At 39.1% G+C, this 72089-nt stretch overlaps 3 protein-coding genes and 1 long non-coding RNA gene across 7 annotated transcripts in view; 2 read left to right on the top strand and 2 right to left on the bottom strand.

Moving 5' to 3' along the window:
- The window catches only part of LOC103143101 (zinc finger and BTB domain-containing protein 16), a 4967-nt gene extending 619 nt beyond the window's left edge, over positions 1-4348 (bottom strand). For both annotated transcript variants that reach the window (XM_007559509.2, XM_016675042.1), the window contains exons 1-2: positions 4046-4348; positions 713-1755 (exon numbers count right to left, since the gene is read on the bottom strand). In XM_007559509.2, the coding sequence (XP_007559571.1) occupies positions 713-1731 (1019 nt within the window). In that variant the 5' untranslated portion in view covers positions 1732-1755; positions 4046-4348. The remainder of the gene's footprint in view (positions 1-712; positions 1756-4045) is intronic.
- An 8091-nt stretch (positions 4349-12439) lies between these two features.
- On the bottom strand, positions 12440-57066 carry LOC103143100 (amyloid-like protein 1). 2 transcript variants are annotated; one of them, XM_007559507.2, is made up of 17 exons: positions 56744-57066; positions 28626-28805; positions 27668-27797; positions 26536-26648; positions 24904-25088; positions 24500-24822; positions 23544-23671; positions 21974-22048; positions 21722-21880; positions 21404-21532; positions 21046-21145; positions 18510-18677; positions 18332-18352; positions 18129-18187; positions 17249-17311; positions 16959-17102; positions 12440-15220 (listed from the first exon to the last, which is right to left on the bottom strand). In XM_007559507.2, exons 1-17 carry the CDS (start codon positions 56807-56809, stop codon positions 15119-15121), a joined length of 2145 nt encoding a protein of 714 aa, XP_007559569.1. In that variant the 5' UTR covers positions 56810-57066; the 3' UTR covers positions 12440-15118. The 2 variants fall into 2 exon arrangements, with proteins under 2 accessions (XP_007559569.1, XP_007559570.1); XM_007559508.2 differs by having other exon boundaries at positions 12440-15217; positions 56744-57064.
- On the top strand, positions 31940-35454 carry LOC103143099 (uncharacterized). Its single transcript, XR_001662989.1, has 3 exons — positions 31940-32443; positions 32803-32878; positions 34963-35454. It is a non-coding gene; the product is annotated as an uncharacterized LOC103143099 (long non-coding RNA).
- Positions 57067-59995: 2929 nt separating the features above from the next.
- Positions 59996-72089, top strand: part of st14 (ST14 transmembrane serine protease matriptase) — a 25812-nt gene continuing 13718 nt past the window's right edge. The window contains exons 1-6 of one of the 2 annotated variants that reach the window (XM_007559505.2): positions 59996-60195; positions 67954-68116; positions 68719-68876; positions 70532-70602; positions 70827-70999; positions 71719-71751. In XM_007559505.2, the coding sequence (XP_007559567.1) occupies positions 60175-60195; positions 67954-68116; positions 68719-68876; positions 70532-70602; positions 70827-70999; positions 71719-71751 (619 nt within the window). In that variant the 5' untranslated portion in view covers positions 59996-60174. Of the gene's footprint in view, positions 60196-67947; positions 68117-68718; positions 68877-70531; positions 70603-70826; positions 71000-71718; positions 71752-72089 lie in introns of both variants that reach the window. The other variant, XM_007559504.2, reaches the window with a different exon arrangement.

Here is a 72089-nt window from a genome sequence, read left to right as displayed (position 1 = left end):
GGGAACAAGATAGTGGAAGACACCAGAGGAGATCTTCTTTTCCACACACACTCTCGCTTGCGTTCTGAACAATGTTTTTGTGGTGTACACACGGCCAGTCGAAACACAGAAGATACGTTTTCAGTAGGTGGAAAATCTTAAATTTTGTTAAGAAAGGGAGACGTGCAGGGGGCTCCCCTTTATTCACAATTTGGTTTTACTTCTGAAGGACTTGAAAGGATTTGGCTTTTTCTTTTGTTTTTTTTTTTGTTTTTCTGCATGAAAAAAGAAATTTGAAAAAACTATTCTCAGACTTCCTTTTCTCCTAATATCAGAAAGTTCAATGTCATTTTTTTTTTTAAATGACTGAAATACTGGAAAACATCTTTGATTTGGATCAATGAAACTATTTCTGCGTATCTAAATTTGGATTACGAGTTTCTTAAAAGAGACCGACAGATTTGATGTGGCAGGGAAGGGTTAACAGGTGAAACCGATCGAGCAGGAAAGTGCAGGAGGCTCAATCTCTCTCTCTCTCTCTCTCTCTCACACACACACACACACACACACACATCTACCGAAGCGGCAGTGAGTCAAGTACGATAGCTGTCGCAAAGGAACAACTGAGCAAGTCAGGGGGTTCTAAAATGAGTCTTCAGTAGGAAAAACATGGAGACAAATGAGAGAAAATAAAAACTGAACTTTCCAAGATTATGTCAGAAGTCTGTCTCACCTTGTTTCCACAGTTTGACTAGTGTGGCTCAATTTTTTTCTCTTCAAAATGCCGTTCTTGATCATGCTGCCCATCCTCGAAGTCTCCGTGTACAGATTTTGAGCGTAGGGGTGGGGGTGCAAACGTGAGTAGCCTAGTGCCGTGCTCTGAAGGGGAGTTTGAAAATGGGAACTGAGTAAAGGGAACATGTGTTGAGAAGAGAGGGGGAATGGACATACCACAGAGGTCTGGTTGGAGGACGGAAGGGGATGAGATGCAAAAAAGTTAGAGTAGTTCCCTGCAATTCGCATTAGGGTGTTCAGGTGATTCCCATTGTCCCACATGTTTGTGGGGAATGCCCACGCAGAAGAGAAGGAGGAACCGCTGCTGTTGGGCCTGGTAATGACACTATCTCTGTTGCACAGGGTCGCTGATATCGGGGACAATTTGGCCTTCCTTTTTGGGGATTGTTGGTTGGCGGGGACATCCGCAGAATCAGCGATTGAAGCACTTTCCATGACGATGCCAAAGCTCGGCTTTTCTACCGGGGAGGATGTTTTTTGGACTTTGCTCTCAGAAACTGGTCTACTCTTTTGCTTTTGATTTTTCTCTTCTACACTTTTCTCTTCCTCTGTGAGGTCTACTGCTTCTCCGTTTTTATCCTTCTCTCTGGCTTCGAGGCGGTCCAGCTGCTTGCGGCACTGGTCCTCCAGCAGCTGCATTTCTAAGACCTGGGCGGCTCTTAGCAGCTGCTGCAGGTCTTTCACCGGCACTTCAAGAGCTTGAGTGTAGATGAAGTCTAGGACTTGCTGGAAGGTGTGGGGAGAGAAATACTCCAATGTGCAATGGGCTGGGCTGTCTGCGTCGCCTTTGGCTAGGTGCTGTGCTAACGCTCTACTAGCGCAGGCTAGAACTAAGCGGTGCGCCCGAAACGTTTGGCTCTGCACCGAGATGATGGCGTCGCAAAGCGACCCTGATTGACGGAGGACATCTGCCTGCTGCAGAAAGTGGAAGTATTGGGTGTTGTTGATTCGAATCATCTCTGAATGTTCTGGAAATACGTTCTGAAAAGAGAAAACAACACACGAACGTGATCAGACGATTCCTACACTGTGCCGTTAATTTGTTGCATTTCTCTGGAATGGAAATCAGTGGCAGAAGAAAAAAAAATGTGTTTGCTGTGGTTTAAATAGTTCCCCCCCCACTCCTCCTAATTTAGTGTTGTCAAGTGGCGAGAGTCAAGGAGACAGATTGCACATGAGATTTAGTTAATCATTATAAAATATTTAATAACACGTTTCTTTTTCATCCAGCATGCAAGCTAATACTCATAATTTTTTAACCTGCCACAAAGACTAAAATTTACATATTTTCCTATGCTTCTGCAATAACATTCAACTCAATCACAGCAATGTGTCTTATCAGGCTAAAACATGCTGCTTTGTGAAAATGTACTCTGCTAAGTGACACTTTTGATATTCGCAGAGCACATATGCACTCTAAAAGCCGCAAAGCCCTAACAGTGTATGAAACCATGACTAATGACTGTACACTCGAGAAAACATGAGTAAAGTTTGAACGTCAACAACAATAAAACTGTATTTAGGTGTGACAGACATCAAATGCAAAAGTGTGCAGGGGTGTAATATGTAAATATCGGCATATCAAACAGAAATATTTGGAATTTTGCAACTAAAATTGAGAATCCAGAGATGAAAATGTTGCTGCTGTGTGTTTACCAGCTGCTTGGAAGGCTGTGGTCTCGAAAGTGTTTGACTCTTGCGATTTATAATGCACTGCTGCTTTTCCAAACTGAGGTCAGAAATTGTCTGTGGCACAATTTTAAACAACTTCAGTCGTTTCTCTGTTTGATGTTTTAACTACGACGGGAAAAATGGATAATTAGAAAATTATTTTCTGGAAGAAAAATGTTTAGTGCTGCTCTTTAACAAAAAAAAATGCATCGGACTGATCATTTTAATTTACATTTTTCAATTCCCATGTTGGAAAAAAATAAATAAAAACAGCAATACGTTCAAAGGACAAGTTATTTTTTGCAACAGTTTGGCCTCTGTTGATTTTTATCTTTACCATTTTTGCTCACATACACACTGAGCATAGTCCATACATGCAGCATCGAGAGTGAAAGTGACACAAGAGCAACTTTGTACATACTGTATACCAAGGTCATACGCAAGCTAAAGGTTTCACTTCAGTGTACACTTGATAAATAGAAAAATAAAAGTCATCATAGCAGATTGTAAACGTACTATATCAATAACACTCATTGTTCAGTTTAGGTAGATAAAGCAGGCATGAATTGGTGTGCAGAATATCGGCTGTGCAAATGGATGTAAAACTTCCCCGAAGGCGATTTTTGCCAATGCGACATAAGCGACTTTTCTACGTGTTTCGCATTTTGAATTTGCAATTCATTGATCTGAAACAAAATATAATACTATTATTACTTCTATTACCACTACTATTACTACTACTAATAATAATAATATTTATAATATTTATAATAATACTAATACTAATAATAATAATAATAATAATAATGAGAATATTGGTGGTCATGTGAAGCGACATTTTCCAAAAAACCTTACAAATAAAACATGCCTTAGCCTTTCATAGTTTTGAAGCAAATTAAAAGTTTGGAATACAATGTCTTTCCGTATTACTTTTCAATCAACTTTACGTTCTCTTTAATGTAACTGTTATGTTTTATTCTAATTACTGAGACAACTTTTTTTATTTTGTATTTCTTAAAACGTTTCCTCTTTGAAACCACAATTAATATAATTTGAAACAACAAACACAGTAGGAGGCCTTCAAATCACAATCAGCTGAAGGATTGCTCTTCGCTTTTTGTCAGACTTTGACTAATAAACTACATTTCCGGAAGTTTTCAAAAATATTTAAGTTAGCAAAAGAGTGTAGCGTACCGCATTCGAATCCACAGTGCACTCCTGCATAGTTATGTCACAGTTAGCTGGCGCTTGAGCTCCATTCAGCTGCAGTACAGTAAAATCTGAATGCTTACACAGGGGAAAACCATGCATGCATTTGTCAGATTTACACATCCTTTTACAGGACATGAACTCACAGTCATCCTCCCCGCAGCGCGCATGTAGAGGATTAAAGTCAAAGGAGCGCAGACTGATTTGAAAGACTCCGTGGGCTACAGAAGAGCACAGTAGTACTAGTTTTCACTTGATTTTCTTTAGAAAAATAAAAGGGTGCTAAAAAACGACAGAGGAGGATCAAGTGTATGTTCTTGTGGTTTCAAGTCTCGGAAGATGGAGGAAAAAAAAAAAAAAAGCAGAAATCTGCATGAATGAAGGCACTTACCGGGTATTTAGAGAGTTTTCTCCCAAGAGGGCGATGAGCTACCCTACATCATGACTGTACAGTGACTTCTGAAATGTTGGGGCACAGGTTGGTCTGTGGGACAAGGTGGTTTCCTCTTTGTCTGCATGGTCCCTCCTCTTCAAGTCTCCTATTGGTGCATTGATTATAGAGCTAAATGGCTTGGTTCATGCTATAAGAAAGCAACTTTCTGTTTTATTAACCCACATGTTCTAAAACTGCTTTGCTTGTTTGAAGTGCAAGGAAGTTTCTATTATTGTTCATTCAAAAGCAAAAGTAAAAAAAACCTTCTCTCTTTCTCTCTTCCTCTCTCTCTCACTCACACTCACTCACACTATGCATGCATACATGCATGCACATACATATATACATGTCTATAAAATCATACATATATACATACATATGTAGATATAGATACAGATATATAGATAGACATATAGATGTAGATGCAGAAAGGGAGAAATGCTAAGTAGGGAGAGAGGGAGAAAAAATGAGGACAGTGGCGGGATATTTGTGTGATGCTATATACCTGTGACAACCATAGACAGTTTCCTACCCCTGCAGCCATCGTGTGCTGGTCACTACATTAATAGAGTATTCTGTGCTGTGACAGAAACCACTTGAAAGCGACTGGCCTGTGACAGGAAACATGCAGGCCAAAGCCCATTGGTACTGACATGCAGGGAGGGCAGGCTTGCAAACGTGCACCCTCAAAATAGAGATGTCTGCTTTTTCCCTTTTGTCAGATATGTCAGATGTTAATGCGACAACCTTCAAAAATAGGCCAACTGTAGAGAGATGGTCACTTAAACAGACCACAGCGGTTGGCTAGTCCTACATTAGGTTTTCTGTAGCTTTTTTGTTTAAAACCGGTGCGTGCAGCAAAATTATTAATAACAAGTGGAGCTTGCTGCAGGAATCTATTTCCATCACGTTTCATTGCGTTATTCTCCTTTAATTGCACCAAATAACTCTGTTTTGTCAAGACTGAATCTCTTTTTCAGTTTAATTTTTTTTTGAAGTACTCTTTTGACAGAGTTTGTCTCAAAGACAAGCACAAACACTTCACCCAAGCACTTGACAGACATGCAGTAGTCTTCATTAGCTTTCTGCGTAAAAATTTTTAAAGCAACACCCTAAAACATAAACCGAACCTCTGAAGCAGAGGACAGAGAGTTTACCTGTCACTTCCAGAAGATGTTTGTGTTTTTGAGAAAGGTTTTTATTTCTGGATTTTTACATAACTGTTTCAGAAAAGGAAAAAGGAAAAAAGAAAAGCTGTTCTGTCTTTTACGCTAAGCAGGTGATCAACATTGTGGAGCACTAAACTCCTGAAGATGCGCCGCTCTTTGTCTTTGTGGAATTTAAACGCAAAGAAAAGAAAAGAAAAAAAAAGAAGAAGAAAAAAAGACGCTGAGCACTTTCAAACGCTCCGGCAGGAAAAAAGACAGACCTTGGTGCAACCAAACTGTTGTGGGTTTGAGCCTGGAGTTGCGCAGATCTGCTACAGGCAGATTGAACCTTCGGTGTTCTCAAAACTTAAAAAAAAAAAAAAAAAAAAAAAAAAAAAATTTTGTTGTTCAAGATGAAACAAAAAAGCATACAGCAAATACCACCAGCAAAGATGTGATCTCTGCAGTTTTCATGTCAACAATTTGGAGCATGTTCGTTGCACGGCAAGAGCAGAGGGTTCAACTTGTGATTCTGTGAAAATCTGAGTAATATAGGAAACTTTTGGCATTATGCTAAAAGACGTTTGAGGTGATGGAAGGTTTGAGAAAGAGTAAAAATATTGTAAATTATTAAGTTTCGTGATCTATTGTCACGGACGGCTCCTTTGGGATTTATCTCTGTTGTTGGTTTTGGTTAATTAATGAGCCACGATGTGACAAATATATTGCATATGTCAAAATGTGAAACTTAATTCTACTATGAACACTAATGAGTAATTTTGTATCAGTATTATTAATTAGACTATGTTTCAGAGGTGATGAAACATAAGCCTCTGAACAGTGTTCGTGTCGAAGCTTTCGCGTACTTTTTGTCCAATTTGGTTTTGGTGTCATATATATTTCTTCTCCAGAACTTTCATTACGTCTGTGTATCAATACGCCTTTTATTCTCTCCTCTGGTTGACCATGTTCTTCAGCGCTTCTTGTGCAGTCCTATTACTTTCAAAGGGCCTCATGAACACGTGGTGTGGTATGCAGTCATTTTTAATAAATGCAAATATGTGTGCCAATGAGGCTTGTCAGTCAAATGAAAAAGTAGGTCTTAAAAAGTTCTAAGCAGATATTAAAAATTATTTTTATTAAGCCCATATTTCTCTATTATGGTCTGATGTCATATTCTATTCCGAAATGTTATGTTTGCAATACTCGTAAGCAAAGAAAATCGTCATAATTTACAGAAAACCTGGCTTGAAAATAAGTAAGTTACTGAAATGAATTCACTTTACAATAATATGCAAATGTATTAAATATGGCTGCAGTCAGCAGAGCAGTCTAGTTTTAAAATGTTGTATTTTCAAGTGCACATGGACTAAAGAAGCTACATATTATTTCGTAGCTTAACAGAGCGACGTATGTATTTTTAAGCTACTTCAGACTACATTCCCTCACAATATCTGAGATAAAGATGTGAAACGGCCACACAGCTCCAGCAGAGGTTAAAAACACAACGCCTAACAGGAAAGCATTAATCTGTGAATCTGTGATTCTATACAAAGCTAAAATGTTGTCATGGGAGAGAGTGGTGAAAACAAGTTTGGCCAAACAAGTCGAGATGTAGATTAAACTCTCTAAAAACTTCGTTCATGAGCTACCTGACTTTCAATCTGGAAGTCATTTTAGTTCGTTCTCAAAAATCATTTTAATCTTCAGCTGTGTAGTTTACTCTGTATCTCTGACATGCCAAATGCAACACACTTACTGTTAAGGACCTTTTTAGGTCAGAGCAGTGCGCCTTCAGTTAGTTCACTTGTTGCTGCAGGCTTTTTATTTATTTATTGATCATTTCATTATTTGGTGGGATGGTTAAGATTTTACAAGGTAGTTTCACTTTTCTTTGAAAATTATACATAATGTGCACATATAGACAACCCATTAAGCCTTATTAGCATGTAATGTACATGGATTAAAGCAGAGCAAGCAATTGTCCCCAAAACGTTCAAGATTTCAAGCGAGATTTGTTCTACTTTTCCAACCTTTATGAGTAGCTATGTGCTTTTTCCGATGCACTGACATTGTTTTGTCTTGCTGATAAGATCCAATTTTTTTCCTTTTGAAGTTGAGAGTAATACAACTAATTTTGAAAGCCACCGTAAACCCATTGAACAAAGTGAAGGCTGACAAAAAAAAAGAAGTTTCATGTTAGCATTGCCATGGAAAGCGCTGGAAATTTGAGGCGCTCGTGTGCAAGTGAGAGCTTCTACGTTCAGATATTTAATGAAAATTCTTCTTGCATTTTTTATTTTGTTACCTTAAATGATCATTGCATGCATGTCGAGTTAACCGCCATGTGGTTTCGTCGTAATCGCTGTGATCGCAAGTTTGAGATGTTGATGCATTAGTAAGAGAAGGATTTTGCAGCTCTGCATCACTGTAACTTATAACAACTGACCATTTATGATTACTCAGTCTGGTGGTTTGTCAGACTGTGGGCGTATTCATGGCTCTGAGCTACGCGGTGACATTTGGGGCTTCTCTGCGAGCACTCGGTGCAAACACTCATCACTGAGTCCTCAAAACCACTGGACAGACACCATGATCTCATCTATTCCCCTCAAGGAAATTAGCATCATACCAATGCTTAAATGTCACCTTGCACAACATGGGAAGCAAGCAGTGATGAAAAGGGCTTCACCTACAAGTAATATCAAGAATGTTCGCATCAGCCCTTCCCCCCACCCCATGCACACCTCAGCCCCCTCTCACATCACACTCCTGCTATAGCAGCTGCTATCCCCTCACTGTCAGTTGAACAATCACCATCAGACTCCCACGGCAGACCCCATGCAATGCTGACTCACTGGGGTGTGTCTGAGCAGGATAGCAAAAAGGTGACTTCTGTGCACATCGGCGTAAAAAGCGACGGATTGTCACAAAAATGATGTTAAAGGTATTGATCAACTGCGTCTGTCGTGCAAGCGCACCTTTGATCCAGCTACAAAAACAACTTCATTTTTATGAACAAAGGGGTTTCGTATTGTTGTTTTGTTGAATGAATCAAAGTGTTACCGAACTAAACAAGATGTTCACTCAGACTGCGAAGTGATTAAAGTCTAGGTTAATATGAGTCGGCTTACGTTACCGCACTGGCGGTATGTGAGCAGTTGACTTCACAGGAACCACTACCAAGATGACTGATCCGCGCTACAGGCATCAATAGCAAACTGTTACTGTACAGCCACAGAGCCTTTTCACAGTAATCTGGGTGAGCAGGACTACCCGTCAGTGTTGTGGTTTGGAAGAAGTGAACCAGAGGCTGGGGCTTGACACTTCTTTGTAATTTGTAGGTGAAGGAAGTGTGAGCACCGCCCACACCCCCACTGACTGTCAGGTGAGCTACTGCTTGGGAACTGTGTCAGAGTGACCTATTAATTGATTTGATTGGATGTCCGATGCTTTTTAATTGCATTACATTGCGGAGAACTTAGATTTGCTTGTCATGCCTTTGTTAAGACATCAAAGAAACTGCATGCGCAGGTGACAACAGCTGCCGTGCTGCATTACTCATCGCTCTACTTTAAGTTCAAAAGAAACTTTCCTCAGAAACTAGAGTCGCAAAAGATAGCTAAAGGCTCTTCAACCCTTTGTTGATGGCTGATTTTCTCCACCTAACCTCCTAAATTCATCAGATTAACCCTTTCATGCATAGTGGTCACGACAGTGGACAGCTGTCTAAAAGCCGTTTTCTTGTGCTTCTTTTAGTGGATTTTTATGTTATAAATGCACACAGACCACTGAAGTGGACACTAATGCATCATAAAATACACTATCAACTACTGGTCATCAACTGCAAATGCACGAAAATATTTTTGTTAAATCCAATATGGCCGACAGACAAAAAAAGCATGCCGACCGACCGACCCGGTCCCTCCTTCTGCTGTAGACGACCCTTGCAGGTAAAAAAAAAAAAAAAATTGTGACATCAGATAAGCCCTAAAGAACAATACCACTGATGTATTTTTCAAATAACAACTTAGTATATGGACAAAAGTTTCTTCCTACCTTGTTTTATGCCTTAAGAACATATTTTAAAAAATTGGGAAAAAATCCTGACACAAAGGATCATAATTCATGCATGAAAGGGTTAAGTACAGCATCATCAGTCCGCTGGGCGGTGGCTCTACTCCAGGCTCTCCATGGATGATGGAGCTTCCCATTCTGTCTCCAACCCCAGGTACTATATGGAAAAACCACATTTCAGCCAAGACACTAAGATACTTGAACTCTTCCACTTGGAGCAAAGACTGACCTCCAAACAGAGGGACCAGTTCACCTTTTTAGTTCTAAAGATGTTAGAGATTGCTCCATTCCCCCAACATAAGTATGCAAAAAAATAAATAAATACTTATTTGCTATGGTAGGTGGAAATTTGAGTATTCCTACTAATAAAGTTAAATAACAGACTGAGAATCAATTAGTTACCTATTTATTTGTTTGGAAACATAGCCAGTACAATGTAAAACTGCTGAAATGATAAAAATCTGATTGATTTAACTGAAAGTGGGTTTTTAATAGCTTTTTCAATCAGCTTTATAGTCTACTGACTAATATTATCTTGCACCAGAATTTAATGAATTTTTTGGTAGTTTTTCGTCAGATTGGATACATTTTTATGACCTTTTCACAGTCTTGCATTGTGGATGTTTGACAACCCGTGTCTACAATGAGCAGAATAACAACACAGCTTGGCTAATATTACAAGTAAGACCCTTAAATTTTCATTTAGTTTTTGTTAATCGATTCTTTAATTACAGCTGGATTCTTGGTTTTATATAGTTTTCTTAGGATTTTTATTTTACTGCTTCCGAATCCCTAAAACTATAACTCATGCCAATATTTCAGAACATTTGGGAACTTTTGTGGTAAACTAATTGTGTTTTGGGTCACAACCATTTACATTTTAAAGTAAACTTGAAATATTAATTCCCACAAAATGTTTGATTTTAAAAATCATTAACTTATATCATGATCTGTAGAATGTGAGCGTTACTGTCGTGGTGTAGACTTTGTAGACTGCTGCAAATGAACCGCCCTGTGGGGACAGTAAAGGAGACTTTATCAAATCGCTTGAAAGGTCTTTAAGAGTTCCTAGTAAATCTTATTTTACTTTTACTGAGATACGCCATCTTAGAAAATAAAATCTCGTTGGTCAGAAACTACAATGCAAACAGTAAAATGTAAATGTTGCAAAGTTTGGTGAAATATTTTAATGAAATTTTAACAAATATCTGATAAATTTACAAGCAAACAGTAGATTTGCTAGTAGATAGCAGCTTTTTAAACATGAAATATGTAAAAAGCATTCAGTCGGAACAGACTAGTATATTTTGATTACATTGTTCTCTTGTCTTATTAGCCCAAGCAATTGGCTGCATTGTAAGATGCAATAATATGAAATTTTAAGTTACCGGGACACATTGTATAAACTGAACAAGGTAAAGTTCCTTTAGCCTTTCTTGAATCGAACTCCTTCCATAACTTAGCAAATTAATGTTTTTCTTTCTTTTTTTTTATTTTTGAGCTTTTTTCTTTTTCTTTTCTGTCGTTTAAAATAAGGTAACAGAATGATATTATCTCATGTAGCTTTTTCCTGACAAAGGAAGTGAGATACAATTTTGGCTTCACAAAATTGACACTGTGGCTTAAGGAGTCACTGAAACTCCATGCTGAAAACTGAGAAATTCTCTTATCTCAGACTTGGTCATGATTTTAATCTCTAAAAAGTTTTACTACCAAATGTTTTTACGTCAATATAACACAAACACCCACACACTAACACACTAAAGAACAGAAATAGATGTGCTTGTGCAACTACTTGGGCCAAGTCCTTGCTATCTATCTGTATAGCCATTGCTAATTCCAGTTAAAACTGTATGTAAAAAAGCATGTTGTTTTTTTTTTTGTGTACTTTAGGTTTCTTTTTCCAAAGAAACCTAAAGTAGACTTGAAGTGGAAGAAGAGCTGATTTTCCAGTACGAGTAAGCCTGAAGGTTTCCCCCTACCCCCACTACTTGTACAGTTGAAACCAAAGATTTACATACACTGTATAAAAGGACATGTTTTTCTATGTGACATTAAAACACACTACACCTTTCCCATGTTGTCAGCGAAGATTACCAAATAATTTCATATTTTCTAAATGACAAAATAATGAAACTGACTTGTTGGAAAAAAAAAAAAAGTTTTATTCTTTTAACAAAGATTTTTAACTTTACATACACAAAGCTTTGTGTGCTTTTGATCAATTTGGGAAAGCCCATGTGATGATGTCATGGCCTTTAACACTTAATTCATGATATTTGAGTTAAACGGAGGAACACCTATGGATGAATTGGACACCGTTTCATCACTGGGTGTAATTTTTATATGCCTGGAGGTGCCACATCTGCTCAAATAAATATGCAAATTTAAGCACCATATAAATGTCCAAACATCTTGCCGAAGAACAACCAAGTCGATGTTTTGGAGTGGCCAACACCCCGGAAAAAAAGGTGGGTAGAATACAAAAGGTGAATGTGATCAAGCAGCATACACACCAGTTACATCAGAAATTACAACAAACTTTCTTTGAGAAGCTGGTGGAAGGATGACGAAACTATTTGACCCAAATTAATGTGGGCTTCTCGGGTTTTTTCTTATTATAACACAGTTACATGTTTAATTAACTTATAGATGTGGACTGAAGAATAATCGCACAAAGCTAATAATGATCTGAGGTTCGTTCCGCCTCCCTCGTCCTGTTGTTCACAAAATTAGTGTTTTTTAGTTTTTTTTTTTGTTTTTAGTTTTTCAGACATTTGTCAAGGTGGAAGTCACTGACACTTTCTACAGAGAGGTTAGGCCACAAATGATTGCCTAGGCACAGTGTGGTATCCAAGTATAATTACAGAAGGTTCAGTGGAAGGAAAAAGTGAGGCTGAAAAACGTATAAGATTCATGTAATGTGAGCCAAAATTGATAAAAAAAATAAACCCTTGAAATATATCACTTTAAGTTAATTAATATTATTCACTTTTTCGAACTGACTTAATACAATAATTTCATTTTAAAGTGATTTATTTCACAGAGATGCGCCTGTGCTAAAAAAACAAACAAACAAAAAAAACAGAAACAAAAAAACCACACACAGATGATTCTTAAGGGGTCATTCACCTTTATTACACTTTTAATGAACTCAACCAGTTTAAATTTGCCAGATTGTTTACAGTACAGTTACACAGGAACACTTTGCCAAATAAAGAAATCTGTCTCAAGAAGTCACGGAGCATGTCTTTGGTTAAAGGTCTCAATGAAAATGAAGAACAGCTCTTTCAGTAGTAGTAACAACATCCCAGTGAGTAAATTTACATCGGTTCACCAGGTGTAACAACAATTTAGTTGTGCTTAATGCCACTGCATGTCAATTACGATTCACATTTCCTCAGCATCATCTATTTTTTATTTTTTTGCATACATGCTTTTAATTACATGTGAATTGCGTGACCCTCAATCCAACTGATTGTTACATAATAAATAAAAAATACAGAATAGTTACATCCAAAACACAGCATTGTAAAAGGCAATAATGCAGCAATCAAAACCTCGATAACATAGTTTATACTTTTATCAGGGAGTAAGGGGACGGACCAACGAAGAAGAAGAAGAAGTCTAGAATTTGAATCAGGATGTTTAAGTACAAATGTGACTTGAGTAACTAGAGTATACACCATGTTGAGTTTTGCTAAATGCTGGTAGGAAACCTTCGGTGGTTTGGGAAACACAGGCAAGCTTATTCTCATCTATGGTTTCAGTAGTATCATTACAAGATCGACTGACTTAAACTGTGAACATACAATGTTTTCATTCACTAACGGAGCTGTACACTTTATACACGGGGCTGCGACTTCTCTTATCCTGTCATAACATGACCACAACCCGCTTTTTAACCCACCTAACGAGACAAACAAAATTATGGCAAACCTCAATTTCATTTTTTCTCTTTTCTTTCTGAAAACACACACACACACACACGCACACACCCGCGCGCACACACAAATAAAAAGAAAAAGCCCCTCCCCTCACTCAGTTTCTTCAGGAGCTTTTTGTAAAACTGCCAGCAGACATAAACAAACATGGCATTGCTTGTGCTAAAACATATAATTAAAGCCTGATAAACTCCACAGTGTGACCTTTTCTAATCGAGGTGACCAGTAATAAATTTTAGAGGGTAGAGGAAAACAAAATGACACACTAAGCCGTAAACAGTTCGTCAGAATTTCAAGGGGCAATCCCTTTTCTTGACTCGCCTATTTAGGGTAGCAGGTTGATCATAAATATGAAAACTAGAATGAGTCATTCAGTTGAAAGCCTTTCTACGAGGAGACCTATATGAAGCTTCTACAGACTACTATAATCCAGTGTGATGAGTTTAAAGAGGTCAAATTGATGTATATATATATATATATATAGATAGATATATATTGGAAAAAAAACAAGAATATGACTACCATGGCAGAGTGTCTTTGTCTAGACTCTAGATGATACTTCATATGGTGACCCAATACCATAGTTGTGCCCTTTTTCTTTTTTCTTTTTTTTTTTACACTTTACCGCTCTGTGCAGGATTTATTTAGAATAATCCCTTTGCTCAAATGTGAAAATAAACAGGCTGCTACACAAAGTGATGACAAGGGCACCAGGGAAAGCATCCTTAAATGTGTCAAAGTGCGCTACCTACCGATGTTCACTACAAGGGGAGTGACGCATTAAAAGTAAAAGAGGGAGGAATCTCAACGTCTACCTCAAATACATTCAGAAAGTAGTTGCTGTGTCGTTGTCTTGTGCTGGTTTTTACAACAGTCCGTTTTCAATCAGCCATGTTAGGAAAATGTTTCTCCTTCTCATAACAGCACAATGTGTTTATTATTATTTCTTTATTTTATTTTTTTTAAACATATTATTTCCATTACACCGATGCAAATTAATCATAGAAATGCCTACATCTAGTAGCAGGTACTTACGTTATTTACAGTGTCCGTCTGGAACGTTTTGGACTCTTCGAAAGCAATGACAGGAACAACACAAATAAATACTGCAGCATCATACACCAAAAAGTTGTCATGCTTCCAGTAAACCAATAGACTTCAGAATATTCTGTTAGCACGGATCTTTTTGAAAGCCGAATAGTAAAACAAATAAACTGGCTAAATTATGTCTCGTGTGCATTCTTTTGAACAACCGGCACATACAGTGTTTCTGCGTTAATTTGTGTTTTTAAATCAAAGCCCGTTTGTCACATACATTCGTAAACTCCACATCTTTCCCTACCGTTGTCATAGTAACTCGTGGAGGTAAGTTTTCAGCTAGACTATCAGCTAGGCTGCCATTCACGCTCATCTACACAGATAAATCTAACCGTGGTTCAGCCTCAAGAAAGAAACTACTCATGAAAAATAAATACTAATAATAAAGCATTATGCACCATTCAAAATTCAGTTTCAAGGGAGGAGCAGTAGGTCAAGTCATGCCACAAGGATGAGATGGATGGTTTCTGCGGTTATGAAATGGTGTAGCTCTGCTTACCCAAAAAGGAATATTTGACTACAATAAGTAATATAGGATTGTGTTACATCTCATTAATCGCATTACGATGCGATTAACTGGCTATGGGAAAGGAACCTAGCACTTTATCATCAGTTAATTTAAATATGCAACACGTCATAGATCCATCACAGGAAGTGCATCTGGGACACCACTTTCAAGACGAGTGGGGAGACAGGTCGGAGGGGAGGGGGGTTTGGAGGGACAAAATGTGGTCAGGCATGACTTGCTGGTAGCATCCAGTGCTTCAGTTCATCTGCTCAAAGAACTTGTAGGTGGGGTTCTCGTAGCCGTGGTTTTGCATTTTGTTGAGCTGCCTTTCCTCCGGTGTCAACATGGGATCGACCTGCTGCCAAAAACAACAAGGGCTTGAGTTATAACATCGAAGGAACATATGCAAATAGAGCTCATGCCATTGACTAGGATAAAAACAAAGGTGTTCAAGTCATAGAAGGGAAAATACCAGTGAAAAAAAGGATGGAGGGAATTGATAGATTTCTCTACACAAACCGTGGAGACACTTGGCAAATCTATGCAGAAACCTTTAAATCGAAACGTCTTTAGATCACAACAGATTTACTCTTTAGCACACAGTCAGTCCATGCAGCAGGTCTGTAACAGTCAGATTTGAAGGTTTTATTATCTTTTTTACCTCCCTATAGCACACAGTAGTGTACAACAAATAAGATAATATCTGCCTAAAATGTCAGTCATTTTAACTCCAATGAAACCAAAGCCGATAATAACTTGTCAAAAATATCCTGTTTTTTTTAGATTTTTTTTGATAAAAACATTTAGTCATACATTCATTTCTTTACAAGACCAGGCACACGCAAACACCTGCGTTACATTCCCACCAAAGACTTTTTTTTTTAAAAAGCTTTTGTGCAGTTTGTAATTAATAACCAGTATACCTTGCCAAGTCATCCTGGTAGTTTATTCATATATATGTGCGTTGCAGCACTCTCTCCTGAATAATGGTTTCAGGACCTATTTGTAATAGTACTTGTACTAAAATCAATTTGATCATACTGTTAACTAGCTTAGACATTTAAATTCACAATGTCATCATATATGATTAAACATAATTAATTAACTTCTGTGACGTGTTCTTACTAAGCTGCTCGCTCAACAGATTGCGCCAGATTTCAGGAAGAGGGCGGCGATTATGTGACCCACATTTGTAACACAGTTAATTGCAAAATGTTGTTCTCACGCAAAATCATTACTGGAAAATTATTATATTATTGGTTACATTTTAAAGGGTCACAATTAGGTACTGGGTATTATGTTACTGGTTGCTTCCAGTTGTTTTGTTTTTCTGACTTGTTGACAGTTCCTGACTAATGAAAATCAACAGCAATCTGCTTTATTCAAGTAGCATGTTGAACGGTAAAGACAACATGAAATCCTAGATCGCTCTTTAAAAATGTCAAGACACTCAACTTCAAAAAGTAAAACATAAAAGCTACTGAGTAAGTATGGCACTAGTAATTTTGTTTGTAAGCGAGACAGAAAAACAACAAAAGAAACCCCCAAATAATAACGCAGGGTTTTACCGAGTTGATGTTATCACCGGTCTATTTACCCCTAACAGAGACAAGTCTGAACAATCTTAGTTTGGTGAAACAGAAGGATGTTTCTTTGGATGATCTAGTTGGCGTGGAATCGGTTCGAAATGCGATTAAGCTACTTTTATCTCAGACATTTTGCAGCTTGTCACTTCCACATCAAGCTGCTCTTCACATAAGTGTTTGTGGTTATCAATACTGACGATGTGAGACTCTGTGGTTCGTTACTGATAATTTTCCATGTGAAACATGTTTTCACGCATGACTTGGTAGAGTATTTAATGCAAACCTAATATGGCGAAAGGACGACAAAAAGGAGCTATCTGGACGTTAGCTGCAGATTAACTGAGCTGAGTTAGATTGGCCTTTTAGTCTTTTTATCCAGATAAAGGAGCACAATGTACTGCAGGCAAGATGGTGACTTTTTATCTGCCAAATTATAACATTAAAACCCATGACAACAGCTTTTTTTATTTTACATTTATTCCTAAATTAAAGGTCTGGTTTGGGTCCTACCTCCACAATGCCATGGCTAATAGTGCCGTATGGCTTTCTGCGCACCAGAAGCAGGCTGATGACCATCACCATGGCGATGGCTACGGCCACCACCAGCAACCCAACCATGGCGCCACGGTTAAACGTGTCCAGGGCATCAGGTTGCTTTGGGAGGAAGCAATATTAAACAGCAAAGAGGTTTCAGTGCAGAATATGTCATTGTTATTGTAATTTATCACAATAAAATACAATTTTCCACATATCAAAATTCTTTCAAAGGCTTAGAAAACATTTGCAACACAAGCTCTTACCAGTTCGTCTCTTGCGATCTCATTGGGCTTGAGTACCTGTTTCAGCTCAGCAGAGGTGTTAATCTGCATTAACACAGAATATATAACAATAAAAAACTACGTAGGTGCATCTCAGTAAATCAAAGTACCATCAAAAGGTTCATTAGTCAATGTGACTTAGCTGATTCAGTTTCTAAGAAAATTTGAATATTTAATCATCACCCCTTCCCCACCCTCCACAATGAACAGTTAGAATTAATTCATTTTTTTTCTTTCTTTACAGCAATACAAAGTCCCAATTACTCACCTTGAGCATTAGAATTTTGGCTACTAAAAATATACTTCTGCCAGTTAGATTCCATCAAACTTGCCGAATATAACATTTTCAATATTGTGTCCAAGCCGGTCTTTGCAATTGTGATATTGCATATGGTGATGTTTTGATCGTAATTGATATATTGTGCAGCAGTGCATAAGACCAAAAAAAAAAAAGGCTGAGCACTAGCAGCCGTACAGACGGACCTCAGGCTTAGATTTGAACTCACAACTTTGTTTCTATAAGGTGACAGTGTGAACAGCTCCACTAAGGTGCAGCCCGTCTCTGAGCATGATAACGGAAAGCTTAGTTGAAGGAAAAAGTGAAGAAGCAGTGAGAATAACCACAGCCCAAGTGCAGAAGGTCAGTGATCACAAAAAAGTTTGAAATGTGTCCTTGTGTGACTAATATTTTTAACCTTATGCATTTAAGTAGTGACGCTAACGTCTCAGTGCAAAAACATTTTCAAGGAGATGTTTCAAGTGGACATCTTCTCACATCAACCGTTTCTGTCTAATGAAATATAAATGAACATAAAATACTCAGCATTTGTAGACAGACAGAATAAAGTGACCATCAGCTTACCTTTTCTTCATATTCATAAGTAGGACCTCTCTCAGATGTGGTGTAATCGTACTCATCCTCTGTACACACGAGGAACAGATAAAAAAAAAACAAAAACAAAACAGAAGCATAATAAGCTATGAGAAATGTTAAGATAAACAAATTGCTGTAATTAATGTAAAGTGCACAGTTCTGCGGTTAAATGATGCCGAACTGTAGCTCACCTTTCTTATTAGACTGTAAATCTAGGAGAAAACGGCAGGAAGAGGGAAAAGAAGCATCATTAACAAGAGTAATGAGCGAGAAAGCAGACCATCATTTTACACGTCCTCACAAAATGAGGGAAGAGCTAAAGGACGTTAGATACGTGGGCGCTTGCATGAGTAATGAGCGAGCGAGTACCAATGCGAGGAGGATAGGGGCGGTTCTGGAAGGCCCTCTCCTCCTCCTCTTCATCATCCTTCTCTTCCTCGCTCTCTGCCGGTACGAGCTCTTCGGTGGTCCGAGTCTCAGAGAAGGAAGTGGTCATGAGTTCACTGATGTCCCCTCGCTCCGCCTTGACAAGCTCCTCTGCAGGGATTGCACAAAAAGCACACATTATCAATGCTAATTTTCTGTTCTGTTGAAAGGCTTGAGCCTTTAATAATGCATTTGAACAAACCGTTGAAATGACTTTTTAAAACATGAACTGAACACACGAGTTTCAGCTCATTTATTCTAAACGCAGACTCAAATATATGAATACATTCACACTGGTGTCGCGTTTTACCGCCATCAACGAGCTCCCCGCAAACGTCTTGTGGGCTATTTCACAATTCATCAAGGGCGCTTTGTTAAAGTTCTTTTTTTTTATCGATTTGTTTCCTGGCAGAAGCACAGTCCACACTCTAGATAGCTTCGTGCTAGCTCGTTTATTCACCTTAAAACTAGCCATATGTCCGTTTGGGATCGGCAAGGTTGGGAAAATGAGCATTGAGCTTTTAACCGTCTGACCTGAAGCTGACAGGAAGTGGAATCAGAATGTTTCATTGCAACCCAGGAAGAAAAACAGGCCCAGTGTGACATAAACCACGATGCTGCTGGAACAACAGCGCCACTGTTCACCAGAAGGAAACCCTCAGTGCCTTTAAGGTATTTAGAGAAGGCCAGACATAATAAAAAAACAAAACAAATAATATTACATATAAAGGATATACTATGCATTTTTATACCACTTATTTTTTATTTTTAAAGTTTTTTCTGGCTTTAGTGGCTTTTACTTGACGTTGGTCAGACAGGAATGTGGGTTGCGAGACGGGAAAGACAGGTCAACATGCCGGGACTCGAACCTGTGACGACTGCGTCGAGGAGTAAGGCCTCCGTTTATTTATTTTATTATATATAAACTGAAATAATCAGAGAAATGCTTCTCTGTAAAAACAAATGTGTATATGGATTTTTGTCCATTCATCCGTCCGTCCATCCATCCATCCATCCATCCATCCATCCATCCATCCATCCAGGTTGAGACTTTCCGCCACCAAACAGAAATCAGAAAAACCACTGAAACAAAGAATCTGTCCTAAGGCAACGTTCACAATGACACTTTAGCAATGCATGGATGGATTATTAACAAAATTCAGTGAAAGTGAAATACAGATTCAGTTCGAACTGAACATCTATTATTGTAGAACAAGAGGTACAACCTGTCTGAGTGAGCCAAGGATTTTTTTTTTTCTTTTCATGTTCAGCGTATTAGCGTTGACATTTGTTCAAATAAAAGAAGCTCTTGGTGGTCTGTCTGGGTGTAAATGTGTTGTGAACTATCAGTACAGAAAATCCAGTAGGCCGGCTGTGTGGTTGAGCTGTCAGTTTACCACAGATCTGATGCAAACTTAGCAGTTTGCTTAGAGAAGGTGGAAGGGCTGCTTTTGTTCGAGTGCTGACAACTGAGCACGGCCTGTGTCAGAGCTCGCAATGAAGAAGATTTGTTTGGGGGGTGGAGGGGGGGGGTTATTGGGTTGGTTTTTGATAGAAAAGGGGCGGCTACGTTGTTCTCTGTGACACAAGTTTTAACTCAGCCAGTGCTGACCGAGAGAGAGGCTCCTGCTCTTGTCGGCTTAAAATTTGCAGCTGCCTACATGGGTTAGGCTATTTACCTTCTTCAGAAAATGTTTACGGTGAGACAGAACACTGATTGAAGTAATAAAGAAACAATGTCAGAAAAATGCTCAGAGGACTCAAGACTAGGCCTTCAAACCTAAAATCCCTGCAACTGCTCATCATTAATAGCACAATGATCAGCAGTTATTTTGCTGAAAGTGAATGAAATTTTTATATATATATATATAAAACATAATTTTATATATAAAATTAGCAAGACAACTTCCAAATTATTCCAACTTTACCTAAAAACAACAACTAGATTATTGAAACTTGGCCACAAATCTTTGTTCCAGCAGGACAATGATCCCAGAAACACACTGAGTCTGGTTTTGGATAAAGCACAGTAAGATTAAAGAAAAAATAAGTTTAATGTGCTTCACATCTGGAAAGCAACAAATTTAAATAAAGTGAAGTATAGACGTATCAGGTGTATGTCAGAAAGTTGTTGGCAGCTAACAGTGCGTTGCAGCTCAACTTGCTAGCCAGGAGACAAACCAAATATTGGTGGAAGCGTATTTACACATTTCAGTTTGTATATACATATATATATAGTTGTGACCTTTATAGAAATAAGACAAGAGTTCACAAGAAATCTCAATTTGAGCACCCGCATTACTGTCTAATTATTATCGGCATTCTTTCACTTCTACATTGAAAGAAACACTCTGATAAATTATTAAAAGATAAAAATATTATAACACTTATTCACATTGTAAGCGTATGTAATTTAAACATCTTCCTCACAAGGCTGACTGTAAAACCAAACGGTTCAGAAAAAAGCTGTTTGTCTTACGGATGTCACCGTGCAGCTCCTCAGCTAATGTTGGATCCTTGTAAAGCAGAGCAAGACTCTGGTTCATCCTCTCCTCAATAACATGGAGATGTGTGTAAACCTGCAGAATAAAGAAAAATATATATATATATGATGTTAGCTAAGAAAACTGGGAAAAAAAAAACCTGATCAAAAACTAGAACCAGTTTTCTCCATTTAGCTGCTTTTAAAGCCCGCAAAGATCTCACTTTAATGGAGTTGAGGCCGACAGATGTGAAATTTTTTGAACTTCTCTGAAGCACGCAAGCTCTTCGGCACAAACTGTTCTCCGAGTTTCACCGTCAGCAGAAAAGACACCTTGCCTCCTAAAGCCTCCCACCTGGAATTTCATCTGCTCAGCTTTCTGCGGGTCGACTGCCACGATGTGCTGGTAGTGCCTCAGAGTGTGTCTGCGGTCCTTCTGCTCTGCAGCCATGTAGCGTTTCAGAGCCTGCAGCACGCGCTCAGGCTGGAAGTTAAGAGAGAGAGAGAGAGAAAGGAAGGAAGCAATCAGGAAGACCCGGCACTGCGACATCAAGAAGCTCGTCCGCTCTCTGCCAGAAATGTGAAATCTTAAACCCACTTAGGATTATTACTCGGGTTTGCGCTGCATAAATCTCCATTTTCTGCCGTGGTATGCGCTCTGCGATGGATTTACCTGAGGGGGATCAGCTTGCACAGCTGTCAGGTAGTTCTCCAACGCCAGGCGGCGGTTGTTGTTGAGAATGACCTCGACTCTGGCGAGGTGAGTCTCCACCAGCCTCTGCCTCTCCCCGGCGACCTGTTCCTCCAACGTCTGCAGCACAGACTGGAAGTGCTGGAAGAGAGAACAAGAGTAAGCTGATAACCCGACGAACGGCTCGGGGAAATGTTCAGACTTAAACTCAGACGGAAGTATAAAAATGTCTACCTCGTTCAGGCCCTGCCGCTCTAACTTTGGCAGGTTTTTGGACTGGTTGTCTGCCTCTGCCCACTCCTTCATTATCTGATCCATGGAACAACACAAATTCACATTATCTCTGTGAAATGGGCGAACTCAGTCTGGATGTGCCAGCTAAACAGAGTGCAGGATTTCCCCCAGCGTAAAGCCACCAGGCTTTACTTGTGGCCGCAGCAGGCTTAGCACTGCTTATTACTTTCAGTTTTTTTTTAAATCTTTGCATTTTTTTAAGACTTTATAGTTGGTGTTCAGATATTAATCTTCAATCTTCCAATAACACATAATTATCAAGTGATATTTTCAAATTTTCTGTCAACTTTAAACATTTTTTAACTCCAAAAACACGACGGGCCGCTGGACGAATGACCGCCGAGCGCCCCAACCACTGGGCTTAGCAGGTTTTCTGGGGGAAACCCTTGGAGTGGTAAATTGCACATCCACCAAATGTTAACTCGGTAAAACATATGTAAAATATTTAGACTTTTATTCAAGAAAGCGGTAAAAGGTGTGCAACAACCGCAGTTCCAAAAGCCATTAATTAAAATCACGGAAAGTATGTGTCATAAAATAAAATCTATATTTTTCCATCGCTTATTTGGTACCTGCACTTTCCCCAAAGTGGCTGGGGAACACACAGCATTTTTGAAAAGCGCGCATACCATTGGACTTATTTTGTTTCTTTACAAACACAGTCTAAAGGTGTTTTGGAGTTTGGTGATGGTTAAACTAATGACCCATTGGGTAACATGGAGATGTTTTCAGCTTGACATTTAATGGGTTAAATGATAAACACAAAGTAGTGTAGAATTGCAAAGTGGTAAGAAAGTCATACGTTTCTCAAATTTATTACCGATCCAAACTGTGAGGAATGCATGGCAGCTTTTAATTAACGTCTTGCAATGGACTGGACCGTTCTAACACATGAATGTGATTTGATTGTTTGCTGTATGCTTAGGGTAACTGCCCCGCTAGAAAATGAACCTAAACAGATTTATTCCAGGACTGTTCCTGTGTCTCATTTTCTCAACAACTACGAACGTCTATTGCTGCTAGAGGAAACAATTCCCACACCATGTTTGACTGTGAGAAGGTTGTCTTCAGGGTCATGTGAATGATTTATTTTTCACCACAAGTACAGCCTCTAAATAGTGTGTTTGGGTGTATGTAGGCCAAAGAGTTCAAGTTTGGTCAGGGGCCTTTTCATGTGTTTTCTGTGTCCCGCATGCAACGTGTGGCAAACTATGAACTCTGGTTTGCTTCTTGCCACACAGAAAGGCCAGATTTGTAGAACACACTGCTAAGAGTTGTGCGGTCAACAGCACTGCCATGTGAGTTATGGGGTCTCTTGGCCTCTTGGCTACTTCTCTGATTAATTCCCAACTTGACAAAAAAAAAATGTGCAGAGGGGACCGAAAAGCCTCAGCGGCTCGGCAAACGCCAACAGACTCTCGTTTGTTAATTTAATGGAAAAACAAGAGCAAACGTCTGTCAAAACGAGCCCGACGTGCGGCTTCCCCACTCCCCGCCCTGTGAAATTCACCTCATTAATGCGCTTCATCCTGCGCTCCTCCAGGTCGGTCTTGGCACGTAGGAAGTTGGCGTGCTCCGTGTCGTCCACAGGCTTCTCAAAGTAAACATCAACCCCATCCGTGGGGCGAGTTGTGGTGACTGAATGGGAACAACAGGAAGCTGATTGTTAATGGCGGCATAAGCCCGGCAACAATCGCCCCATGAATAAGTGGATAGTCTAAGCACATTCATTAGACAGTCCATCATCTGAGCACCATCATTCTTTGGTGTCGGGACTAAAAATGCAGTTTACTAATGAGGAAAGCGATGAGATATGGTTTCTTCTAGCTCGCTTCTGATGTGCAATGGAGAAGCTTTAACTCTTTCTTTTTCTATAACGAGGCCTAAGCCGAGTGGTAACACAGACTGAGAGCTTTTGCTTTCACTCTTAGATTAAATTTGAATCTTAGCAAAAGGATAACTGTTTATCCCCTTAAAATAACACAAAGCAACACAACAGTCCGCCTGCGGGTATTTCACTCGCCACTTTCTGTGCAGCCCCGAGCAGCCAGTATCATTTAATATCGATCTACCATCCTGAAATCGTTCTGATCGGAACTTTCATGTGCCGTGGTTAGCTTCTGTATTTACTGTGCACACACACACACAAGCATGAACTCTGCTGTGGCCTTGCTGTGGTTGTGAATGTACGTTATGCACCAGATTAAAGTGAAACACTTTCACATGAACATTTGTTGAGGTGAAGGGGGTTAGAAAATACTGATGGGAAGTTGAACTGGAAGGAAATGGAGCTCCAGTTGTACATGTAGCATGCAGCAATGCATACATGCACTGTAGTATGCGGTGATATGTTTCGGATCTGTGACTGCGAGGGATGACGTATTCAGTAGGAGTGGCGCCGAGGGCCATTTTCCACAACTGCTGCTTATGCGGCTGCGTTTGTTTCGGAAAAAACGAGTCACTTACAGCTGTCTCCCCTGACCAGAGGGGCAGAGGTGGTGGGCTTGTGGCTTTTGTCGTTGTAAAACGAGTCCAAGTAGTCGGACGTCTGGTAAGGGCCCAACTCAAAAGGGTATTCGTACTCCTCCCGGTCCTTCACAGCCGCTGTCTCTTCTTCTTCGTCTTCTTCTTCTTCCTCCTCTTCTTCTGCCTCGTCCTCATTGATGTCGTCTTCCTCTTCTTCCTCCTCTTCCTCCTCATCTATCACTTCGTCGTCCTCGTCCTCCATGTCGACCTCGTCCAGGTCCGTTTCCGGAGAGGGGCTCGGAGTGGGGACCATCGCCTTGGCGCTGTGGAAAATAGTTAGTTTTTAAGATGGGGGCTAGTTTCTGAAATAGCGGCCTTCGAAGGGTTCGGCGGAGTCGTCTTACACTGAGTTGAGTTTTCCGGCTGTCTGGGACGCGAGCGTCTGAGGCACATCCTTTTCCTCTGTCTCTCCTTTTCCGTTTGAGCTGCTCCGGCCCGGACAGCAGACATATTCGACGCCTCGGAAGTGGTCTCCGCATGGCAGCAGCATCCCGTAGCTGTGGAGCTCGAGATTCTCTGCAGTGCATTCCTGACACAAGGGAAGACAGAGGAGGGAGTCTAATTTAGGGTGTTATTTATAGGATGCTGAGTCAATACTCTGTTAAAAGGTAAAAAAAAAACAACAAAAAAAAAACAGTACTGAGGTATTAAATAGTGTCTTTTATTTCCTGCAGAAGTGTTTAAACTCCCTGCACTTTTTCACACTTTAGTCACATAGAAGTACCTCAGTGTATTTTAATGGGATTTTATACGACAAGCCCACACAATGACGCAAGTAATTGTAAAGGGAAAAAGAAAATGATTTTCACTTTTTATTACACGTAAAATCTGAAAAGTGTGGCACGCATTTGTACGCATTCCCTTTTACTCCAATACCCCTCGACTAAAACCTACAGCAGACTTTCTGAATGTTAAGCCAACAATAAAACAAATGTCTTTTCCAGCAGCCATTGTACGGGGCATATGGCAGTAGACCGATTGACCAAATGTGCCGGACCTACATTCGGGTTGCTGTGTGAGGGGCTGGGCTCGGCTGGGGTTGCTAGGCAACGATACAGAGTGACTTAACAACGAGAAGGTTTTTTGAAACAGCTCTTTTTCCAGACACTAAAAAAAAGATCGCCTCATTGCCACAAAATGGCTGGGTGTTTCTTAAAGCATTCAGGCAGGTGTTTTTTGAAGCAGCTGATACCCAAATTGAAGTATAATACGCAAAATGTGAATTTTGCCCAAAATAGTTTGCTTTAAAATACTCTTCTTTGTGAGTGAAGTTGCTTAAAGCCAATGCAATGATATATTGAGCTAAATACAGCTGAATTGTGAAACAAAAACTGCAGGAGGCTGCAGAACACTTGAAATTCAGGTGGAGGTTCACCTTCCAGCCTTAACAGACTCTCACAGCTTCAATGGAATCGTTTAGATCAAAGGATGCTCATGTGGAAGAAAGGCCCAGTCAAAGTCAAGAACTAAATTAAATTTAAAATCTGTGGCAAGACCTGAAAATTGATGTTCACTGATGCTCTCTATCCATGCTAATTGTGCTTAAGCTTTTTTTTTTTTCCTTTTTTTCTAAATTGCCAAAAGTTTCAGTTTCTAGATGTGCAAGGCTGGTATCGACAAACCCCAAAGAACTCAGAGCTTCAATCAAAGCCAAAGTTGAGTACAAACACTTACCACACTTAAGATTTTTTTTTTTACCAGTAAAATATTTAGCAAACTATGTAAAGTAATTTAAAAATACTGAAGGTGTCTAAGAGGGAGTGTTAACTTTATGCTTTGCGGTGCTGCTCACAGCTTCACGGCTTGGAGTGGTAAAGGTTTTCGATCTGCGTTGATTGGAAGAGACATTTTAAACCCACACAAATGTTAAAAAAAGAAAAAAAAAAGAGAGAGAGAGAAATCAACCTCACTAGTTTTAAAACTTTCCACTTCAACCCTAATAGTCCAAGCTTGACTAAAACATAACTTGTTCTCACCTCCTTGGCAATGTTGTGCCAGTAGACATAACTCTCACAGATGTTCATCTGCTCCTGGTGGAGGAAACGACATCTGTCGGGCACCAGCAGGGACTCGCTTACATATTCGCCTTCTGCAGCAAAAAGAATGTGAACTAGAATTAAAGCGGCAATATAAAAAAGATTCATTAAAGGCCTGTTCTGACCAAAATGAATGTAAAATGTTATGTAGCTGTCATGAAAGTAAGGCCACAAATGCAGGTAATTTTGTATTAATACAACACATTGATTAATGCATATATTAATTATATAATTTAGCATTTCACATGCTGCTTTAGACTTACAAAAAAGAAAAGAACTAACTGAACGGCCCTTACAGTGGAAATCAAAAGTGCTGCCGAGACGTCAGTTGTTTAACCATTGTTAGCTTATCTGGCCCCCTGGTGGCTTTTAGGAGAGAAGGCATGTGAAGCAGAACGATACATGCAACCTTGAATTCTAACTAAATTCATAAAACTGCTCCAAAGACTATTAAAAAGCACAGGGTTTCCAACTGAGCCGCGTGGTATGTCATGCTGTTTTTGGTCAACATACCAAATTACGTCTGCCTTGTTTCACGATCTATAACACCGGAACTTCTACGGTTTGGACTAGTTCATCCAGCAGTACACACACACACACACACACACACACACACACACACACATTCTTCACAACTACTGTTTGTGTGTGATATTATTGTCACAGCTTTGTTTGTCATACAAACATGGGTTTCCATGGCAAAACCCTGATCTAAATTAAATAAATAAATAACTCTAATTGGTCTTTTGGTCAGAAAGACAGTGAAATGGGTCTACCTGAAAACAAAAATCAGTAAAAGAAACTAAGGAAAAAACAAAACAACTTTATTTGCCAGGAATAGGGGATTAAGTCTGGAAACTCAAACAGCTGTCCATACGTAGTTATGTTTTTAGTTGCCCACATTAGGAAAACAATTAAATTAACAATTAAATGCAATCCTTTCCCAGGATTGCATTTACTTTGTGTCAAATTTCTTGCTCGTCCGGGCGCAGTGGTTACATCAGGCCACTGATAACCAAAAAAAATAAAAAATAAAGAAATAAAATAAAATCAAATCATGATTCCTTCTTACCCACACAGCGGTAGGGCAGGACGATCAAGGGGCGCGTCTGACAGTGGTCCAACCCTTTCTTGCACCAGGCCTGGATGGTTACGGGTCTTTTAGACTCCTCTATGTGTGAGATTGGAAGCACTGGGTACATCTGGACGGTACGGGTGCATGCAGAGACGCCAAAGACACAGAAACAGATTGGTAGGTGGACAGAACAAGGGGTGCCGGGGGGGAGGGCAAGGAAACATTTTTAAAGTAAGGGATAAAAAATCATTTCCAGGATCAGAGGAGAAGGACAAAACTGACAGGGGAAACAGTCATGCAGCAGATTGCATAAATATACGACGGCGCTTTGTGTTGAGCGGCATCAGAAGCACCTCCCTGGGAGTATATTACAATAAATATTTCAGCACATTCCATTTTACATGTATTTTCACTTAAATGTAGCTCAACGGTTTGGAACACAGGCTTACATTGTCGCTTAATAGCAGCAGGTATGTAAATAGCTCAGTCTAGATGCAGGCTTTAATGCTATCTGCTTGAATGCAAAAGGATAAAAGCAAAGCTTCGTGTAAAAGGCACTGCAGATGCATTATGTCTCAGATAATCCCATTAGAGGCCTTTCAGCTCTAAGGATGCCATCTGTAGAGAACGTGTCTGTTTTGGCCTCCAGGTGGCGTCTGGGACCCTTTGCTGCCCTGGTTTGAATTGACATTCTTACAGGAGGATTGTTTCAGGAGCACGAGTGCCATTGAAAACACACGGGTATAGTAAAAGGTAACAAGAAGAGAGGAGGATGGTGGCGCATTGGTGAAATACTGTAATATTTCAGCAGACCGCCATCTCTTTACTATATATAGTTAATATATAGATTTTAAGGGGGAGGTTTTAGACAAACCAAAAGAGGAAAAATGTAACCAGTTGTGTGACATAATAAAAAAATGCTGTTATTTAATCTTTCATGTTCAGATCCCCTTACCTCCTGACAGTATGACAGGATTTCGTTGGGATCTTTGAAGCAGCCCTGGCGGCCCTGAGGGTCCGGCTCCCACTGCCCGGTCTTTAAGTTCATGTGCATGAGCTGTCGGCCACAGAACATGGCGATCTGTGGCTCCGCCAGCTGGGGACCCGGCCCATTCACCTCGGTCATGGCAAAAGCCTGGAGAGCAGAGGGAAAGAGAAGAGAGAGGAGTTGACACCAGAGCGCCGTGGCGGACATTACAGAACATGAAGCTGGTTCGGGGGTAGACAGTTCTAGCTCTAACTGCAAATAGAAAAAGCCTGAGTGGAAGGCTGAGAAGAGGTGGAAGATCGAGAAAGCAGGTTGGGATAATGTACAGGAGAATCGAGTGTGGAGGCGTTAAAAAGGAGAGCAGCAATTCTGCAATCTAAAAACCGACAAAAACTGGTCAGTGCATCCTCTGGGAAACAGCCAATCAAAAAAATAAAATAAATAAAAAATTAAACATTTGTAATTTTTCCACTAAATGAAAGAATCATCCTAATTATTGGGATGCACTGACAACAACACTAAATGTTAGCTAGTTTTGTGACCATTATCCTGCTTAAAATGAAATCTAGTTCGATCAACAATGGCTTAATAGCTTCTTTAATCTCTCTACATACATAAAAACAAACTATTTTGTTGGCAAAAGAAAATGTGTTCATTACATAAAACCTTTTTGGGCTCTAATCCAACTCTCCATCTTCATAAGGTATCGTCTCCTGATGATGGTGGCGCTTAGTGTTGTTATGAGAGCGTGCAGACTGCCCTAACAAAACTTATTATTTTCAAGTCTGGAGATTGGCTGTGTGGATGTGTTTACATAAAGCACAGTTATAATCTCAAAAATCTGATCTTTTTCTGGTCATCGAATGCAACACACTAAGAGCTACCAGTTCTCACAATGGTTTTTGAGTGAAAAAAGACTAAAAGCTGGCAGTTTTATCAGTGAGCATGAAGTTTAACATGAAGAAAAACGTTCAGAGATGGATGAAGCTATTCAAAAAGAGATTATGTTATGTAATTTCTTGATGCATGTTTGCAGTACATTCAGACTGTGGGAGAGAGCAGATAACAGGAAGGCTTAGTGAAGCACAGCAAAGTTGCTCCAGTTCATCCTTTTGAGTCCTTCAGCATCTGTCAGTCATGGACATTTGGAAATGTCAGTGGATTTTAGGAAATCTAAGATTTAAGGTAAACATCTATGCATAACAGTGCTAATCAATGGCAAAAACAAATAAAAAATTAAACCAGAATTAAAAACAGAGATGTTGACAGGGGTTTAATTAATTATTATTATTTTTTTATTTTTTAGCTTGATTGGTCTTGATCAGCGATTAGCAGGTCAGAAACTCAGAACTCATATCAGTGTCCAATCAGTAAATGGTGCAGATGCACTTTAAAGCTCTGCTCCCATCCACCCCTTCGGCTTGATTTCCTTCCCTGGCCTTGTAGAAAGCTGGTATTGATCCTAGGAGATGTTGCCTTTGCCTGGGGGAGGGCTCAGGGGAGCCCACACAGAGGAACAAACACCGGCTGGGTCTGGGAGTCAGGTGTTAATACAAGCTCATTGACCGACGCGCCACTTCACTACATTAACACACAGCGCAGAGTCAGAGGGAGCCAGGGGAGGAATAAAGGAAGGGAGGGGCCCGGCGGCTCTTTAAACACAACACACAACAGACAAAACCGTTTCCATAGAGCCCTTAGGCATCATGACAATAAGACATATTCCATGTTTCTTTTGATGCAAAGAATACATGTCAAACAAAAAACACATTTGGGAATATCGGGGTGAGTTTCTGTGGTTGCAGCAGGATTCATGTTGGAGAACACGTTACATTGTTAACCGTCCAACCCTGAAATTTACCCCCACAAAAAAAAAAAAAAAAAAAAAAAAAAAGCAATCCCCGTATCGCCTGGAGCCGGCGTTTGGCTCGTGTCCTTTTCATCTGCGCTGACAGACAGCCAGATAGACCTACTGACGACAGACGAGACGAGCGACGCGGTGCCAATTAGAAGCAAGCATCCCGCAGGGAAGAAATCTGGGAGAAGAAGTAGGGGAGAGTGACGTGTGATCAAAGGAAAAGCCCTGCTTGGGCCGAACAGAGCTAAAGTGTTTGAAGTCCTAATTAAAATTTATACGGGATAAAATAAATATTTAAAATCCTGCGAGTAAATGTACAATAAATACAATAAGCCCTCAGCAGTCTGTGCATTCTAATTAAACTAAAAGGAGTTTGTGTTTCTGCATGCCTTAGCAGATTTTTCCGTTTGTAAACTACGGATCTGCTTTAAAACAAACAAACAAAAAAAAACGTTCCACCGTTTCCAAAAGCACGTCGAGGATTTTGGGGTTTAAGGTTGCATATCGCTTTTGTCACACTTACAAAGGCGGATGTTTGCAATGTTTTTGTTGATTTCATTTTTTTTTTTTTGAACTCCTAGCAGGGTTACAAGCTGTACAGCAAAGTTTACTTCCTCTGCTTTGAAAAAGAAAAATGACTTTTGTCCCCTGCATGTTCTTCTATCCTCCTGCTGTTTTTAAGCTACGCCATCTTTCATCCATTCTGCAGCTCCAGGCTTGTGGCTAGTTTTGTTATTTTTCAGTAATTTATGACCCCCAGTGTTCTCGAGTCAAAATCACTGCCTAAAAGAAGCACACCATCAAAAAAAACAAACAAAAAAAAAAAACAAACCAGCTCATAAAAACATGTGTAGATATATAAAACGGTCAGTTACAGGTGGATGGTGATTAAAATCAGCACCTAAAAAAAAAAAAGTTGCACATACAGTATGAACAAAATTAAATGTCCTGGTTTTACAGTATTAATGCAATGTTAAGGGAAGTCTACAATATGACTTTTATTTAAATAGCAAGAGAAGTAATTGCTAAAATAATGTAACATATTGATTTTTACATTTCTGCTACACATTTCTGAAAATTTCTTTACTTCTGTTTGGACTTTGACAAGAAAAACCATTACAAATTCAATTTTAAATTCAAATTTAGCAAAACATAAGATGTTTTGCTAAATTTAGCAACTGAAGATCATGTTGCTCCCTTAGTTTACACGCTGCCATTGTCACCGTGTTTTGTGAATGGGAATCTTTCCATACTGTTCAATTTTGATTTTTAAATCCTTAGTTTATCTTGTGATCGGTGACCGGCTCATGCTCGGTGTTTACATTCCAAAGATATCTGCATACAGTAACTGAATGCGTGCAAAGCCACACAAATGAATTTATTGATTTAAATCATAACAGAAAACATAAAATATATGTAGTCACTTGCTTTTTCAACCCTTGTTTACTCAAAGTAATGTTTTTGCACAGCTTCTGTTTTAAATTCATAAATTCAGGCTGTATTATCTTCACTTTCTAACATGATCACGTGGTTAAAATGGTTTCCTATTCGTGCTACGAGGTTAATGCCAATGGTTGCTCACCTGTTCTACATTTGTCATCAGTTTCTCTGCCTACATGGCTAGCCTGGGGTTTGCTGATCGCCGTTGCGTTACGCTGCATATTTGTTCAGCTCCTTGTCTTGTTTATTGGAGTACTCAGTCACAGCCGCGTCTCCAGCGTGTTCTGCATCTGGGTCATCTTCGTCATTCGCACCGATTCTTGACAGATTGGGTTTGTTATTGGCTTGGTTGAATTGGATCTCCGGGCCACACGCTGAATTGAAACACGAGCACAGTGTGCTGTCTGCGTCTATCACGCATTACACAATGTTCAATATTTCATGACCAGAGGAAGATTTTTGCTCCATTTTGCTTGTGCGACACAATGTAATCAACTTTCTTGTTAATTTGTGGATGACTGATTGCTTTGGGGAAAAATCTATATATATATATTATATATTTCTAAAAGAAGCGTAAAACACTTTTAGATGTTTTCCTTCCGTTTCCATTAAGTTCGTACTGCAGGTAACGCATCGGGTTGGACGGCAGAGATACGATCGTGCCACCTCTTAGCCATATACATTTTTGTCATCTTCTCCTTTGAGCTTAATTCTGCATTCAGAAAGCACAACCATAATGTAGACCTTTTATCACCACATGCCTCAAAATGCAAAATTAAAATTACTGTTTTCAATTATTTAATTGTGCTGTTTTTCCTTTTTTTTATTTTTATTTTTTTAGGACAGACATGGGATGACGCTGCTCAAATCGTCGGCCCTGCTGAGCCAGTTCCTCCACAGACGTACCTCTGCATCAGAAAAGGTCAGTGCCACAAAGACAAATAAATAAAAAAAATAAATAAACGAACTTCCTGATATCTGAGAAGATAACACGGCAGCTCCAGCTCTCTCATTCTGCCAGCTCTCCACTACTGCACTTGCAGAAAATCAATGCTGAGCGACTGCAACTGTATCGCCACCTTTCTCCTGAATCAATAGCGGTCCATCAGGAGCCCGAGACCCAGACCTCCAGCCCAGTTCTGCGAGGCTAGACTGGAGGTCTCAAGCCAGATTGGGAATGAGATTATAGCCGCCCCATGTTGTGATCACCTCTGATAACACAGTATCTAATAGAAAATACTTTAGCTCAGTGATGGGCGATGTGGCGTCTGGGAACCTTTGCTTTAAATTGTAAGTAGTCATAGGATTGAAATGTATTTTGTTAAATTTTGAAACTTCTTTCTTAAACGCTGCTGGAAGGAGACTGACCAGATTGTGGATCTCCACTTAGTAAAAGAAGCAGAAGTGCAATGCTGTAGAGCTCTCAGTTAGCTAATGTCTGTCTAATTCAGTGTTAATGACATCATACGATTAAAAAAATACATTTCAAATAAGGAATAAAGTCCAGCTGTGAAAGGAGAACCCAAACTAGAAACAAAGAAAAACACAAGGCTCAGGATGCACAGGTCAGGATTTTGCGACCCATTTCCGACCTCTGTTTTTCTGAAGCCGATTTTCATTTCATTTCTAGGTTTTACATTTTTAAGTTTTAAGAACTAAAAATATGATGTTTTGAATGATGTAGATGCACACACAGCCACACTGAGACTGCACTAATTAATTCATTAAAATTAAAGTGAATATTGTTTTCCTCACACATAAGTGATATAATGGTTGTGATAATAAAAGAAGATTTTTTATTTTTATTTCAACCAGTCATTAAATAAATGAGGAGCAGAAGGAGCCTCACACTGCTGTATGACAGTGTTGACATCATAAAACAGCATTCTTGCTAGTATTTTAAAACAGGCAAAAATAAACTCTGATATTAGCAATTAGTGCAGTCATGTAATTTAGTGCACTTAGCACTTTACTGAACTCTGTTCAAACGTCCTGGGATCTTCTGAATGTTTTACTCTCTGTTATTCTCTCACATCTTGAATGAACCAAATACTGTTGATGTGGAAGAGAAATGACATTTTTCCTTCTTGAGTGTCTTCTTGCACCTCTGTGCTTCGGCTGAGCTCAATCTAAAAAGGTAAGTATAGTAATGAAAACAGCTTCATGCCTTCTTCATTCAGAGCGCCGTAGAGTGTCGGTTCACTGATCAGAAAACGTTACATTTTCTAGCTTCTGACAAACCATTAATTCTGGTTAACGATTTCTCTGAACATCTCTAACTAAACGTCTTCATAACTTGTGAAAAACAAAACTTTCCCCACGGGAGGTTTTTAATTGAAAATACCAAAGTTAACAGAAGAAAAATCTAGAAGTGTGCTCCTTGAGCATGTGTGAACAAACTCACCTGTACAGCCAATCTCCACACTTTAAAAAAAAAAAAAGAGTTGGGCACAAAAACTGGAGTTTGACTGAGACGTTTGCACACTTTCAAACACCACAGCATCAAGGGCAGAAGCTACCTGGCAGAGACAGAGTTGGATTTGCGCCCAGAAAAATTTTATGAGAATCACACTTTTATCTTCACCGGGGAGATGATGCATTTGTTGTTTTCTATGTCTGTGTGTCTGAGGAGGGATTAAATAAAACCACCAAGCCAATCACTTGTCAACATGGACGGTGGGATGGAGCATGGGCAAAGGTGGAACCCGAAAAATTAAAATCTCTGAACTTGGAATACTTGACACAGAATTTGACATGTTTTATAAATTATCACTGCCGTTGAATTATTTGGATCAAGACATGTCTAAAACTACAGTGTGAAAGGGTGAGAAAATATTAATGTGATTCTTTTTGGTTAGATCATGTGCATGTAAATAGTGTTTTTTTTGTGTGTTTTTTTTTTGCAATGGACAGGACCTGTACACATCTCTGGAGTGTACAGTCACCATGCACAGAAGAGGCTGGGGCTACTACAGTGGTGCTGCCCAACAATCTTGTGCTCCACAGATCATGCCGTAGTGCTGATGAGGCTGAATAGGCTGACAGCTCAGTACCCTGACAGCTCCCACTGCAGGGAAGACTGCATCATTAATAACAACCCGGTGATATATGGGGAGACACATCGATTGGATTTCAACCTCCTCAACCCTTTTCTTTGCCTCCCTCAGTTCCCCTGTTTCTCTGCTAGGCTCCTCAAGATGCACCACTGACTAATCCTCTGCTCGACGATGACAAAAACACTCCGCACCAGTCATTATGGAGCAGATGGTTCATACCCAAAGACGGCCGCCGGCATTTTTACAGATATTCGTCTTGTCGAGGAAACGATGCTGCCACGCTGAGCGTTAAAGAAAAGCAAAGCGGTGCGATCTGCCGCAAGCTGAACGTAAATGTTCGCGTCAGTCAGAATTGAGTTTGGGTCAGGGAGCTACATTTGCATGTTCCACCGGCATCTATCTTCCTGTGCTAATTAAATTTTCAGCACCTGTTCCTCCCTTATGTTGCAGTATGACTTCATCCTCTGTAATGATGCAATCTATCGGCCCTGGCGAGCAAGCCAAGAGCAAAGGATTCAGAGCAGGGGAGCCCACCCATCATTTGTCACATTTTACAAGCTGCTGCCGGGCTGTATGTTGAAGAACCGAGGCACATGGTCCAAGCAGATGCAGTGTGTTTACGTGCCGATGTGCTGGCAGCAACACTTCGTTTGTACAGTCGCAGTCACACAGGAGGTTCCGTCTCACCAATATCATGCAAATTTGTGCAGTTTGGTTAAATATTTTTATGTTTATTATCTTCAGATTTTTATTTTTTGCATTCTTATGTGTTTTTATTTGTTTGACTGCCACTTGCACTATCAGCGCAGCATTGAATGACATAGAGCAGCGCAGCATCGTCTCTATGCTTTGCTACGAAGTACTTATTTTTACTGACATAATTATTTAGTTTTGGCCTACAAAAACAAAAACAAAAAACAAATTCTTAACATAAGAGATATGTTTTCAAAATATACAAGTATATAAACAAAAAAAAATTAAAAAGTTACTGTAAATGTTCTAGGGGAAGAAATACTTTTTTTTTTACTCAAGAGAGAAAAAAAACCCTCAAAACACTTTATTGACACATTATTGAAATCACCACACGGCTTTGTATGTTCAATGTTCAATGGGGTAAAAAAAGTGGTCTTACTTGTATGTTTTCTATTTTATCCTAAAACAGGATTATGTTTGGTCTTTGCTTGAAATTAAAATACTTTCTTTAACACAAATAAATGCAAAAAAATTAAATAAATAAAAATAGAGCCATCGACATGTGAACATACACATTAATAAATAACTGAGTGTAGAATTGGGTGTACTTGTTCTTTTTCTAACCATACAAAACAAAAAGGTAAGTATAAAAGAACCGATCTGTTCTGGGCAGATATGCAGCAGGAGTTTGGAAAATAAATGTCACATTTTGTAACAGACCAGAGTCTAATACTCAAGTAAACTGATCAGCTCCTGATTTTTAATAGAGCCTTACACATATTTAATGGTATCATTTCAAAAACCTTCACAAATCAACAAGCCTTTGCTATATACTATACACTCCACACACACACATCCTTCTTGAACCCTTTGTGTGTTTTTGTAGCACAGATGGCTGAATAGTGGGTGTCTTCCTGCTCGTGAGTCCCTCCTTCTCTCTTCCTCTCGCTCTTTTTCATCCTGTCCCTCCTCTGCCTCCTCCCAAGGCTGAACTCGAGCCCTCGTCCATCGCTTCCCTCTGTATCCCACCCCATCTCCCTGCCCTTCTCTCTAACAGCTTTAACACAATGCGCGACACTCTTCTGCACGGCCTTCTTTCCGAGATTGCTGCTAAATGGAATTAGAATTAGGGGCATACATCACTGTAATCACGCTGCTTAATTATTAATAGGCTCCATCAGGCTCCTTCCTGGTGTGGCATATTAGAGAGAGGCAACATTAGCCTGCCAGACGCTCCTGGTACAGAACGGACAAAGCGGGATCGAGCACGTTAGCGCTGCGGATGGACTCATTACTATACGTTTCTGACTAATGGCTAATTGAATCCATTAATTTTCTGCTCAGATGACGCCGATGGGCCACAATGAAAATATTGCTCCGTGTTCCATGTCGTGTTCCCTGGTTTCCTGCAGTACAACATGCGTTGACGTGAATACACTTGCTGGATATAAAAACGGAACGCCTCATTTGATCACTTGATAGCCAACGGCTACATTCGAGGCTTTGACTTCTGAGAAGCGCAAACAGCACAGGCTAAGTCGGGCTTCATCAGTTCAGATTACTTTGCTCCAGCCTCCAGCTGGGCACACTGGGAGCAGATGGCCCCATAATCACCACGGTTCAGCCAGGGCTGCGGTGGAGGCCAAACTCAGCTCCTGATGTTTGATTTAATTTCAGATATAGCCTAAAATTCAGGCCACAACAGCTGGCGTGTGCAATAGTTTGTTTGTGTGGTTACTTTGCAGTGCCAAAAGTTTAGTGATCATGGCTATTTGGAAATATTGTAAATCTAAATTGAGAAGTAAGTAGATATGGGACAATATTTTGCCAGTAAGTGGTTTTTACACAAGAATTTTAAAGAGAAATAATCGAACTGCTTTTATTTAAACCAGAAAAAAACTATTACTGCAGTGGAAATAATATATCATGTTAATTATTAGTTTTATTAACATTATCCGTAATGTTTTTATGCTATTATTTTGATTTTGACTTAAGCAAAAACATAATTTTTATTAGTTTTCAGGTGCCTAGAACACCATAGCTTTAGCATTCCTACTTTATAGAGTAGAGCACATTTACCTGATATTAGCTGGTTAATTTATCAGGCTATCTGAAGTCAGCTGCTAAAGAGACTGAAGGAGAACCATCCAATTAATGGACTCAATTAGCCATTATTAAAATTAATGCTTTGTACATTTGGCATGCTAAGAGAATAAAGTTTCACGTCTGTAAAGCAGCAGACTACAGGCGAGCTAACCGCGGCATTAACCTGGTTAATTATCCAAATAATATCAGTTTGCTAGACGCCTAGCGTTACTTTTCAAAAATCAAAACGAGGAGTTAATAGTGCGTGAAATGAGACTGTTAAAATCTGCACAAATTTAAGCACTGTGTCTTCTACCTTATCATGAATGGTAGCGAATTGAAAACATGTTTTTCACAGATCTAAATGTGTAAAAATGAAAGGAATGCAATGAGAAATCAAGTCGTGTCACATCATTCGAGCTTATGTCACTCCTTTTCTGCAGGAGAGCGTTGAGCAGCGGCATCAGGAACAGGTACCTCATTTATGCTGAACGCTTTATGCAGCGTTCAGGCGGCAGAATATTTGGTCATTTGATAAATTCATGTGGCAGTATTGCTTGTGATCAAATTGCAAATGGCAGCAAAGTGATGTGGGAATCTTCCTGTAGTATTGTGTCTTCCCATGGCAGATCCACAATAACGTGAAGGGAGTGTATAATAAATATATTTTTCAAGTTGCCTTTCCTGTAAGCAAGAGAAATGTGAAATATTTCACCCAGGTGACTGAAAGTACACAGCAGCAGGTGGAGAGGACACAGAACTACACTACATTACTGGTAGAAACTCTGGTCACTCCAGCCTCTCTTCTGGGAATATTCTCCTTTTTAAAATGAAGCATTCGATTGCTGCTGGGAAATGACAAGACTGCGTCTTTGTAAAGGTTACCATCTTTTCATGGACTCAGCCTTGGCTGAACGCAGACTTGTTTGATGTACAGTAACACCTGAAGGCTTCATAAAAAAATAAAAAGTAAAAAAAAACTGGAGCAGAGAGTTCCCCTCCCAGCTGGGAGCTCACATTAAACTGGGATAAATATCCTGTTCAAGCACGTCCTGCTTTTTTTTGTCGTTAGGGTGCGTTCTGTGACTCAGGCACCTGAATTTTGATTCTATTCAATCAATATTTAAACAGCAGAGTTTCCTGCTGCTTTTGTCACATCCCGCCTTTCAGCAGCTTCCCTGCATTCATCGCAACTGTTCGTCACAACAAGAGAACACAAAAGGGAGCCTCCCACAGACATAAATTTGATGTGTGATGCTCCCCAGCTCTATAGAAAGTGGGTGTTAGGCAGCAATCAGAATGAAACAAGACAAATGTGATGTGTTGCGAGGAGTATTTCGACATGCGCGCCTCTCACCGCCACCCACATTTCGACGAATGCTACGTCTGACTCACGCAGCACGATGACGCCACGACTCACATGTGTGCTCACCCAGAAAATACAAAGGCACAGAGAGCAGTTGGTCGTGTTCGTCATCTTTCCTATGTCACCGCACACCGAGAATGAGTGCGATGCGCACGCAATACGCAGTGATCAAACCAAAGCCCCGAAACATAATGTTAGCATGTCCCCTTCTTGCATTGCTGATGAATTTCTGCTGTTACACAACACTGCTGAGCCTCTTTCCGAGCCACGCTGAGCGACACCGGAGTGCCGGCGTTTTAATACCAAACAGTGGGAGAGCCCACAGATGCAATTTCAATCTGAACGACTACCTCCAGGGATTGAACGAATCAAAAGCTTAAGAGAAGATTTGAGGACTGCAGGTTTACTTGAATCATCCTTACATCAACACAATTGACACTGAATCATGGATTTTGCTGAATGATGACAGAGAGACTCAAACAAATCTGTAAAAGCATACAAAGGTGCAAATTTCAATGAGTAAACTTCTTCACAACGTGGTGAATTGTTCGGGCTGAAGTGCGTTACGTTAAATCCACAAAGACGCTTCTGCTGCTTAGACATTCAAAATATCTTTATTTTAACGTTGCTATTCAAACACACCTCAGGTTTTGTATTCCCCCCCGCCCCCGCTCTCCTGTTGACAGTTTCCAGAGGAATTTAATGAAACTCCATTGATTTTCTTTAGACAGAATACAGCAAAATGAGAGCACTGAGGTCTGATTGTAGCTCATGTTTTCTGATCTGATGTCAGCAGCTTGTGGATATGGGAGCTGACCCCTGCTGCTGCTTCTGCTCAATCAACAGCCTGGTGAGGAAAAAAGTACCTCGCAAAGATGACCAGTAAAAACATATGTATTATACACCTAAGAGAACATAACTTTACCTCGAATAGATCATTATTTTACTCACTTAGTTTTCAAAACCAAGTGAAGTCCTTACTTAATAAGTTTAGAATAAAATGGATTAAGATTTTAATAGCAGCGCCATACAGGCTGTTTGGTGCAGGTTCACTTACTGAAAAAAAGTTAAGCTTTCACTGCAACTTTTCGATTGTGAATGTGGATTTCTATTTTCCATGCATCCAATTCAGTGAATATTTAATATACTGAATATTGAATATTCTATCAGATGTGTTATCCATTGATATTGATCACATGTCTATCGCAATATACTGCTCAAAAAAAATAAAAGGAACATTTCACTTTAATTTTGTGTGTGGCTCCAAATCCAGGCCTCCATTGGTTAATAAATTTGATTTCCATTGATGATTTTTGTGTGATTTTGTTGTCAGCACATTCAACTTTGTACAGAACAAAGTATTCAATGAGAATATTTCATTCATTTAGATCTAGTATGTGTTATTTGAGTGTTCCCTTTATTTTTTTGAGCAGTGTATATTGTCATTGATTTAGTGTCCAGCCCAAAGTGATGGTATAGCATTATTAGGCCGTTTCTTTTTGGAATCAAATGTGAAATCTATGATGAAAATGTCAAGTTTTTACCAAAGCTCTAGGAAAGCTTCATCGCTCACTGCTGGAGTGAATGATGCCCAGGTCTTTAGATGGCATTACATACATACAAAGCCAAAGGAAGGCATGTTTATCCCAAAAGACTGTAATAATTGATCAACTTTATTAAAGACTGTCTATCAGTAGTTAACGTCGTAATGAAATACCGTTCTGCAACACTAAGGGGATTTGATGCCTCCTGTCTATTAGAAAGTTTTCTCACATACTGTATTTTCCACGACTACTCTCAAGGTCTAGGATATTCTTATTTCTGCCAAATCACTGCGGTTTCCATTTCCTACCTCAGCTTTACCTTGTCCCGCAACCCTACAGTATGTGGTATCTTATATATGTCAAAGAATACTGATAAATTAACAACATTTATCAGTATTCTTGCTTTGAAAACTAACAATCTGGATGAAATGTCACCTTATTTGTCAGGGCCAAATTCTTTTCCGAAACTTCAACAGAGCTGTAAAATTAAACATGCTAGGAAAACAAATCAATGTAATAAATTGAGTCAAAGCATTTCAATCACACAAAGGGTGGAAAATATTCTACGTAAGGAGGTGGAGGAGGAGGGGATGGTTGTGGGTCGGTAGGGAGGAGATGGAGGTTACAGTGTTCATATATATATTTTTCCTATTTATTCCCAAATGCAATTTTGATCACACTGAGCCAGCTCCCCTGACAGACTGTGTAGGAGATGCATCTGATGGAAATGAGATTCTGGGTTATGTAGGATATGATGTCTGAGCAGCAGGAAGTGGAGCAGAGAGATGTATGTGTGCATAATATGATTTTTTATCAGAATTACCACACATTTAAGTAGTTGAAACAGTTGATAGACATACAATACAACTTCTATATTGTGCTCACAGGAGAATAGTGCTCACAGCAGAAATGTATGTTTTATATTCAAATGACAATTTTTCTTAAAGATAAGGTTGTTCTCTTTGTAGAAACAGAGCTTCACTTTGATAAAACAACTCTATCTGAAGTTAACTGTCTACAAAAATCCATCGAGTCCTCCAAAGTTTTTTTTTTTTTTTCCTTTTTACAGATACTTGCTGTAAAATTGTATATTTTAGGTTGACCCCTTAGCATTTTGGACTTTGAACTAGAGATAATTACATACAGTCCAGTTCTTTTCTAACACAATTTGAAACAGCCCTTTAACTAAGCATCAGAACGTAATGCCAATTTAGAAAACAACTTTACTATCATTTACTAGTGTATGGCTGTAAAAGAAAACAGACAACACTTTTTTTTTATATCACTCTTACCACCTTCTAACAGAATGGCATCCTGGCATACTGCTTAACCATACTAAAGCAGAACAGCGCTTGCAATTTTTAATTATTGTGCGATTTAGAAAGACCCTCCAATCTTGTCTCTCTGTTTGAACAGTGAGATACTGAAGTGTTATACCCAGACTTTCTCACACTCTCACCCGTAAGCGCCATGACTTCTAGCTGCTAAAAGCTGACGACGGTAAACAAAATTTCACAATGAGATACCAAAAGAAGACCATATAGGCCAGCATGGATGACATAATACCTGCAACTGCATGAACACGTTGAAGGCACAACCTCTCATGCTCAGGTCAGTCGAAGATTACACTGCGCACAGCATCTTTGACCCACTGCTTGCAGGCTAATGAACAGCAGAGTGAACAGCTGTTGTTGGGTGAGTGGGGCACACCCAGAAGAAGCCAACCAGCGCCGCGAAACAGTCTGGGATGACTTTAAACATGAAGTTGAGTAGCAAACTTTAACGTCTGTCTCCTGGTCCTGTTTACTCATAAGCACGTACGCACACTGTGTTTCTTTTTCATCCTCCCTCCTTGCAGCATTACTTGGCCACCAAGGGTGGTTGTCATGGTAACACCGCCCACAGGAGCTGGATACCTTCCCTGTTACCGTAGCAACTGGTTCCCTACAGGATTTCAAGCATGTCACACTCACTCTCTCTCCTGCTCATTAAGAAGAAGACTCTCTCTCTCTCTCTCTCTCTTTCTCTCTCTCTCTCTCTTCCTCTCTCTGTCTCTCAGCGTACATGTCAGCGTACATAAGACGGGTTCAACTTTCACTCAGTACCAAGTCGTTTATCACTGAGCTTTTCTTGTCACCATTTGTTGTGGACTGATTTAAAGCACGCGCCTAACGCCAGGACAGCTAAATTTAGCTCATGTTAGCTTCCTTACATATTGCTATGCTGTAATTTTAAGCATGACAATATGCAAGTTAAAGATTATAGCGAACAAAAAGGGGATGGCCGAAGTCGACAAGCTTCTGGTAAACAAATAGTCGATTTGCAAAGATGATAAGAGTATTGTTGTAAAATCTTTATGTTCAGCAAAACTTTTAATTCAACAAAACAATGAAGTTAAAGTAATTTTAAAACAAAGAAGGTCCCATATGATTTTTTTTACTCGTCTCACATCCTATTAATAGCTATTAATCACAAAAAAGACAGAATATATGAAAACACTAAAGATATTTAAAACTTTAATCTCTCACATGCCAACATTCCTAAATCATACGTGAGTCCACTTGCAGAGCATTCTCCTGAAGCTAAGCATTTTTTCACACTGCAAAGACTCAATACTCTGTGCTCAAAAGTCACCATGTTGTCGTTATCTTTTTTTACTTTAATTGTAAAGTTCGGTTGACATATGTCCTAAACTGAAATGGGGATCTGGTACAATGTTAAAAACATTAGTCTGACGCGTGTATCAAACAATCTGGTGATATACCGTAAATATAAGCAAAGTGTTTGCTTTCAAGCTCCACTGTGCATCAATGTGGAGAGGAAGTAGTTCCCAAGTTTCCCTGTTGTGCTGGCGGTGTTTATGCATAAAGACTGCTGGTAATGGAACAATTTCTGTGATCAGACATGATTTTTCAAGTTCCTGGTAGGAATAACAACAACAAGTATGCTAAGTGGAAAAGTTGGACCTCAGAAAGCAGCATGTGGTTTAGCATAGATATGGTCGCCCTGTTTCTGTTGAGAACGTCACCACTACTAACCTGTTCAATGCAGTTTTGGTGGAATAACGGACAATGGAGCAAGTTCAATACACTGAGCTTAAAAGTAGTCAACCACGGGAAACTATATTTACACAGCAAACAACAAAGTTTATTCCATTAACTTTTATAAACTAAACTTGCCAGGTCCTTTAAATCTTAAATTTAAATATGAAGCAATCCGAAATATTTTATTTATCTATTCTGAACCCATCAAATGAAATGTTATGCTATTCTTATTTTAAGGGAGCAATATGGGAGTCCACTGAGAAAAAGTCTCAAGCCGACTGTCATTCAAGTGGCAAATAACAGTTTATTAGAGCTTGTAATAGTTTATACGTTTTGAACAGTGCTATAAAACATACATTTGTTAACATGTTCTTTTTGTGTAATAACTAATAAAATGAAGAGAATCTCATTATTGGTGAGTATTGCTATGTGGACAAACTAGGGCTGATAATTATGCACCTGGTTGCGAATCTTCATAAGCATTTATTTCAATTATAAAAACAAAAGAAGAGATAATTTAGATAAAAAAAACAAACAAACAAAAAAACAAACAAAAAAACAACACCCCGATATATGGAATAGTCCACCCCAGATTAAATTTATTCATGACTGATTAAAGATTTGTGTCTGTTGTCAAACTTCTGTTGCATTTGTGAAAACAAACAGAAAGAGGGGCATCCTGAACCTTTCTAAAAATGCTGCTAAATCTTGTTCTTGTGAGCTTTGAGTTTATTTTATAGGAGGAAGGAATGTGAGCACAATGTTCTCTAATAAAGATCACTTTTCAGAATTACAATTTTTGCTTGGCTTAAACCTTTGCTTCTCTGTACGAGAGGTGAAAGTGCCTTACATTCTCACTCATTCATCCCAGAGACATGACATCAAGCTGCTGAAACTCAAGGTGATGAAAAACAAATGTTGCCTTTTACAAGTTAAAAATTGATGGTACCATCCAGTTTGCAGTTATGCATCTCACTGGCGTACGTCGGATTTTTCTGCTCATGAGTCTCGATAAATAATCACGTGACAACCTTAGGAAATTCGGATTTACTTCAATCAGATCTAATTAGACCAATTTATCCCCTGACTGATCAATTTATCCTTCATTAGACAGAAGCAACGCATTAATTAAGCGTCCAACTAGAGAGAAAACGAAGGACATTTCTTGAGTAGAGGTTAATACGAAAACAACTGTTATGACGGCATAACAGATATGTTTTGGAGTTTGATTAAATAAAAGAAAATACAAAGACTTAGTGTCCGCGCATCAAGCTATTGCACAGAAAATGTAATCACTTCTGTCCTTTTATGTTTCTCAGGCTTTTGACCAAGGTCACTTTTCAACTGCAGCGTTAATACATGCTTGATTTAGAGTTTGCAACAGATTAAACATTAGTGTTATCTCATTTCCTCTGGCTAAAACATTCCCATGGAAAGGAAAATGGTTTAATCTTTTAGCCAATTGACTAAAATGACCAATTAGCAGAGCCTGGAATGTCCATTTATCCTCACTGCTTTATTTTTTCAAGCCAAAGTCCAAGCTTGTGTACATTTCTTAGTATCATGTAAGCTTGACCAATAACAGCAAAAAGAAAAGATGACTTCTCTGTTTTTTTTTTCTCCACAGGACACTGCACAACAGGCCGACGTCTTAAAAGTAGCCACGTCCGTGTAGATAAGTAGGCAGAGTCGGACGCTTTGGGTACATTTCGTCTCAAGGGAAGAGAGGAGATGTCTGAGGTTTATTGAGGGAAGCCTCTAAAAACAAACTTTTTAAATATCCCTCCAACTCATAAAGACACTGAGATGTAGAAAAATATTTTTGAAAAAATGAGTTTCACTTTAAGGGGCCAGTTTAAAATGGGGCTAAGCTGCGGATGGTTTTACCCACGATAGCAGCTGCAGAATAAACTCAATTTTTTTCATTGTCTGAGCCAAATGAGTGAACGACTGTGTCACAGCATTTTGATTTCGATTATAAATATCAAATGCAAAAGCTCCTTTAAATGTCTGGCAGATTTCAGGTCAGCAAGGTACTGCTCTCAGAAAACTTTTTTTTAATTTTTTGGCTTATTGCTGCTTACTGGACGAAGCAACATTTAGCGTATCAGCTCACATTTAAGCAGGAGATTTGGTCATCACTATTTTCATCTTGGGTGGCCATCTGTATGTAAAACTCATCACTCTAAGACTCTGACTGCCTTGCAAAAAGCAAGTGCATTTATGGACTTCACATTGTTAATAAATTATAAAGCATGCAATTTAAAAAAAAAAAGTAGAGAAATGTCCCTTTTCTCTGACTCTAAAATACATGAACCTATAGTTTAAAGGAGGTGCTGTGAAAGACAGGTTTCTGAAATTAAAAGAAAAGAAGCAAAAATGGAGAGAAGGGTAAAAAGAAAAAAAAAACAAACAAGGAAAAAGTTGTCATGAATTATTCAAGAACAATTTCATACACAGAGGCGGAGAAAAAAAGAGGATGTCACTGGCCACTGAGAGCCGCTGAGGCGGACTGAGAAGAAGCGCCTGTGTAGGGGAGGGAGGGTAACGAGTGCTTTTGGGATGTAGCAGTACAGAGGAGGCTGGGAACAGACATGGAGAGGAGAAACACGGAGGGGGAGGTTCAACCAAAGAGGAGACGGGCGTGTGGATTTTCCTTTGTGTCTAATTTAGAGAAATGTTGAGAAGCGGAACCTAGCTGGCAGAGAAGGGGGCAGGAAAAAAAAAAAAAAAAAGAGAGAGGTAGGAAGAAGAGAGGGCAAATGTCTGAGTGTTGAGCGCGGTGTGTGACAAGTGCTGACACCAAATCATCAAGCAAGAGCTAAGGCTTTTGCAGCGCTTTCAATAATTGATGCAACTTCTGCAGAGTGCCATCTTTTTTAAAGCAGAATGCCCTCCTTCTGAAATCCACAGTCTATCTGTGCTTTGTGTGGCCATTTTATCTCTGCACTCAATCCGTGCTCAAACAAGCATTTTTAATGGGTTGTTGACGCATCTCTAAATCAGCTCCACCGTAGTGGTTTTGTCTCTGTTTGTTTGCAAAACAGAAAAAAAAGAAAGAAAGAAAGAAAGAAGAAAAACATACATAACTTGTAGGACAATCAGAGCATAAACTAATTAAAATTAAGCTCTGACTTTGGCTGAAGACAAATTTTCCGACTGCTCCTACTGCTCAAAGACTTGCATAAAAATAATAGCAAGCAGGACTGCAGTCAAATAAAAACGTTACACACAAAATGACTGGTGAAGCCCGTCATTTTTCCTCCATCACACTGCAGAAAATGAGTAAACTTAATACCTCTGCAGGCCAGTAGCACATTGATTTAAGTCACTAGATGAGTCAGATCATTTTTTTATTGTGAACCACTTTGGCTTGTTGTGTACTATAGATTTTTTTTTTAGACAATACGAAAATGCATAGCTTTTTACGATAACTGTAGCCTAAAACTGGCCTGTTTTGTTACAGCGCCGTGATTTCTCCGTTCAGCTGGGTGAATTTTTCTTTTCCTTCTTTGATCAAAAAGAGCAGCTTTATAAATTTCATGTAGATTTATGAAGGGACTCAGATCCACAGTATTTAGAAGCCTTTTTTCCAACATGCAGACCTTAAATACTAAAGACATTTACTCTAATTTGAGTAGCTTAATTCTACATTAATGTTCACAGCTACATGCCCCACTGTGATATCATTGAAGCAATGCATAATCAACAATACATTCCTTACAAAGGGATATTTAGGCTTGATTTAAGGGTACAGCTCTGCGCCAACTAGTATTTGTTACTCCGTCATGCCAGGCAGTTAAGTAGCACATAAATCTAGTGACACATTTACATAATGGGAAGGGTACTGGGAGATCCTGACAGCTCAAAAAGAATAGTAAACTCGACACCATTCCTTCTGGGAAAACCCAGCCGCTTTGTGCATCAAAGTCTAAAGCAAAGCCTGGAGGGCGCCAGATAGCTGGCAACATAACCTCTCAATGGAATAGCCACAGTTTTGAAAATGACACAGGTTACATTAAAGTTATATACAGTACTACAAAATGTTACAGAGATTTCTTCTATACGTATTGCGTATAAACAGCCTATATGTACAGATCAATATGCAACACAGGATCTTAATCAGACTTAAACATTCTAGACTTTGACTAGGTCGCTTCAGAGTTTTTTGTTTTTTTTTTTTGTTTTTTTTTACAAGGAAACTTACTGATGTGGATCATTTTCAAGCTTCAAAATCCAAGTGAGCTAAAATTCAGAAACTGATGGCCAATCATTCTCCTTTTGGATTTTCTGGTAGGGAGCAGGATTCATGAGTCCGTTTCCAGGCCAACACCATCACACTACCGCCACCATGTTTGACTGTCAGATAGGGCAGCGATGATTGGTATCATAATTAATGAGGTCGATTATACAAGGTTGTTGATGGATAATTTAAAGGCATCGTTCAATAGAAACTTTTTCAATGCAGTGGCAAGAGAGGACGTCTGTCTGAAGAGCTCCCATTCAAAAATACAACTTTGTGTGAGCATAGGCTCTGTGTGGACTCTGAATGTAAATGGACCATAGAAGTCTGTTGTCCTTTTCCTCATGCTGCCACTTGTAAACAGTGAGTTAGGCTTCAGCAGAAAGAATATATCATATCAAAATTTCATCCGTTTGGCTTTTTAATCTCTTTATAATGCCTCCATATCAAGATCAAACCCACTAGTACTCTTAATTTAATGTTAAAGCCATGCTGCCTGGGGTGTACTCAGTTGTCTAATCTGTATTAGAACGTTACATAAGTTGTTTTATTTATTTATTTTTTTTAGACTATTATTATGATTATTAATTAAATGGGTCTATGTATGCACAGCCATTGTTCAACTTTGATTAATGTTTGAAAACACATTTCTGTCCTTGAAACAGGGACGTGCCACAGAATTGGAATGACTTTTTCCATTTCTGTTTTTTTCTGATGTTGAGAATGTCCAGAACGTCGGTGGTTGCAGTGTCTCATTCAACCCTACAACCCCATTAACCCTGAAATTGGTGTCAGGAAGAAGAAGAAGAAGAAGAAAAAAAAAAAAGATTTTGCACTCATGTTTTCAAATGACTCTGTGCTCCACTGTGTCACAGGGTATTTCCCAAGCACTTGCCAGCTGCTTGAACAGAGCAGGAAGCAGGCCGAGTTCCTCCTCTGTGAGAACACCTAATGCTCTACATGCTCCACGCTGACTGTACTCTCCCCCTCCTGTTTTTCCAATCATCTGCCGGGCAAGAGCAACACTCCCCTTCGCCTCCCCTCTGTACCAACCCTCAATCTCTTTCACTGTCCTGAACTCATCCTCAACACAGAGGACAAGTGTTATCATCCTGCTGCAGATGTCTCACGAAGGAGGGGGTCTCTCAAACCCCCCTACTGGCTGCAACAGCACTAAGCAGCTGGTTTCCTCCTGGCCTTTACAGTAGTACAGCCCATTAGGCTTACTGAGGAAGCCATGCCTAGTGAGAGGACCTTGAGCTGCCGTGATATCTCAGCCCCTCAAGACGCCAGAGAGGAGTAAAAGCTGGAGGTCATCAGAATGACGGGACTGGACTCCCAATCTGTCTCCACTCCTTCGGTGGGGCGGGGAGGGGAGAGGGGGATGAATTGCAAGCATGCAGCTTCCCCTATGCGCAGATTAAACCCCACTGTCTAACCGAGGCTTAAAATATTGCTAAACTCCTCCATGCATGAGGCTCTGCATTAAATCTACATGTTTTATCAAGCGTTCAGTGAATAAGTAGTGGGAGGTAAAGCAATTGCGAAAAAGTTTAAATTTATCTGAAGCTGCTGTCAGCACGAGATTTTTATCTGGTGAAGCAAGTGTAAGAAATTACACTAAACCCTGATGTGAAGGTGTGTGCTTCAGTGTTTGACAGTGTTGAGAGCCTTACTTAAAAAGAAACACCAAGCAAACAAAGTAGTTCTGGAGTTGATCTTTTCATAAAGACTCCTCGTTTGACTAGCCGACAACTTTGCTTGCAAACTGATAGAGGAAGCCTCCATCACTTTTAACTCTTTTGTGTTGAAGCAATTTGGGATCACATTAGAAAGGAAATGCGCAGTTTACATACATTTCTCAGAAACTGGGAGCTGCACAACAGAGTACACCTGCGTAATATAAAACCTCTCTTTCCACTCGACATGATAAATGGGTGCTTCTCGCTTCACCCCTTTTTCATTTTGTACCTCTGCACATTTAGTCAGTGGGTGCCCAACTTCTCATGGAAATCCTGTGTATTACTTCATCCAACAATATGCACCTGCCAGGTGGTGTTTAATGCCCAATAGGACAAATAACAATTCAAAGTAATTTTTCTACAAGCCTTACAATGGCCCGCTCTAGTTCTATGGATACACTGAATAGCTATAAGCTTGGTGATGATATATGGAACAAAAGCGTAGCACAAACTTTTAAGATGTGCATATAAAATTGAATTAAATTACACATGGGACCTCGACGTTTTTTGACCACATCTCTTCACTAGTCATTGAAATACTACTAAACAACTCAAGATAAACCGATGCCACGGTTTAAAAACACAGGTTTGAAATACTTTGCTACATAATTTCCCACATCAGCACCGAGACATGCCTCAACTCATATTAGTCACTAGTCTGTCATCTCTGTTAAGAACCTTGTTTGCTAAGCAGCAAATACATCTCTTCTTTCCTGCAGCACTCATTTCATAATGACTCTGCAAGATCTAATCCAGATCCTGTGTGTGTGTGCGTGCGTGCGTGTGCGTGTGTGTGTTTGTGTGCTGCACCAGAAAAAAAATCAGAGAGGAAGCCAGATAAGAAGAACAAGGAGAAAACATTTAAAGCAGTAAAAATTTACATTTTCTGCCTGCTGGCACACACACACACACACAGAACGGAGAATACCGAGCCCGCGGAAATCCATTAGTGGAAACTGATTATCACTAAAATTAATTGAGTGTAAGGCTGCGTGTGCAAGCTTGTGCGACTGTGAGCAGTTAGAGAGATCTGGTTGTTCTTATCTCCTTTCCTTTCTCCCTCGCCCCCCCTTTTTTTTTTTTTAAAGAAAAACAAATCCTCTTTGTCACTATCCTGAAAGACAGATGGAAGGTGGGAGGTGCATGATTCTGCATGGATGTATTCCAACATAAGGGCCTTAAACCCTTCGTCCAGCGGTTATGAGGTGCTGGCAGAGTCCGGATGGGCGGCATAGTCTTTCTATTTTTATCTAATCTTTAGCTGTGCTAAAATGTGCCTGACTGCATTTTTCTTCCCTTTCCTGTCAATTCCCTTGTTCCTGTCGCTCATTAAACACAGAAACTACTTTGCTATTTTGTTTACCAGTGTTGGTTTTATGGTAATGGGACAGAAGTTGAGCAGCTTTAACCAAAGATTGAGTGAAAAATTATGACTGACTAAACACCGATCTACTCAGACTTCACTGAACCTGTTCACCAGGATGAATTAAGAGATACAACATAGTAGCTCCTGTGCGCTAAGAGGGCAGAACCAGAGTTAAAAGTATATTTAAATGCAATTTTATGACACAAACTGCAATGAATGAAAAAACAAAACTTCTCTTGGGGATAGAGATGAACTAGAGATGCATTATACATTGGCACTAACATTGGTATATTAGTAATTTTTTTTTTTACATATAGGGATTGGTTTGATAAGTCAGCATTGTGGTTGTTGTTTTTTTCCATTGTGATTGTTTAATGTTGGAAGGGTAGTAAAAAATATATATAATAACATTAAATATCGGTTATCGGCCATAACAGCAATGTTAATATTGGATATAAAAATCAGCCCAAGTTGTCATATCGGTGCAGCCCTAGTTCAAACATATTGTATTTATTGGAAAATAATAAAAAGCTATAATAGAATGGGGAGATAATCTTACCAACAGAGGCTGTAATTTAATTTACAGTCACATTAACTGTCTACTTTTAATAACAGCTTCATGTACAAAGGAAGGTAGAAACCTACTAGGTAAAATGTTCCCAGATGCAAGAAATACTTGACCCAGAAGAGTCATTACCAGATAAATACATTATTTTATTCTGAATCCTTTTAGTTAACAAAATAAAAGCAGCAACCTGAAAAACAACAAAACTGAAAATGAAGGAATGTCCTTACTGCAAAAACTCAATAAACAGACGAGTCTTTTGCAGCATTCAAAATGTTCGCTGGTTGAATAATTAACCAGCTTGCATTTCACTCTGTTTTGGTATTCACATAAGAGCATATTTAATATTCAGACTGAAGTCCAGGTTTTGTACATACATTGCCAGTAATTTAGCAATCCTTTGTTTGTTTTATGGTTACAGCAAGAACCTGAAGAAAATGAAAATAATGAGTTTTACATTTTTACTTTTCTAACTCCCTGCAACATAAAAAAACACATTTTAACATACATCTAAAAGCCATCAAAGTCAATTTCATACAACTGCTTAGTTAATGCACACAAATCTTAAGTTAACTTATTTTGAGATAGAGCTGTGGATGAAGAAAATCTTTTTTTTTTCTTTCTTTCATGTCAAAATTGGTCCTATTTTGACAGGCAACTAAGCTTTTTGGCATTCTTACCATGTTTTCTCTGCTTCCCAAGAGTATTCATAGTTTAAGTTTTGTTGTTTATTTAACATTTGGCAGAGGAACGGTTATGAGAAATCAACCATCTGGCTATAAATATGCACAGTGGTGGTGCTGCAATGTTTAAAAATAAACGTTAAATGGCATTAAAATTACATAAATGACATAAAAAAATATGAAAAAAGAAACATGTGAGGGCTCCCTAAGATATAAGAAAAAAAGAAAACAAACAGCATTATAATGGATGGAAATGTAATGGCAAGTACATCTGGAACTGTCTATAAGAAATAGAAAGCAGAGATAAAGTTCTTACTATACCTTTTTTTGTTGAGATATTTATAGGGGAAAGATATACTGCACAGGATGAGGGCCTCTAACAATGTTTTTTCATTGTGTACTACTAGTGCAGTCTATTGGTAAATAACCATCTCCTGGATGAAAGAGTGCATAGATTCCTACAATCAAGGAAACATGCTCCCATTTTGAACTAGCCTATGCAAAGTTTGCATTTTGTGTTTGTGCTTGTGTGGATTTTATCCAGGTGCTCCACTTTCTCTATGCAAACAATCTGTCAAGGTGCAGATGGGAACGGGGACAAAGAAGGGATGTATAATAATTACAGCTGTCAGGATATCCAAACCCCAAAATATTTCTCATCAAAATGAATTCTGTCTCATTAAAGGCTCACTAGCTGCTGGAAGCATGTGACTGCATCTAGAGAAGCAAGTGTAAGCTGTTATTATAAGCACCAGGTGTGGATGTGTGTGCTCTAATCTGGACAGATCTATACTTAATTTGAAGTAAGAAAGAACGACCTCCTTGAGATAGCGCTAAGCAACACAAACATAAGCTGATGTTAGCTGGGCTGTCTGCACATGTAGCTATGCAGCCTGCAGTCAGCTGCTTAACAAGAGTTCTTGTGCTTGTCGGTCTGTGTTACATGCAGTTGGAGATGGCTCTACTCATTCTTCCACTTTTTCTTGCATCTCATATAAAATACTTTAAACCTAAGAAAGGTGAGAAATAAAGTCATAAAAAAAATCTATCTAGAAACAAGAAGCCAGCCCACAGGACCAGCTTACACTTCTGAGATTGTGCAGATCCTTTTTTTTTGTAACAAAAAGAAAAAAGGGGGATTATTTACTTTCCACAAAATATAGGAGAAATATCCACTTGATCATTATAGGGTTGTCCTGTGAGCTCAATACTCCTCCAAAATAATCCTTAATGTACTTTAATGACAAAAACGTTTTAAATTCCATTCATGAAATTCAACTAAATCAACTTTAAATCAGACATAATGTATGAAGTATGATGAAGCAAAAAAATTTGTTTTTACTGATATCGTTACAATATGCCATAAAATGTAATTTCAGCTGAAAAAGGGCGTTAAAATTAACATTGATAGTAATGGAAAGTACCTCAAATCACAGAAGGACTCGCTGGATGCAAATGGACAAAGCAACAAGACCAGAGAGTGTATTTGCTTCAAACCCCCAAAATTAGAAAGGCAGCAAACAATGTTATCCTCACGTCTCATTGCCATGTCAGGTCATGAAACCATCAGAATAGATTTTCTATCACACAGTGTGATATGTGATCCACATTATTCATTCCTACTGAGGACGTGCCTGAAGGCTGCAGACGTTTAAACCGGTTTTACTTTCCGCTGCCGCCGTTCCGCACCATACGAGTTCGCATGCAGCCACGACGGAGGGTCGAATCCGTGACCTTTCGTGTCAGAAGCAGAACTCCTCTGTGTATCAATCAGCTAAATGCTCCGACCGCCGAGTCTCCTGTTTTAGCTGAGGCTGCAGGAAAGCTTCGACACAGTACGTGACACATGCATCTGTCTACCTAACAGAAGATGACATGGGAAGAAAAAAAAAATATATATATATATAATAATAAAATTTGTCCCGAGGCTTTTAGGAATGCTATGAGAAGCGGACTGGATGATTTCCAAACATGTTGGTGCATTTACATACGTTGGAAAAGAAAATCCAAACAAATGTCTCCCTCTGCCTATTTTAATTCAATTAATGTTGAGTAAATTAAAAGAAGCTGACAGTTTTATTGGGACTAATACCACAGTGTAATCCAACCAGCCAACCCTCTCACTGTGTAATCTTCAGTGTAAACCTTCACGGGCAGGTCTCCTCGTATGAAGCTAAAGCCCATTCCTCAGCATAGCAGTAATCCCACTAAGGCTCTTAGAGAGGGGAGTGATTTTTCTTTTTCCAGAATGAAAGGAGGAGGCTTTATGACTATTACAGGCTCACTGCAGACGAGAGCTAATAAATAAACATCTCACAAATCGACTTAAGATCTCGGGGGTTGCAGAAATTGCAAGCAGGTGCTTTAGAAATCTGACTTGAACTGCAGCTCCATCTGGGAGATCATGACTCATTGCCTCCATGCCCCCCCCCCCCCCCCACCTACCCTTGTTCTCACTGGCATTCCACATTTACTCACACTGACGTTCCAGCACTCCTCCTATCCTTTCCTTTCCAAGTACATCTTGGAACGGAACAACAATCCCAAGCATGTTGTTGAAAGTTCTTTTCTTTTTTTTTTTTTTAGTTGTTCAAAAGACAAGATCAGTACTTAAAAGGGTTTCTAATATAGAAACATGAGTCTGACATGTTGCACAATATATTCGCTCAGTATTTTGTCAGGGCTGTTTTTGCATACAGCCTGAATGGAGCATCACAAACACAGAAGAGAAGCCTCTCTATGGACACAAAGTCAGGCCAGTTTGCCTGGCATTGAAGCATGGTGACACCACGGGTTTATCCAAGCAGGTATTGGTACTTTTGCCCATGCGTGTAGCTTAAAATAAATCCAGCATCTCCATCTCCATCTTTTTTTTTTTTTTTTTCCAAAAAGACAACAAAGGCTGCTCATGAGTGCAGTTGTAGACACTATTTCAGCAAGAAAATCAATGGTTCACATCCCACCATGTAGTGTATATGTTCTCCATGTTTTTTTTGTTTTGTTTTTTTTTTTTTTCTGAGAACTCTGGCTTCCTCACACATGCATGGCTGGTTAATTAGTCACTCTAAATTGCCAGTAGGTGTATTAGTGATTGCATGCCTTATAAATCTAAGTGCTTTGAGAGCCAAACATCATGTTTAAGCTGTTCTTGATCATTCTTTGCAAGATAATCTGTGTTTGTGGAGACTCTTGGAGAACTGATTCCAGCTGCATAATACTCTCAAAGTTGAGAGAATCTATGTCGCTTGTGCATCTTTTACCTTGTTTCCTTCCACTAAACTTTCCATTAATATGCTGGACACAGAACACTTTGAACAATCAGCTCTTTTAGCTATGATGTTTTGGGATTAAAAGACTGTCTGCCAGACCTCTGTCAGGTCAGTAGTTTTCCCCTTGTTTGCATTGACATTTCTTTATTTCTGTTATAATAACAAAAATAACTTGTAATTGGTCTTGTGCAATAATCTAATCTTCTGAAAATTTTGAATTGTGTCTCACGTTTAAGCTTACTTTCTTAGATAAATTAACTTTTTGATTACACTAATTAACAGAGATGCACTTGTACATGAATACTCCAACCTCAGACAAGATCAGAGTTGAGAGAGAGAGAGAGAGAGAAAAAAAGGTCAAGTTCATTAAACGGAGTCTCCTGTTAATACTCAGGGGAAAGGGTGGGCTTGGGAGCAGCCGGTGGCTCAATGATCTGTCATTCTCCTCCTCTCTCATCCACCTATTGACGCAGACAGATGAATCGAAATCTCACATTTGCATCCCCACGCCCAAGCGGTATGCAGAGATACGACTCATGCATGCATCCCACTGGTTTACATCCATGATTGCTAAAAGATCCAGCGCTCCTTCAGGAAGCTGAATATGTATGACTCCATCATGTGGAAAAAGCTGCACGACTCCTATGAAGGACAGCTGATTTCATCCGCTGACGTGGCCAGATGGGATGTAATGATATGGGATTTGATCTCCATCTCTTCACGGAGCCAAAAAAAAAAAAAAAAAAAAAAAAAAAAAAAAAAAGAGGCCTCTGATGTCAGATGCAGGCCCGGACTTGACGCAGCGAGTCAAAATGTACAGTAAATCCCATCCTTAAGGATTGACAGTGAGATTCATGTGAAGCACCAGGATTTCCAACATATTCGTTATTTTCTAACGCCGAGTCATTACTCCTGATGACATCTGCACCAGGGTGCATTTACAAATTAAAACCAGCTGACTATCAGTATTTCAGTATTTATGGGAAGAGAAAACAGTTGCATGCGTGGATAAAACAGTTTGAAAAAAACAAACAAATAATAATAACAACAATCTAATATCACCACTCAGCGAAACAAACAGACATAACTGCAGTGCGCTGTTATAATTCACTCAGATTGGGTCGTTCTTACCTCGACGTTTTCCAACACGCAGTAGGACAATACAGCCACCAGGACGGGAATTGCGGTATGCCCCATTTTCTCGCCTTCCTCTGCGCCTTTTTATTTAAATAACCAAGTTTCTAATGTCCTATTTCTAGGTGTCTATGTCTCCAGCATAAGCTGCCTGGTTACATCGGCCGAGGCGGCGGACACTGCGTTCGTTCGTCAGCGGATTGACTGCGTTATCTCCTGCGTCCTCCTCCTCCTGCTCGTTCTCGCCAGCGGGCTCTCCAATGGCAGCCCGAGCTGTTATGGGGATGAAGATTGGCAGAACCAAGCCCTGTTTCTGCGGGTGTTTGTTGGAGACTTTACTCAGGGCGACCCTTCTGTGACTAGGTCAACAGTGACATCTGGTGGACACGGCTGGAGAATGCACAACTAAAAATTAAGTCGCGTGGGTTGGAGATTAAACCTTTTGCACGTCATTTGTCTGCCATCCATCCATTCATTGGCAAATGTATTTCTAGCTGAAAAAGTTAATGTCGTGAAATCCACAGCTTTCTGGCTTAATATGATTCCCGTAAGTTTTTCTTCTTCTTCTTTTAAAAGAAATCATTGGAAATAATAAAATAATAGAGATAATAAACATTTTACACATCCCTTAAAAATGCGGTGACAAGACAAGCTTTAAAGAAACCTAATCTGGATACATCGGGAATAGATTAGGCACTTATGGTAAAGGTAATTGAAAAGTCAGTATATCGATAAATTTACTCCTTTTTGACAAGAAATAAAAAGACCTGAACAATATATTTTAATGGCTAAACAACAACAGCAATGATAACAACAACCTTTGACCAGGTATTAAGCATTGTTAGTTTAATGCAACATTCTAAGCCTTAATGTAATTTAATTACTTGAAAGTAGAAAATCATCATAATTAACCAATATAAAGGCTTAAAAACATCAGTTTGTGTGTAATTAACCTATAGGTTGTGTTGTACTTTGTGAATTAAGTTATTAAAAATGAATGAACTTTTCAATAATATTGTAATTTACTGTATGCCTGTGTGTATGATCAGAGTATGAAGGACTACAAGATCACCAACACCTGGAGACAAATCTATGCCGATGACATACGACCTTCTATTACCACTTGACCACAATTCACTGGTAGTAGAGGATTTATTGCTACCAGTCCATAAAGTATATGAATTTCTGCCTAAAACAAATTACAGAAAAAGTGGTGCAAGCAATTTCTCAGAAGGCAATTTTTCCTGTGAGGGCATCTATAGAGATTTCTGTAAAAACACAATCAGGCATCTGCAGCTCCTTAAAAATGGTTCTGCCAGAATTCTCATTTTACACTGGACCTTAAGTCCCTTCACCAGCTCTGTGTTGGTAAAAGCATCGCATTAAACATCCTGTTGGAGCTTACTGAACGGTCTTAGGCCTAAAAAACAGTTCAAAAACCCATTCAGGCCCCACAAGATCTCATTATTCTGTGTCCCCTCAAGGAGAATTGAACAGTAGGAGGCAGTATTTATTTATCTATCCTCCCCAGGTCTGGAACCAACTGTCTGAAAACCTTGCCAACTTAGGAAACTATTGTCTTCTTAAAATCAAGACATAAACATTTCTGCAGCACACCCAGAGAGGAGAGGTCAAAGAATGCTTCATCATTTCTAATGTGAGCTATTTTATTTGCTTAAATTATACGAGATTATGTCACATAATTTTTTTTGTTATATTTGTCTTTTTGCTGAATCAAGGTTTTTGTGTTTCTGATCCTTTGTTCTTTCTTTAAAACATATTAAATAAATGTATAATAATAGTGCTTTACAAATAAGCCATCCATCCATCCGTACATACATACAGCCATTCAAATGCTTAATGGCATCTGACTCATTTAACAAAAGATCATACAGAATACAGTTTGAATGTAAAATTGCACTGAACAGAACACAAGCAAAACATGTAATTAAGAGAAAAAAACATTTATTAAATGAAGTAGATGTGCATGAATCTAATGCAAATATGCAGATGAGCGTAAGTGCAGAAAAATACCTCTCAAACTACAATTGAACACAAAAGCAAATCATACAGAGCAAAGAGAAAATTAGAGACTTGAAAGAAAAAAGCTATTTCGAAGAGTAAATATTTCAGAATATTTTCTACTTTTCAGGTCAACCACACAACTATTAGAACATGTTTCATTATTTTGAGACAAAACAATTTCTCTGAGTTTAAAGAAATAACCTTTATTTTACACTCAGGTCGATTTGCTCTGGTTGTTTGAAGACACATGCTTCATCTTTCCAGCTTTATAAATGCAATAATGAAAGACATTGACATCAGAGCTGAGGGAGGGTCTCAGATGTAACATTACAATTTCATACAAAAGCAGCTTTTCCTGCTTTGACCTAATAATAAACTGAAGTGTTTTCAGTGGGATGCACATAAACACAATAGGGAGTAGTTGGGTCATCAGTCAGAGGAGAAATGACAAGGCTTCACTTGATCAATACACCAGACCTTGTTAACTGAGTCACAGAAAAGCAACTATTCTTAATATAAAGAGACAGCGCGCCCAGAGGACAAGTAATGTCTCAGAACTAGATGATGGGAGGGAAAACAAGGCCACACGCAAACACTGAACAGCTCACTGGGACTGATGAGTCTTTAAATTAAAGTTTGAGAGTTAGACAGCAGCGCACGGCTACACTGGAAATCTAGTCGATGCATTTGTTACTTTTAGGCTGGAATATTGTAGCTCTTTATTATCAGGACGGCCAACAGGGGAACCAAGAATTGATTTATTTATTTTTTTTCTGTTCATTTATTCCCTGTTAAATTTGTAACAGAATTTAAAATTCGTTGTTAAACGGGACTGGCTCCTTCAAACTCACCCTGTGGTGCCCCAAGAGGAAGTAATCCATTAACATTGAACATTGAACACAGTCTGCTGATTTCTTTTGACAACCCTTGCTTTTTTACCAGTTGGGCATTATATGATTTTCTGAATCTGACTGTATTACATTAACTTTGCATAGAAATACACTGCTTTGAGTATTGGCCTGGCTTTATTGGAATTATTGAGTTAATTCTCACTACTGATCAATAAAGGCTACGATTTAAGACTTAAATAATCAGCCATCCATGCTTTATAATCAGGTTTTGGTTGCTGAACCTTCCTCCACAGTCAGCACCTCTTGCTAAAAGAGACTGTTCGGAATTTGAGGAGTTGGCTTGACTCGCGGCAGGTATTGTGGGCGGGGCAAAGGTGTGTGAGAGAAGATTTCAGGTAGTTTAATGCTCTTAGCTCTTTGACACAGGAAGAGATTTCGGTTAATCTCTGAGGGACTGCTCGTATTAATTTTTTTTTTAATTTGATTTGACTCCCCCTTTGGACGAAAGATACGGTTTTCCTGTCGGGTTTCAGTTGGGTCTGGTCTTCAAAGATGAATTCTGCCGCATATCGCGTAAGTTTGTCGCACCTGACGCAAATAATTGTTTTGTTTTTATCTTGTCGCTGTCACTGTTGCTATGAATCGCTCCCCTCACAAAGTTTTGGCGCGGTAAAGTTTGCCGGGGGTCTCCTATTTAAGCTCAGCGTTTCAGACGGTGCGGACTGGTTCTTACAGTAAACACGTCTGACAGTTTTTCTCCCAGCAGTTTATTCCCCACAGCGAAACTGCAGGTTGACACCCTCGGTGTGCTTCCGGGGGCCTCACCTACCGCATAGATAAATGTCATTCATTTGTCCACATTTATGTCAAAGCGTATATGAAATTTTGCCATTTACGAAACCATCTTTGAATAAAGTGTATATCTATACTTATGGAGATTGATTATTCACATTGCTCATAATATAATTAGATAAATAGGATTTGGTGTCAGATGAGGTGCGAGTTGTTCTGTTTCAGTCGATGCTAATTTATTTTTATTGAATAAATTATGTTTCATCTCAGATATTTGTGTCTTCTCTATAGTGGAATTAACTTTTTTCATTTTGAAGGATACCTCCTATATATATATATATATATCCCATTTCCAGTGTGTTCATTCTGACATGCTGCATTTTTACAAGAAAAGTTTTTTGTTTATTCTGAAAGGCGTGGACATATGTTTGTAGGTTGATTTCTGTTGCTGTCAATGTGTTTTTGTGACACCCATTTGGCTGTTTCTTATGTCAGAATAGATTAGAGCAGCTGGCTTGGTTGAGCTGCGATCGCTTCAGCTTTCTCATTGTGTAGATATGCGGAAAACCTTTTGATTTATGCTTTTCTTTTAGCTCTGAATCTCTCTGTTTGGTGTAATTGCAGTAATTCATCACACAGGGAGACGGTGCTGCTTATCTTATAGGGAAACTAAAGGACTGACTGCTAAACTAAAATGCCTTTAGAATTATCTTTTATTTCACTTGGACCATCTTTCACTGAAAATTTATGATGAATCCAACCTGAGAACATTAATTTTAGTAGGGAAGAATTCACACCTTAAGAAACAGTATTTATTTGACCAAAATCACCAGTGATATATTTATTGGCATCCCTGCTTCTCATACCTGCAGACATCTTCTCTTCTGCTCACGTCACAGCTTGCCTGGAGGATTTAGGTCTGGGTTGAAGGTTGCCAGTAGAAAATGAATAAATACAATAAAAAATGTGTCTGGCAAAACAATTCAGTGTGTATTTTTCTTTATCTAACTGAAAGGCACTGATGACTCAGTTTTAGATTACAGTTGGAGTCTAGCCCATTTTAGTTGACTTACATTTGAAATTTTAGGACATAAAATAATTTTTCCTGACATCCTTCCGAGGATATTTATACATTAATATAAAGCAGTACAACTCCTAATGTTTGTATGTATGGAAATCTTGGCCTTTGTAGATCTGTTATCCGTCTTATCAGGCTGTTCGCGGCATCTTCTTGCGAGATAAATATGGGTCCTTATCTAATCTGGCAACCAGTGGCTAAAAAAAAACATTAAATCTTTGTCTGATGTCATGTTTATAAGCTTCGCAAATGGAGAGTAAATATGAATAATTAGAAATCTTCTGGAAACTCTGATCAAGTTCTTGAAGTAGAGCATAAATGAAAAAATATATACATATTTTCCATTGCTCCATTAGTGATTTTGTTAAAAAATAAATAAATACCTACACTGATTTTCCGATCACAGAGTAAAGACAGCTTCGTTAAAGAAAAACGTGGATGCTAATATTTCCTTTGAACTAAAATATACACAGTAAAGCTTCCTGAAACTCTGTGGAGCATGTACAAGCTGAGTTAAAGTCAAACTCTTGCCTGGAAGCCGTAATGTGCTTCCAAGAAACTGTGAGTACTGTTCAAGCCGTCTTGTTTTTATTGTTCTTCCACAACTGATAATTGTGAGGTATCAGCAGCACAGCTGGAGGGGAGTCAGGTGTTACAATGGTATATCGAGGTCTTTTGTGAAAAAGGCTTTCGATAGTTCAGAAATTAAGCCGTGCAGCAACTTCTGAATTGTGTCAAAAACACCTACAGGTCAAGGAGTTCAGGAGCATAGAGATTATGCAAAGATCTGTCCTTGTGCTTCAGTCTTGTTAGAAACTGTTGAATAATATCACAGAGTGTCAGTAACAGTGGAAAAAGCAAAGTCCAGATAGAGAGGTACCTATGCAAAGTTTCAGATTTGAAGTTTCAGGGTGGTGCAACATAAGCCGGCTGCTCCATGCAAACAGATTCAGCTATTAAATATGTAGCTGGGGGAATTACACAATAACAGGCTCAAAGCAAGAGCAACTGTTTTCCTTACAGAGAAAAAAATATTTGGGTTATTATACACTTTAGCTGTATTATGTCATAATAATTAATGTTAGTTGTAATCCAACAAATGCCAGATAATAAATAAATATGCATCATAACCTAAGGAATGCAGGATCGTTTATGAAAACGACTGAAATATTGCAAGACTGATGATTCTTGTTTGGAGACTTTTGTTCACAGTCGTCTGGTTGAGAATGAACATTTTCAGATTTTGTTGAAGTGACTCGATTTCTGAGTGACTTAGCCGCAGTGATCATTCTGATATAAAACAAAAATATGGACTAAACATCTGCTTAATTTGGGAAGTTTTTTTTGTGCAAATCCTTAATGCATAGAATTTTGTTATTTGCTGTTTTGAAGTTTAACAGAAATATAGGAGTGCATATTGACTAAGAAATGGCAACTAGTGGGGAAGAGAGAGTGTGCTCTGTTTCTGTATGAAGTTGGAAAAAAACCTGTGATGTTTTCTAAATCTCAAGAAAGACAAAACAAAAGTGACGTGCATCAAAAGATTGATGCCAGGCGTGAATCTAGGCGTGCAGAAGTTTAAAAACATAGTTTGAAAAATTTGAAATTTTACCATCAGATTCTATTCATAGTTTACAGCTCTTTTTCGAAAGTGCCAGAAAAAAAGTGTGAGAGTGACAAGAGAGTTTTCTAGTTAATACTGACTTATGTGTCACTGTGCCCTTCCCCCACGTGTCACAACGTGTTGATGTCAGCGTCTGGAAAAAAATAAGGATCGTACAAATTGTTCCGCTTAAATGAAAGACCGGTTTGGCTTTTAGGGTAGATTTGCATAGCAAAAACAATTATGATTCTGAATCTAAAAACATCCACCCGTCACTCTCATTAAGATAATGCTGTTTTTAGATCTAAAGTTAGAAATTTGTTATGCAACCGTGTGTAGGCTCAACTTGAGCAGCTGCCCTGACTAATTCACCAACAATTATGAGTTTGTTTTAGTCTCATTATTCATCTAACAGCATTTAGATTACTAATGAGACTTTTTATCAAAAGTTTAGCAGCAGTGGAAATAGATTTGCTTTTCTATTTTTTTTTTATGTAAAATTATTTAACACATTGTTTATTCTTTGCTTTAATTTTTGGGCAAATATCAAGTAGCATTGGGGTTTTTTTACTCAATGTTATCATTCTATGATGATCTCATTCAGCCTCTCTGTCACTCTGTGTTTTTTCATGTCTAATTTTTAATCTAAAATAGCTTCTTTTTTTTTTCTTCATAAAGTGGCTTACATCAAACTATTGCCAAAGGGCTATTTCCTTTTTCTTTTGTTAATATTTGATTTGCCACATACAATAAGGCGAGTTTTCAACACAGAGAATGGGAATGCTGTGATTAATGTGGTGACACAGTGGGACAGTTGGTAAATAATTATCTAGGACTGTTTTTTTTGTATGCGAGAAGAATCCCTTAGTTTTCATGTATCGAGAAGATAATATTTAATTGTGACGCCTCCAAATTATTTGTAAGTCCTCATGTGGATTTAGTAACATAAAATCAGTAATATTAAAAAAACTCATGAGCTGTGAAGAAAGACTTGGTTGTGAAAAACATAATTATTAAGAAAACAGCCTGGCCACGTTGTAGCAGTTTGGTTTGTTGCCATGTTAACAGCTGCTGCCGAGGGTTTTGCTTTCATGCGTCTCGCAGCTTTACAAAGCACTGACCTTAGCCCTGAACAATGGAGGTGTAGCATTTTTGATTCCTTTTTGATGGTGTGCTGTTCACACCCAAACAAAGCTGGAAATGAAAAAAGATTGGTGGCAGACGTACTGCTGCTCTGAAACAGGGCAAAACCTGCCTGACAGAAATACTCAGAAATTACATGTGAGACATACTCACCAGCATAATATGATTCCTGGGCTCTTTCTTTCTTTCTTTTTTTTTTTTTAGCTTGCATGGGTGAGAAATAAAAATGAGTCAGCATGTATAATACTACGAACCTGAACCTTAAGTTATTGGGATTTGGAGATCAGAACAACTTGGATACCTAAAAGGTTTTGTTAAAAAATAACTTTGGATGAACTGTTAAGTGCTGCAGCCCCAACTGAAGGATAAAATAGATGCTGTAGGGACTTTGAGACCAATCAGTCCTGAGACCCTCTGACTCATAATATTACGGTAAGAAGTCCTGGTAATTTGGTATCGTAGAATAATGCAAAGGCAGTTTTGGTTGCACCAACTATGCAATTTACATTGTCTTCACTCTACTTTTATTTTTTGCATGTATTATTATGAGGCTTCCAACACTCTCTGTAACCTTTAGCATCTCGGACACTTCTAACTGTGCCCAAGTCTTTAACATTGAGAAACCTCACAACAAGTTGCACAGTGTTATGACAACTGTTGTTGCACTTCAAACTGTGCACAGTAATATTGCAATAACGGCATAGTCTCAATATATATTGCCCAATCCTGCAACACGCTCATGGGAATGTTGAGGTCACGTAACGACTATCAAGCAAATACTGGAAAACAGGTTGAAATTAAGTTTTGAGCCAAAGTTTATAGGCTTTTCCTATACAGTATGGTCACATCTGGTCAGAGTCCTTTCCTCAGTCCATTTGCTTTGTGCATGAAAGTAGTATTTTCAGCAGATGTCTTCACTTGTGGATCTTCATGAATGACCAGTCGGATAGGTTGCTTGATCTACATCATTTGTGCTGAAGTTTAGTCCCTGAGAGCTCCCATCCTGCAACCTTTTAGATGCATCCCTGCTCCAATATACCTGAATCAAATTACTGAATGCCCTCATCAGCAGTCTTTCATTTCTGCAGAGGCCTGATAATGACTGATTCATTTGATTCAGGTGTGTTGGAACAAGGATGCATTTAAAATTTGCAGGATGGTAGCTCTGGAGGGAGGACTATACTTGGGCACCCTTGGTCTGCATGATTTACTAAAATTCTATAGCAAAGCTCTGAGGCCTTCACAGAGCAGTTGCATTAGTACTGTGATGGAATTATACACAGATGGACTCTGTTATAATTACCTAGATTACTTTTTAAGGCAGATTTTGTCAAAAGCTGTTGTGTGTAAAATCGGCAGAATACATATGGGTGTCAAGGTTTTAAGTTTAGCAAAAAAAAAAAAATTAAATGATATACTCTTTTTCTTCCACCTTTTAAATATTTTAGCAAAGCATTGTATGTGAAAATTTTGAGCTGATATGCCAGATAAACAACCCGTGTGGTGGGTAGGATGAAGTCTGTGAAACTAACATGTTTTTGTTATGATCAGGAATTGTCATTTGCAGGAATAGTTTTTTTGTTCCTGGCGTTAGGGAATGAAGTTTTAAAAGCAAGCCAGTTTTAACAAGGCCTGATAAAGTGTTTCACATGGCTCAGATGGAATAGACCACATAGCATCTGAATGATGTCAGGGGTTTGTTTTTCATGTTATGTCGGTGTAAAATTAATTTAGAAAGCACTTTGGAACAAATATGTTCCACCAAAGTGCTGCAAAGTCAGAACAATAAACGTAATGTGAGATCAGTAAAAATGCAAAAAAAAAAAAAAAGTATTTAAATTGATAAAATACCAGAAAAATAGAAAGAAAACTGGTACAAAAAGTATGCATTAATAATATGGCTAAGTCGTGAGGTAATGGCAGAAAAGGTTTTACAGTTTAGAGAGAAACAAATTTGAATGAATGTCACTGCATGTGAATAAAATATGTTGAAATCTTGCAGAAACTCACAACAAGCCAGAACAGCTTCATTTTAACCACACCTCACTGCAGCTTGTCTTGTCAAACCAGTTCGACCAAACAGCAACACTCGCATAGCACCAACTGCAACTCTGTGGCTCAAATTGATTTCCTGTCAAACACTTTCATAGGATGGGCTGTTGTCGCCTCTTTGAAATTAAGTAACACTTTTGGGCGAGGGAGAGACTTCTCATAATGCTCATGCGGGATGGTATGTCTTTGGAGTCGTGAAGAACAGGATATGATGAAGCATATGTAATGGTATAATTAGGCCGTGATCAGGGTGATTGATGTAGAAGAACCTTGGGGCACTTGCTGACCCTCTATCTAATGATTCTCCTCATTCTGGCCCATGATTGCTGTTGCAGATTCCAATTAGAGAGCATGTGTAGAAGCCTGAACTGGGCAGGAATGGACCTTAATTGCCATGAGTTATCATCTAGGCTCAAGTAATTGAGCCCCCATCTTAAGGAGCAGCACATCTGACAAATTGATTTAATACCAAAGTGATTCTCCATCCCTAATGGCACTCTAGCTTCTTCACTCATGGGCTGCAGGCACTGAATTCATTGTGTGTTGATTACTGAGCAGCCAAAACCTTTTTTTTTTTTTCCCTCTCTCTTTACATCCACCCACTCGAGAGAGCTCAACAACACACGCAAACTACCTTCAAGTGCTTCTTAAAGCAGCATGCCTGTATTTTCCCCAAGCTTATCACTTAGTTATCATCCAGTCTTTGAATGTATGTAAAGCACGTTGCCATGGAGTTCTGAGGGTGGTAGTAGACTTGTCAGTATTGCAGAACAGGTTTTTGGAGAAAAAGCAAACCAAGCAACCTGTCAGAGCTTGTTTGTCCTAGAAAGTAGAACAAGGTGTGTCGCATCACAACAGCTGGGTCTCACTGTAAAACTCTCTTTTCCTCGATGACACTGTGACTGTTCTTGTGTTAGACTTTCCATTGCAATACGTTTGCATGCAGAAGTTTAACCGGTTTCGAACTAACTCTCTAATATCTTAATGAGAAAATCCCTTTCTTCTTTTTTTTTTTTTCAACTCAGCATAGTGTCCCACTTTGCTAAGTTGGGAAACTTGCTGGTTATAGATTGACTTTCTCTGAGCTAACATAAATTAATAATGTTTTCTTTTTATAATTCTCATATCACTATTATGCGTATTCACACTTCAGGTAATATGTATTCTCTTCCTTAAAATTTTCTTATCATAAAAAATACCAGAAAAAGATAACCCTTGTAAATAATATATGGTTATTTTTAAGATTTTCAACCTTCATACAGACATTATGAAGGTCTGTATGACCTTCATAATTGTCTGGGGCTGCTTTGCTCCTCCAAAAGCTTAGCAACTTGCTGTAACTGATAGTCATGAATTATGCTTTCAGGCAATAAATAATAAAGGAGAAAGTTCATCTATTAGTTCATATGTTAAACTTGGGGTCATGTGGGTTATACAGCAGGACAGTGGTTCAAACACACCAGCAATTCCAACCTTGAATGATTTCTAAAAAAAAAAAAAAAAAAAAAAGAAGCCAGGCAAAATTGTGCTTTTGGATGGGGCAGTTCAGTATGACCAAAAAAGTAAAAACAGAAGAAATCTGTAACGAAACTAATACATTTTCATAGCTCTATATTGTTGCTAAGATAATTTTTTTCCCACCTTTTCCTTTCATCAGCCCCAGAACGGCAACCAAGAGAATAGGGTGTTCCTAACCAATGAACCGAAGTCCTTGACGACGTCCTCGACGACGTCCTCCAAGAAGAAGTTCGGCGTCCTGATTGCTGTTTTTCTGGTGCTTCTTGCCGTCTTGGCTGTCGCGGCATTCCTCATTTGGTTCTTCATCTGTAAGTAGTGATAACTTATTTCCTAGTTTATTTAATGGAGCAGATATTCAGGGACCGCAAATATTTAGATGTTTGGACACTCTGCGGAAGACCCTAAACTTTCAGCATAGATTTGCTTAATAGAAATAAGAGATGCGTGTATTTACATTGCATGCATTCCCTTCTGCCAAAACAGGCACATCACAAAGCGCAAAGTGGATCATTTACACTTGCTGTGAAGGCAGAGCTCTTTGATACGAGAGTGTAAGAGTGGCATGTTTGGACTTTAATTTCCCATTAGTGTTAGTCGATTTGACAGCTCTGACGTTCTCCTTTTAATAATGCAGAGGAGAAAAATGTCATGAGCCATGGCACAGTTTTCTTGTCATTTACGCAGACAGAGACTGATAAAAAGGCCTGTGAAGTCTCCATAAACACCATCTTGATTCAAGTGGCTGTTTTTAATTGCCACGAGAGCCAAACTGTCTCCACAGCATGAGGTCGTGCTGTAAAGCTTGAGGACTGCGCTTCAAGGCCCCCCGTTTTGTCTTTCATCGGTAGCAGCCATCTTAAAGCATTTTGTTGATCAAACAATTGACTCTCATCTGTGTTCCTTCTCTCAGTTAATGATGACAACTGGGGCAAACTAAGTATGCAACGAAAACCATCAGTGCAACTTTTCAGTGGTCATATGAAGCTGGCGGGTGTGAGTTATGACCAAGAGCTTGAGAATACAAGTAGTCAAGACTTCAACACTTTAGCTTCAACACTGGAAGACCTTGTGAGTATGGCATCCAGATTGTCTCATGTATTTCTTCTGCTGTACACATTTCTGCTGCTTTTAATGCCTTACGCTTAGTTGTCCTCGCTCAGAAAACATTAACTTTGAATGCCGTTAGCGACTGCTTTCTAAAATGTCCCTCCCAGTGCAAAATGACTGCTTTAAGGGTCCCGTGGTCGCTCAGGAGGAGCGTGGCAAATGTCACGGTCGGACAGCGGGGGAGCAGGAGGGCTGTCCAGTCAGACCCTCGATTCCCGAAACCACACAAAAAAATAATCTTGTGAAAGCACACGTGGGGTCAGCTCGACTCCACCGGACTGCACACAGGGTAAAAGGCTTGCGGGGTCTAAATGACCCCATCTCTTAAGACTGCAGAAGAGATTTAAGGTACCTCTGAGTGGGTGAAGAAATAAAAATAACAGTAAATTCCTTGAGTGATTTTCCTGAACATTGGAAGGGATGTTGTATTACCACTCAGGGGCTTGTTGATAACAAAAGGCTCCTGCTCTTTGAGCACATATTCTTCAGTGAAAAAATATTACAGATAAGAATGTCATGCAGACATGAGGAGGAAGTTGTGAGAATTTGACTAGATAATTGTTAGAAAGCTTTTTAATATATAAAGTTTGCAGAGAGTGTAAAACAAAAATTATTTTAAGGAATTTTTTTAACTCATTTTTTATAAATTGATTAAACATCCATTCATGCATCTTATCCCCCACCCACCCTCCTCCTCCTGGCCTCCTTACGGGGCTGGTGCCTGTCTCCAGCATTCATTGTGTGAAGAACACGGTTTCTTATAATTCATTCTTATGATTAACATATTTTTAGTCACTCGAACTAATGCAGGCATGTTACTTATGTAATCAGAATAGCAGAAAGTTCTTAATTAATATTTTCTTTATAAATATAACTCTGAAATATTACATTCTGCACTAAAAACCTCAAAGACATCTTGCGTGATCTAAAAAAGATGAACTAAACTCAAGCACCGGTGGCCATTTTTGTGTTTTATTCATGCCTGATTTAGAACATGGGCCTCGAGCTCGATGATGTTCCAGTTCCACGTTTGAAAATCATAGCCGTCAGCTGCCTAACACACTTGGTAGTTGTCCGTCTGTATATCCATCCATCCATCTATCTATTCATTCATTCACTCTCTACTGTGCTTATCCTTGCGGGGTTGCGACTGGGACTGGGGCCTATCTCAAGCAGTCAACGGGTGAGAGGCGAGGTTCACCCTGGACAGGTCACCAATCCATCGCATTGACTACGTAGTAGTCATAGTTGGCCAAATGTGATTTAAGAGCAGTACCTCATCATAAGGGATAGTCTGTTGCTTCTTTAGTTCACACAACACGACTCTTGTAATGGCTGTTTTTTATGATTAGAAATAAAATTATATATCCTTATAAGTGACGAACAAAAATGTACTTCTTTCTAGTCTTCTTGGAGATGGAAGAGACTAGAATCAATCCAGAAAAAACACTACCAAGACTCCCAGCAGCAGGACGATGTAAAATTGCAACAGTTTCGGAGCCGTATCTCTATTTGAAAATCATTGTATACTTTGACTTTAGAAAATGGCCCATTCTTAATGGTATGCTATACTTGAAAGTTTAAAATATGCTTCAACCATTTGTTTTTTTACACAGCTGGTTAAATGCTACCAGAATGATCCACTCCTCGCCAAGTATTACACAGGATCTGCAGTTACGGCCTTTAGGTAAGACATTCACTTTTTCATATGCCTAAGGATTAGACGCAGTGCATTTTTCACTGTCTCACATCCAGATTGCAATTTCTCTTAAATTAGAGTTATTTACTATGACAGTTAAAACATCTTTTCACAACTTTCTTTTTGAAGTTGCTTTAAGCTGGTCTGATTTTTTTTATTTTTATTTTTTATAAATTTTTCAACTTTTTTCTTTTCGTATCTCTAAACACCAGTGAAGGAGTTACAGCCTATTACTGGTCTCAGTTTGAGATCCCAGTCGACGACCTGGAGATTGTGCCAGAGTTCTCAGAGGAGCGGGTTTTGGATGCGCTGGAGCACAGCATTGCGTCACAAAGTACTAGGTCCAACCTTGATCATCTCAAGGTTCTTGAAATTACCGCTTCACGTAAGTACCTTCAGAACCAGGTGTATGGGGAAAGCTTTTAAATGTAAGAAGGCCCTTAAATGTAAGCTTTAACTGGCTTTCGATAATTACATTGAGCAATCAAAAAAGACAACATGCTGCGAACAAAGATCTGAACAAGGTCTTTGTCATGTCTCGTCATCGTTTCTTTTCTTTTCGCTTTGCATCCGTATCACAGTGGGTTGCTCTGAGTTGTGCTGATAAGATAATAACAGATAAGGCAGACCACTCTCAGCTTGTGCTGCATCTGAGATTGCACATTTTATGCTGTTTGGATCCTCTAATGATATTAGCCAGGCCCCTGGCCTGCTTCGAGAGAGCCATTTTTCTTCCTTCTGTCTCCTCAGCACTCGCCTTGCATTTGTCGACATCCTGGCCGTCAGCCGAGTGCTGGCCCTTGTGACTCTGTGGTTTTTGGTCCTCTTTAAAATGATTTCTGTTGGTACAATTTTGATGTTGCTGTCCCAGATAGTTAGACAGAGATGTATGACTTGCTGCTGTAGGGCAAGGTGAGATGGAGCAGAAAGAGGTACGCACCATCACCAGTTCCCTTAACCGCAGGGAAATGGAACAGAAAATGTGCAACCCAAATATTTTAGGCTCATACATCAAATTCTATCAGCCTCACAACTTTGGTGACCCGTTCTTACCTCTTTTCCCCATGTTTTCCTGTCACCCCACCCCAATGTCTTTGTCTCCAGTCACAGATGCTCGCATGGCCAGGAAACCCACGGGTGAGTACAGTATGTCCTGTTTCAATCACCTGCTGCTGTAATTTTCCAGCTGGCTAGATGCTCGCCCTCCTGCCAGTCTTTAACAAATGATGGCCCGGTCCTGTACTGCAAAGGCGTCGTTTTCATCTAAGATTGCTGTCCTTGTAGCAGTTAGTTTAGGTTGCTTTATTATAATAGCTGAGAGGCTAAGTGTAAAGTTATCCCAATGTTTTGTCTTATAATTACATAAAACAGCAGACCATTTGCCTGATTTAACTGAAAACATTATTTGCATTATTAGTTATAAAAGTATTCATCAAACTATGTTTTCCAGGTACAAGTTACCTTTTAACCTGTTT

The sequence above is a fragment of the Poecilia formosa genome, unplaced genomic scaffold (assembly GCF_000485575.1).
Source record: "Poecilia formosa unplaced genomic scaffold, Poecilia_formosa-5.1.2 Scaffold105, whole genome shotgun sequence".
In the NCBI taxonomy this organism is placed as follows: Eukaryota; Metazoa; Chordata; class Actinopteri; order Cyprinodontiformes; family Poeciliidae; genus Poecilia; species Poecilia formosa.
Note: the sequence above shows the minus strand (reverse complement) of the source record. Positions and strands in the feature narration are given on the sequence as shown.

Excerpts from the sequence above, each read along its gene's own strand:
- LOC103143100 (XM_007559507.2), bottom strand. The coding sequence starts at position 56,809 with ATGGGGCATACCGCAATTCCCGTCCTGGTGGCTGTATTGTCCTACTGC. Across the intron at positions 25,089-26,535 it reads GGCACAACATTGCCAAGGAG|GAATGCACTGCAGAGAATCT; the intron begins GTGAGAACAAGT and ends CCCTTGTGTCAG. Across the intron at positions 18,353-18,509 it reads CCCCTATCCTCCTCGCATTG|ATTTACAGTCTAATAAGAAA; the intron begins GTACTCGCTCGC and ends GTTTTCTCCTAG.